Source organism: Populus nigra, chromosome 8, assembly GCF_951802175.1.
Source record: "Populus nigra chromosome 8, ddPopNigr1.1, whole genome shotgun sequence".
Taxonomy (NCBI): Eukaryota; Viridiplantae; Streptophyta; class Magnoliopsida; order Malpighiales; family Salicaceae; genus Populus; species Populus nigra.
The window spans coordinates 20,799,002-20,871,090 of NC_084859.1; the positions used below are offsets into that span (position 1 = coordinate 20,799,002).

At 34.3% G+C, this 72,089-nt stretch overlaps 5 protein-coding genes and 1 pseudogene across 13 annotated transcripts in view; 2 read left to right on the plus strand and 4 right to left on the minus strand.

Annotated features, from left to right (window-relative positions):
• Positions 1-7,613: 7,613 nt before the first annotated feature.
• Positions 7,614-10,333, minus strand: LOC133702305 (UPF0481 protein At3g47200-like; annotated as a pseudogene).
• Positions 10,334-21,100: 10,767 nt separating this feature from the next.
• LOC133702024 (UPF0481 protein At3g47200-like) lies at positions 21,101-21,874 on the minus strand. Its single transcript, XM_062126203.1, has one exon. It carries the CDS (start codon positions 21,872-21,874, stop codon positions 21,101-21,103), a length of 774 nt encoding a protein of 257 aa, XP_061982187.1.
• Positions 21,875-30,199: 8,325 nt separating this feature from the next.
• LOC133700938 (DNA damage-repair/toleration protein DRT100-like) lies at positions 30,200-31,665 on the minus strand. Its single transcript, XM_062124671.1, has one exon. The coding sequence runs from the start codon at positions 31,567-31,569 to the stop codon at positions 30,463-30,465; it is 1,107 nt and encodes a 368-aa protein (XP_061980655.1). The 5' UTR covers positions 31,570-31,665; the 3' UTR covers positions 30,200-30,462.
• Positions 31,666-35,415: 3,750 nt separating this feature from the next.
• Positions 35,416-39,432, minus strand: LOC133701835 (protein FAR1-RELATED SEQUENCE 4). 3 transcript variants are annotated; one of them, XM_062125957.1, is made up of 4 exons: positions 39,179-39,432; positions 36,076-38,272; positions 35,930-35,983; positions 35,416-35,715 (listed from the first exon to the last, which is right to left on the minus strand). In XM_062125957.1, exons 2-4 carry the CDS (start codon positions 38,116-38,118, stop codon positions 35,566-35,568), a joined length of 2,247 nt encoding a protein of 748 aa, XP_061981941.1. In that variant the 5' UTR covers positions 38,119-38,272; positions 39,179-39,432; the 3' UTR covers positions 35,416-35,565. The 3 variants fall into 3 exon arrangements, with proteins under 3 accessions (XP_061981941.1, XP_061981940.1, XP_061981939.1); XM_062125956.1 differs by having other exon boundaries at positions 35,930-35,986; positions 36,076-38,175; positions 39,179-39,431; XM_062125955.1 differs by having other exon boundaries at positions 35,930-35,986; positions 39,179-39,431.
• A 27,857-nt stretch (positions 39,433-67,289) lies between these two features.
• LOC133702347 (transcription factor bHLH122-like) lies at positions 67,290-71,074 on the plus strand. 5 transcript variants are annotated; one of them, XM_062126676.1, is made up of 8 exons: positions 67,292-67,772; positions 67,852-68,488; positions 68,956-69,251; positions 69,414-69,587; positions 69,746-69,811; positions 69,898-69,966; positions 70,094-70,161; positions 70,617-71,074. In XM_062126676.1, exons 1-7 carry the CDS (start codon positions 67,722-67,724, stop codon positions 70,145-70,147), a joined length of 1,347 nt encoding a protein of 448 aa, XP_061982660.1. In that variant the 5' UTR covers positions 67,292-67,721; the 3' UTR covers positions 70,148-70,161; positions 70,617-71,074. The 5 variants fall into 5 exon arrangements, with proteins under 5 accessions (XP_061982662.1, XP_061982660.1, XP_061982659.1 ...); XM_062126675.1 differs by lacking the exon at positions 70,617-71,074 and having other exon boundaries at positions 67,292-67,603; positions 67,712-67,772; positions 70,094-70,483; XM_062126674.1 differs by lacking the exon at positions 70,617-71,074 and having other exon boundaries at positions 70,094-70,483.
• A 927-nt stretch (positions 71,075-72,001) lies between these two features.
• Positions 72,002-72,089, plus strand: part of LOC133702346 (uncharacterized) — a 5,121-nt gene continuing 5,033 nt past the window's right edge. For all 3 annotated transcript variants that reach the window (XM_062126671.1, XM_062126673.1, XM_062126672.1), the window contains exon 1: positions 72,002-72,089. This exon is cut by the window's right edge and continues 124 nt beyond it. The gene's annotated coding sequence lies outside the window, so the exon portion shown is untranslated.

The following is a 72,089-nucleotide window of genomic DNA, read 5'->3' on the forward strand; positions in this document are numbered from 1 at the left end:
GTGAAAAACAGGGTAGTTTGTTAAAGTCTGAGTGTTTAAGGTGTTGGATGGTAGCTGAGGCTGGGGGTGATATGGTTTGTATGGAAGATCGGGTTGTTTTCTTTGTTTGTGTGAAGGGATTGTGTTTGTATGGAAGGTTGGTTTTGGTTTTTGAAAGAGAGCTTTCCCCCATGGTTAGGAAAGTTAGAGTTAAGTTAGTAAAAAAAAGTTAAAGAGTTAAGCTTTTCATTGAATGCTTCCAGGGCTTCTTTGTATTCTTTCTCCTGTTAACAATCAGAACAAATTTAGATATCTTGTCTAGACTAGGAAGAAGAAAGCATGCAAAAAAGGGGAGCAACTGTTGCTTACACCTTCTTCTAATTTACCATGATCTAAGAAATCTTATGATTATAAACTAAACATATATCAACACTTGTCTTATTTTTTTTTATTAATTTTGGACAACACCCTTTTCTAAATTAATGTAATTTCAGAATTTAGTCTTTATACTCTTATTTTCAATTTTAATTTCCATGTATTTGAGTACATTTGAAATCAAGTACTTGTATTTTCAAGGTAACGTACATAATTTGCATATAAAACTAATCAAATGATTTAAATATCCCAACTTCAATAACATTTAATTCTCCATCCAAAAATTTTAATTGTAAGTTTTATTTTAAAGAGAATAAAGATGAGATTTTAAAATTTTCATTGTTGATTATATAGAGCGCAAAACTGAAATTAAGAATATAGAAAATAATTCTATAATGATTTGAAGTAAAGAGGAGATTTCGCTAGTTTAACCAAGAAATTATTTATACTCAAATTGAAAATGCTAGAGACATAGTTATAAATAGATAAAAGGTAACGACTGTCTTCAGAACAATCACAAAGCATTTTTTGGATGTATTTTACTGTGCTTCATTTATTACTTTTTACTGAATTATGATAAAATAAATAAATAAAAATTATGAAAATCAATTATAATAATTATATACATTAATATGTTTTATTTTATATAGTAACATTTTTAATCATTTACAATAAATCACAAAGAATTATAATATCATGGATTAAAAAGCAGCAGACCAAAAAAAAACACAACTGCTGTAAGAACAGAATCGCCAGAACTAACAAGCAAAAATTCAACCGAACGGTAGCATACATGCTAGTCCATTTCACCAGTTTATGAGGTTGGAAGTGAATATTGCTTCAGTCCATTCCTAAAGTTAAGTCCAAACCCTCACTAAGAACTTGGTAAAATAGAGGTAAGACCCTGACGTAATCATTCGGCTGAATAGTCAACAACAATTTAATTAAAACTAAGCATAAATCTTATCTTATGAGGAGAGATTCTGTTGCCAATCACATTATATATTTATATCAATTTATTCACAGCATCATATAGTTACATGATAAATAAAATCCAATAGTGTCAACCCTAAAATTTTCTTCACTCCACATTACCAAAATTACATCAGCATTATTTATAGAGTCCACCGAGCACCACTTGACATTAGGATCGCTCCACATTGCATAAGCAAAACTAGGTGTACAAATTCTCCGCTTAGTTTCTAAAAGGATGCAAACACCAATGTTGTGTTGCAAAATCACATTTTTATCCTCTTATCAGACATGCCCAGTCCACAACTATTCCGAAAGAGAATCTGTATAAATAAGGTTATTTAATCCTTACCAAGACAAAGGCAGACATGCAACTATTGATTCGCAGCCCAATCGCCAATTTCGCTATCCAATTGCTTAGCAATGTTTGCAGTTAGAACCGCCAGATCGTCCGCACTTCTAAATCCCAGAACCTGCCCAGCATTTAACATCTCTAGGACCGCATCACCTTTCCCAGTCTTTTCTGGTACAGGCATGTGATGCAGACCAGAACGGAACTCACACGCGTTTCAACACGCAAGGGTTTTTTGATCTATAATTCTGCAGAAAAACAGAAAAAAAGAAAGATATTTGAGTTAACTACTCAAAGAAGTTTTTTTTTATTTCAATCTTCGCTAAGCGATTACAACCAAATAAATAGAAAAACTAAACTCTTAGACTCTTAAAACAACTCCATTAAATCTTGTGAAAATAAAAGCTAAATGAAGAAACGGAAAGAAAACTCCAACTGTCGCGCTAGAAACTTAAAGTGCCTGAATGTGAAAGTTATGATCCAGCAAAGTCAAGCCCCTTTTTGTTTTGGGGGCTCTAAGCGACCCAAATAGGAGCTTGCCACCCGGTCCGCATCATCACGTCTCTAAGGTGAGTGTAGCGAGCGTTTCCTTGTCTGATTCTAGAGTCCAGTGAGCCTGAATAATCCTCTACCTCTTCTGCCTAGCTTGTTTAAGGCTGCCAGTTGACGTAAAGACTTTAATTAACCTTCCTTTTCCTTCGCCGTAAAATCATAGGATGAAATGTGTGTTGGGTACTTGTGTTTATTGCTGCTCTACTGGGTGTTAAGGAACTCAGAAACGTTGAGTGTTGGGTACTTGTGTTTATTGAACAAGATCAAAGCTTGTGATGCACCCATAAAACGAAAACCCGTTAATTGAACTCCATTACAAAGCAAGCCTTTCCTGATATCCTGATAATTAACACCTTCACTTATCACTCCTACTAAGCTATTCTCCATCCATGCAAGCTCCTATTCTTCTGGATCATGTGTTATAACGAGTGAAGGCACTGGTTGAACAACTGGGACCGCATTAATAATATTATCTTGGATGACAAGGGCTACGTTTATATCCTCTGTTTAAGTAACAGGGTATGCATTGCTTTGGAGTTGACGAGTGCTAGCTGAATCACTGCTGATTTTCCCTTTTCTCACAACCATAGAATAACTTCTGCAGTCGCACTCCCTGACTGGTACTGATACACGCTGAACATGCTTTTTTATCGGAATCCGATGCTGGGAATTTGTATTCCCCTGTTGAAACCGCTTCAAATTTGTACGTAGACGATAAGACCCAAACCATATTCCATTAAGCTTTCCAAGGCGATCCTGTTGTTCAGAATCTGTTTGCATTGTAACAAAGCCAGACCTCCAGTTTCTTCTGTTGTGTCGTCGTGATATGTACATAACAATTACTACGCCATATTTGTTAAAAGTTCTGCGGAGGGTTTGATGATATAACCAAGAGGAGAATCGCTCAAAGTAAATCTGGGACAGTGGTGTATGAGGCAAGGTTGATGGTGACAGGGTAATGGTGTGCTTGGATTTCGATGCTGTAAGTGTTTTGGCAGGGAAGGCTGGTTCTTTAGGTGTTATAGAGGAAAGGAGATGGTTGCATATTATTTTCCTTAGGAGGGGGGTTAATTTATTCTGCAACAAGATCAGGAAAACAAGAGATGAAAACGATCTGTTATTACTCAGGATTTTAATTACATTGCAATCATAAGGCGGAAAAAACAGTACAAAGGGATTAAATATTTATCGCAATTGAAGGATAGAGCACACCGTTTGCATGACAGTGAGCATAAGGAGAAAAGTAGCAGCAGCAACAGAGATGCCAGTCCATGGATTGTTGAAATAAACCTGCTTCAAGGTTGCCTTCCACTTGTGCCTACGCTTTCTGCAATGTAAAGTCAGCTCTTCGCAGACACCGGAAAGAAAACCATCTGCACTGACAAAATTTTCTTTTTGAAGTTTGTAAAGGAGATTTGACACTGCTCCGTTACTTTTTACAAGATTTTTCAAATTTTCATTATGAACAAGTAATTCCACATCATTAGTGTTGGGAAAATCAGGAATAAATCAATTTTGTCAAATCACAATTCACAATCCCAATCTTTTTAGCTGTTTATGCAATCAAAATTAGGATCAAACAATGAAAAAAATAATGCAAACAATCACGTAAAACAACATCAAGATTTTTGCGTAAAAAACCTGATGTGAAAAAATCACGGAACCATAGTCCACCTAAAAACTTCCACTATCAACAAATAATGGATTTACAATTATTGTTTCTCAGATTTAACTAAGAGCTACAACATTCATATCATCAAGAACCTATTCTTGGAATAAAACAAGATTAAAGAGGGAAATGTTTGAGAAAAACTCACAACACTGACAGTTTTGTTTTTTGTCAAAACGGTTAACTTTTACAGTACCAATCTTCGATCCAACCGTTCAGAATGAAGAGTAACGTGTCTAAAAGCTGTTGTTCAAATCTCAACCCGATCCAACGGTGAACAAGCTGGTAATAAAAGAAAGAAGACATACTGCTCTGCTGGCTCTTATTCTTTTTTTCTACCGATCTCATGAATTGCTACTCTTCCATAACCAATAGACCAAATATTAGCCTACATTACCTCATTTTAGCAAATCTTGTGAGACATAATGATTGAAAAATAATCTTTATTTCATTTAATTTTGAATGCTTAAAGATGTAACTTTATTTGATAGTTATTCTCAAAAGAAAAACGAAAAACGAAAAAGCAAATTTCATTTATTTTTGAAAAGTAAAATATGTGTCATCACAGATATTTCTAAACACAGAGCGTTAATTATAAAAAGTATTACGCGGCCTATTTTCAATTGTCTACTTGCATACAATTACAAGTATGCGAGACAAAATTCGGCCTCTTTTCTTGGAATAGAAGTTGTGCAAAACAAGAAAGAAATCTTCATCTCCCAAAGCAACCATGCGAAAGATATTTTGAAGAAGTTCGGGATAGAAAACTGTATTCTTGTGACAACTACGGTTGAAACGGGGCAAAAATCTAGTTGGAAGCTTGAAGTATTAATTTGACTTGTACTATACCAGATATACTCTGTAGAGTTGGGCTAGTTAGCAGTACATGGAGATCCCATACTGAGTATTTGTGTAGTATTTGACTTGTACTATACAAAAATCTAGTTGTTGTCCCATCTGAATACAGCAAAGAGGATACTATGTTATGTCATCTATTCATTAAACTGAAGATTGCAGACTTATTGGCTATTCAGACAGCGACTAGGGAAGAGATCTTGACAGGGAAAAAAAAACACGATTGAATTCATTTTATGAAAGATACATCATTCACATGTTCATCAAATAAGAAAACCCATCGTAATGTTGTCATATGTGAAGTTGAGTATGTTGCTGCAAGCTCTGTTTCCTATCATGGTATCTCGATCAGAAATATTTTGAAGTACTCGGGATTTTCACAAGACAGTCTCACAGATCTCTATATTTTGATCAGCGATTGTCTTAGCAAAAAGTCGATACTCGATACCATTTCATCAAAGAGCATGTCAATAATAAAGAAGTGGAGTTAATCTTTTGTAGGTCTTATGATCAAATTTTAGATATTTTCACTGAGCCCCTCAAGCATGATATACTTGTAAGACTAAATACATTGCTCAAACTGATAAACGCTAGAAAGTCAAGTTTAAGGGGGCAAGTTGTTGAGTAAACTTGACTCATAACATATCATCAACCCATACTTTCTAGAAGTGGGTGGGAGTCATTGTTAGAGAAGGAGGCAACTACCAATATTTAAGAATGCAATAGCCATTAATGAAGGAGGAGCAGTAATAGTTCAAAAATGAAGAAGATAGTAAAAGAGGCGATGTAATCAATGACCTTTTTAGTGTTGTATTTTCTATAAATAGGCATGTATTTTGAGTGTTTAATGTGTGGAGTGATCAACATAATAAGAAGAGTTAGAGAGAGGATTGTAATCTTGTGTATTGACTGAAAGAATTCTGAATTTTGTGTTTGTTTATGTGTATTTATCTCTCATAGAGGAGCACCACTAATGACCACAATCATCTACTCCACCCAACATTATCAACAGATTTTCTTTAGAAGCTTTATGTTCCCTTCTATTTTTACAGTTTCTTTTCTTTCAATATTCCTGAACTTTGTCTGCTTTTCTTTGGTGGGTCTCTAGGTATTGCAAAGAAACAAATTTTCTCTTCAGTGATTCTATCGATGTCTCTTTCAATAATCATTACTTTTCTTTATCTTTTTATTCATAGATGTTTTGATTTTCTTACTGTTTTGGTTTATGGTTTGTGTTTTGATAAGGTAAAAGAAGGAATTATTTTGGTTTCAAGAGAGGGCAAGGTGATTGAAACGGTTGATGACCCAAAATCTTGATCCTGTTGTTTTCCATCTGCAGCAACAAATAACATGTTATGTTATTACTAGCTAGGTTGTGGTAGTCAAGTTAGAGAAAATTAGTGTTTTTTTTCTCATATTTTGTGAGCTTAATTTCCTTGTCTCTTAGGATTCTTGTGTTTCTTTTTTCGCCTTTGATAGTTCAATCCCAGAAATATTTTGTATTGATTAACCTATCTGTGAAGCTGAGATACATATCAGTGTACGTAGTTTAAAAAAACTGTGAAAATAAAAGTATTCAATTTGAGTACAGTTTGGGTAATTGTACTCGAATAGATACTCAAAACCAATCAGGTTGAATTTGCATTTATATTCATCGAGTAATATTAGTTTTGGATTTAGGCTCCAGCATGGATAGTACTAAAATCCAACCTATGTATACCCATTGTTATTTCTAATGACATGTCAACTTAGCTCCATACTTTTATGACTCGAAATTATGTCGAGACTATTTGGAATAGGAAGGACAGTGGAATTCCAAGAGTATTTCGTTTGCCACCATGTATAATGGGTTAGACATAAATTTTCATATTAAGATGGAAATATATAACTAAAAACTTAATTGTGAATTTGGTTTTTGGTGTGAGAATTTATTTTCTTGTTCTTGAATCAATTATTTTAGTGTCATTTTAATTATTAAAATCAAAATGATATTTTATAGTGCAAATATCTTTATAAATTGTGTTAAGTTAATGCAGAAAGTCTAGAATGGAAGAGAAAAAAAACAAGAAATATGTTCTCTTACAACCCAAAAAAGAAATTAAAAAAAAAACTATTTCACTAATTTTCTATTGAGATAATTTATTTTAGTTTGCAGCAAATAATAATTTTTTATCATTATTGAGATTTTTTTATATAGTTTATCACCTCTGGAATGGAAAGGTGTAATATTATGTTTTGATTATTGAGAATAATTAAGATTTAAAGTATTTTTCCATCTATTATGAGAACTGTGTAAGGCTAAGCTTTCTCAAGCTTCTTTTGTATAGCCTTTCCTGATAACCTTACAATCTTAATTAATTTGTGGTTATTTCTATCTGTGTTAGTTTTCAAGGGGTTTCTAGTGACGAGCTTTTTACTCATGTCTTGCTGTGAGATAAACTTCAATTATTTTCCTTGTAAAAGATTCATTAATATCTTATATACTTGAGAGATTAACTCTTTAGTCAAGGTCTGTAAACATAATTTAAAGTTCATATTCTATCAACAATTACTGAATTTTTTTAAAATGTTGATTCATATATGTTCTGTATGTATTTAAAGAAACTAGATCAATTAATTTTGCAGGGAAACAGAAATAACAGCACCGCGGACCAATCTATGCAACTGCACCACGACTTGAGAACACAGGCTTCGTTCGATAAGATAAATAAATACACACCAATACTCTACGTGGATAAGATTCCTAAACACTTGTTTGAATAGAATTAAAATGCTACCGGAGTTAAGAGTTCTGACTGCTTTGATCTTTCTGCTCAAATTCAAGTCCGGCACTGTTGGATCTCAGAACGAAGTTACAAGTTTTGGCTGAAAAAGATACTTTATTGAATTGCAAAAACAATGGCTTTATACAAGCCTGTTACAAGGAAAAGGAAATCAACAGAAAACAAACTCCACGTTCACAACTCCTAAGAACGTGTAAGTGGATCTAGGACCAATTCAAACAACAACTGATTACCCTACAAGCTAGGGCATTATTAACAGAATGAGTAACCAACTAAACAATAAACACGAATAAGTCTTAGCAATTCTAATGCTTCAACAGGCACTTACAGCAAGAAGAAGAGTACTAGTACTATACTCTCTTGAAGAACACATTCCTTAATCTATGCTCTTGTCAGCATATTATAGAATTTCAGGCTTAAAGCCAGACAAAACAATTGAGTTATCATAATGAAACAACTTGAATGATCGAGCACAGTCTGTATGATAGTGAGTATGACTAGAACAGCAGCTGCTACAACAGAGATTATAGTCCATGGATTGCGGAAACTGTTCTGTTCCAAGAATGCCTCCCAGTTGTGCCCCCGCTTTCCGTAGTACTTGTTCAGATCTTCAACTACACCAGAAAAGTAGAAATGGTTGACGTTGATAACATTTTCCTTGGAAAGATTGCGAAAAAGGATTGAAACTGCATCGTTATCATGGTGCCAGTTTTTTAAGATTTCGTATTTGACGAGTATTTCCACGTCCTTAGCAGAGGTGACAAGGAAAGAGAGCATTGCAATATAGTCTCTTACATATTTATTACGACCGTAATTGCATAGCTCAAAGGCTTGGAGATTTCTAAATAGGATTTCTGTACGTTTGCCTATCTCTAATTGTGGGATTTCCAGCGTCCCTTCATTCTCATCAAATTTTATGTCGAGTAGGTTTTTGCTGGACCCTAACTTAAACTTGATTCCAGCCCGATGGAGCTCCGCTACACTAGGTGCGGTTGGAGTTTCAAGTTTCTCTGGCTGCATCTGCTCTGCTGGCTTCTGACAGATTCTTAGAAAGTCAACAAAATGCTCTGCTTCAGACAAATTGATTTCCTTCAAAATGCTGCTCTTTGGCGCCCATGAACCCCATTCACATGATAAGAGATCACGAGTAACCTCAATCATGGAATATTCCTCGTGACGGTCCTGTATTTTGGATAGTTTGAACAGGTCCTCAACAATGAAGAATGGAAGCTGATTTTCAAGCAAGCACAAATCAAACCTTATAATATCTTCATTCATCCATGGTTTATTGAATATGCGGTCAGTATTTGGACTTCGGAGACCACAGAAGCTTCTTTTCAGTAAGAACATAATGAGAAAGGATCAATCCAGCAAACACCATTTCCACAAATTCCTCTTTACTTAGATTATCAAAGGTTTCTGCATAACAATTACGCAATTTATCCTCCTTCTCTGCAATAGCTGCAATAAAATCCTTCACATTTACCTTGCTCAATTCAAGAAATTCCCTCAGGTACAGTCTCTTATGCTCGTCCATTTTTTTGAGCTCTTGATTTTCGCGGTGAAGTGGGCCAATGGAGATCACTTGAGGTGTGTAAGCCTTTTCATTTAACTCACGTAATCGTTTAGGAACTCTGAATATTGAACAATTATTGGAGAAAGGACGCAAGATGCTCAACTTTCCTTGCACGGAGACTGCTAATTTGCCAATGTCAAGCGAACTATTCATCTGATCTGTTGATGTTCCAGCAGCGGTCGTCTTGCGCTTAGCCATTCGCTAGAATCACAGTTATCAATTTGTTAGATAAATGCTACAAAAATTTCAATAACAATTGTAAAAGGAGATGAAGAATGCATAATCAAACACAAGATTCCCAGGCAACCATAAGAGCATCTCTAAGGAATCAAATCTGATTTTTTTTCTTTTTCTAATTGTAAATGTTTCACATAAATGCGTGTCTTTGAGTACTTGAAAGAGCTGAAAATTAAAAATCCATAGCTTCTCTAAATTAAAACTTACAAGCATTTTTCTGAACAAAAAACAAAAAGGACTCGGTAGCTCTCACTTACACAAACTGTGAAATTCTGAAGTTTTTCTGAAGAGTTTTCTTGTCTGCTACTTTTTTTCCTGCAATTCTGCACCTCTTCTAATTCTACACAAAATTCCTCGTCAACGTTTTCGGACTTGGACTTCAATTAACAAAGACATAAAAAGCCTAGGACTCCAAAACAATATGCATTAAAACAATTAACATATAGAACTGGCATCCAGTTCTATATGTAATCAAGTTTTGGACTCGAAAATTTCAGTTTTCTGAGGGGTTTTTAGCGACAAGCTCTTCACTTATGTTTGATTATGGAATGCAAATTAGTGGTGTCTTCCTGTAAAATAAAAGGGTAAACCTCAATAATTATCCTGACAGATTCATCATTGTTCTACTTCTACTCTTATAATTACAATTTTCCCACTATTACCCTTGTAGTTTTCATAAAATTCCATTAATATTACTCTAAAAGCAATTGACAAAGACATAAAAAGCCTGCTGGATAGAAACTTACACACCTAAAAGCTCTCGACAACCGGCAGTTTTAGAAGTTCTTCTCGTCTCAAATGATGACAATCTACCTCTAGTGTCCAAAAAGATGTGCCAAGAATGGTACTTGAGAGTTTTTCGTGGGTAAGTATAGGAGGTTCTGGGGTTTTTTATAGGGCAAGGGGAGAGGTGAAAGAGGATGGAAGGAGACAGTGAAATGGGATTTGAGCCGTTGATCGGTAAGCTAATGGGCAGTGGAGATGGAGATACAGGTATTTCAAATAATATTCATTTGATCAATAAATAATTATTGTAAATTTTTCTTTATTGTAAAATTTTCTTTTCCAATACACGTATTTCAACGGTGGGGGGGTTTCCTGATATATTGTAATGTTTGAAAATTACTGCCACTACAATCACGGTCACTTCTCCAATCAGTCAAGCACTAAGTTTTGCACACGTTTTTATGTTTCAAAATTGGATTCGTTTTTCTTAGATATTCTTACAATTAATGCTATAATCTAGAAATTTAACTGCTTAAATATGTTCCTTGAATTTGTTTACACGGTGACAACCCTTATTTAATGGTGGGAGAAATTCGAAGGAGCAATTGTTTTATTTTAATAAATATTTAATCTTTAAGATTTAAAAAATTGTTTAATTTAAGAATCTCATTCATGTGATTTTCTATAATAATCATTTTAAATCTAGAACTAGTATAAATAAAGTTGTATAATTTATTTTACATTAATATGTTCTTAGAATTGGATTTTATATTATTCATGAAAGTTGTCGGGATAATAATATCTCTGCCGATTTCACAATAGAATTCCCATACCCTTATTCAATGGTGGGAAAAATTTGAAGCTACAGTCTATGATGATGTGTTCAATTTCTTGAGTTTAATGAAATTTGATGATGTTATGAAAAAGAAAGTGAGGAAATATTACAAGAAAAGAAATAGAAAATAAAAGGAAAAATGTTTTGAAGCACATGTATGGATAAAGTTGCTTTTGAATAATGATATTTTTGAAATTTTATAAAACATAGTTTTGTAATTGTTAAAGGTTGGATTATCAATTCCCTAACCCCAGATTTAATTGGAAATTTTATCATGTTTCTTACTGTTAAAGGTGTATCAATTCTCTAACCCCAAATTTAATTTGAAATTTTATCATGTTTCTTACAGCTAAAGGTGTTTGGGACGTCATTGCCACAAGCTACTTCGATGGAGGAGATAATGTTCAGGTATATAATCTAAAACGAAAAGTCAGTCAAACCACACAAAGAAGGGGTTCTCTAGAAGACTACTACACTGACTTACAATTTCTATAGCGAGAGATTGACTACAAACATCCAAATCTCATGACATGCGATGAGAACATACAAGAATACAATAAATTAATTCAAGAAGATCGAATTTATACCTTCTTGGATGCGATAAGGACATGCAGGAATACACAAGGGAGGGTGCACTCATTGTGGTGGAAATAAACACACCAAAGACACGTGTTTTCAGCTACACGGGTATCCAAAGTGGTGGTATGAAATGAAGGGAAAAAACACAAACGGAATGACCACGCAACATTTATTACTTATACATAACCAAATACACTTATGTCACTCGATAGTTAACCTCTGTCTTCAACTCAAGACCCATGTATTATTGGTTCCACAAACTTAGTATCCAACGGTGAACATATAAACAATTGGATTATTGACTCAAGGGCGACATATCACATGACCTATGATCATAATGACTTTAAAACAAAGTCAATTCCTCAATGGAAGGCCATATCAAATGCTAACGGTGATATATATCCAGCAACATGGGGAGGAACAGTGGAATTATCAACCACATGCACCCTCTCTAATACTCTTTTTATTCCTTCACTCTCCACTAAATTACTATCAGTAGGGCAAGTAATAGAATATTTAAATTGTTGCGTACTAATGTACTTCTCATTTTGTTTGTTTTAGGATATTCTCACGAAGTAGATTTTTTATCGTGATACTAAGAAGGGAGGGTTATATTATGTGGATGATTTAGACCTTGGAAAAGTTCATTCCGCCCAATCATCACAGCGGCAAGGACAAGACATTTGGTTATGGCATTACTGGTTAGGACACCCATCATTCAGCTATCTATAACATTTATTCCCTACTTTATTTGAAAAAGTATTGCTCTCTAGTTTCAAATGTAAGGATTGTATCATAGGTAAAAGTCATCGAACAAATTACCCCATCAATTATAATAAATGCAATGCACCATTTGAGATTATTCACTTTGACTTATGGGGCCCTACACTTGTTATGACTACCGCTGGCCTTAGATGGTTTGTCACCTTTATTGATGATTGTATAAAGGTCTCTTGGTTTATATGTTGAAACATAAAAAAGATGTCCTACCAGTTTTTCAGAAATTTATCACCCTTATACAAACTTAGTTCTCTATGGGCATTAAAACTCTTCGATATGATAATGGAGGCGAATATATTAACCAAGAGTTTAGACAATTTTGTGATAGCAAGGGCATCATACACAAGACTACTTGTCCACATACTACTCAGCAGAATGGAATTGCCGAAAGGAAAAATAGACACATACTAGAGACAATACGGACCATTATGAGAGTTGCCCATATGCCCCAATAATATTGGCTTGATGTCGTGAGTGCATCTGTTTATCTTCTCAACCGGATATTATCCCGAGTACTTAATTTTCACACACCACTCCAGACTTTGGAACAGTATGTTAAAATACCTTCAACACTCCATATACCTCCAAAGATATTTGGTTATGTTGTATTTGTACATGTTCTGAAGCACCAACGATCCAAGTTGCATCCATGTGTTGTTCGTTGTGTCCTTCCTTGATATGGTTCTCATACAAAAGGATACCATTGTTATGATCCCCTTGCACAGAAACTCTATATTACTATGGATGTAACCTTTCTTGAGACCGAATATTTCTTCAATGAACCATCCTCGTCTGTTTTTCATGGGGAGAATAGACATGAACAGCAAATATGGGATTGGGTTCATCCTGACCATACGAAAACAGAACCAGAAATTTCTGAACAGATCAACCACGGCGACTTACATACTCAAGCCACATCGAATAACCCCTTCTCCAATATACAACACGACCAAAATTAGAATTGTGAGGACAATCCCGACACTACAACTAAGGTAAGATGTCCTGACTCTTCTATATTACCTGATTTTATGACATACAGTTTACCTCACAGGCATAATCATGGAGTAACCCCAAACCGGTACTTACAAAAAGCAAAAGGAAGAAAGTTCAAATACTCTATTGTAAATTTTATCTCAGCCCATAACATGTCAGATGCAACAAAGGTATTCATGGGAAAAGTATCTTCAGAACAGGTCCCACAAAACATTGAAGAAGTTATGCTAGATGAACACTGGAAGATAGTTGTCTATGATGAAATGAAAGTTCTCCAGAATAATAATACTTGGGAACTAACTACATTTCCATATGGAAAGAAAATAGTTGGATGCAAATGAGCGTTTACTATGAAATATAAAGCAGATAGGACTGTAGAAGATACAAAGCGAGACTGGTAGCTAAATGATATACATAGACATATGGCATAGACTATTAAGAAACATTCTCACCAATAGCCAAACTGAACACAATTTGAATACTCCTATCACTTGCAGTAAACCTAGACTGGCCTTTACATCAATTTGATGTAAAAAATACATTTCTTCATAGAGATCTAGAGGAGGAAGTGCATATGGATGTTCCTCTTGGTTTTACTGGAAAAAAAATATGGTGTGTAGGCTTACAAAATCACTTTATGGACTGAAATAGTCTCCTAGAGTATGGTTTGAAAGATTCAGTCTAACAATGTGAAAGCATGGATTTAGCCAAAACAACTCGGACCATACACTATTTCTAAAAAGAAATGGGGGGGGAACAATAGCCTTAATTATTTATGTTGATGATATAGTAGTCACAAGAAATGATGAAGAAAGAATTTCAGAATTATAAAGGTATCTAGCAAGTGAATTTGAAATGAAGGATCTTGGTGGGTTGAAGTATTTCTTGGGCATCAAAGTATACAAATCAAAACTAAGCATATTCCTCTCACAAAGGAAGTATGTATTGGACCTATTAGCCGATCATACAAAATGATTGTTTAGCGGAATATCCAAATCAGGTTCCCACAAACAGAGAACGATATCAGAAATTGGTGGGAAGCCTCATCTACCTTTCACATACACGCTTTGATATCGCATATGTAGTCAGTATAGTCAGTCAATTCATGCACAACCCAAGTGAAGTACATATGGAGGTAGCATTGCGAGTACTTAGATACTTAAAATCCTCTCCAGGAAGAGAAATTTTTTTCTCAAAGAATGATCACCTTAATATCATTGGTTATACTGATGCAGACTGGGCAAGAAATCTGACAAACAGAAAGTCTACTTCAGGATACTTTACCTTTGTTGGAGGAAACTTAGTGACCTGGAAAAGTAAGAAGTAAAATGTTGTTGCTTTATCTAGTGCTGAAACATAATTAAGAGGGATAACCAAATGATTATGTGAAATACTATGGATAAATGAGCTACTTAAAGAGCTAGGATATCTTATGGAAACTGAGATCAAGATGTACTGTAACAACAAAGTTGCAATTGTCATAGCCAATAATCCAGTTCAACATGATCGAACTAAACATTTGAAAGTAGATAGACATTTCATCAAGCAGAAACTCGATGAGAAGACTGTGATTTTTTCTTTTATCAAATCTGAGGATTAACTGGCAGATATACTTACTAAAGCAGTATCAAGTAAAGTATTTCATTGCTCTCTCAACAAGTTGGGTATACGAGATATCTTTGCATTAACTTGAGGAGAAGTGTTGACACAGATTAATTCTTGGTTTAAAAAATATTACAAATAAGAAAAACTAGAAGTCAGGAACAAATTTAGAAAAGATTTTAATATACTTCTATTCTTAGTTTTCCATCCTTAAAAAGGATTTATTGTACGAACAATGAATTGATATAAATAATTATCTCTTAACTATCCAAATATTATTGACATTTGTGAGATATTTATCATTTCCGTCAATTCATCAATTAACTTAATAATTAATAAATAATTATTGTAGAATATTATTTTGAATGATTGGCCCTCAATTACTTCAATAAGATGACAAGTTCCTTAGCTTTTTAGGCAGCCTTTCAATTTGTAGGATATGATAACGGGATCATAATTTAAAGTTTTTTCGAACAACTCTCTCGAATCCCTCGAAACAACACTCTGCATTTTTACTGAATATTTATGACAGGAAAAAACAACAAAAGCTTCTAAAGTGCCTTTGATCTAGCTGGGAACGCGGTCGACGACTGATTGGCAGATGAAGGAAAAAAAAACCCGTTGTTTTAATAAAAAAAATTAAAAGAAAGTTAGAAGGACGATTTATGAATTTTTTAAAAAGGTGTTTTCACGACAATATTAAGGTCTCAGTCAACTCTCAATTATTATTATTATTTTAAATCAATCAATGGCGGCCATGTTTTGTCTCAAAGTGACCCCTCCAGCGCGTAATGCAAATACTAATCTTAATAGTCGTCATTATGAGTTGAATCCTACGTAACAATATTGCGATATTAACTACTTTTTAGCATATTTAAAGACTATAGTCTTAACCATTCTTTTGAGTATTATTAATATATAAATCCTTCCATGTGGGACAAATTGCGATATTCCATACTTTTTAGCATGGAATATCGCAATTTGACGTAGAATATGTCGTTATGAGTTTCTATATATGTATTAACAATATTGCGATATTCAATACTTTTTAGCACGGTCGCATGTGATGATACAATTGAATAATCGGATTCCTATATTCATCTGCCCTACCTCTGACGTCGATTTCACACTAGAATTTCCACGCCCATATTCAATGCTAGTGCCCCTCCCATGCAGTGTTCAAAGCTACATGATTTTTCAAAGTTTTTTTTATAGGATAAAATAAAATATTAACATCCCAACTAGTGCCCCTCGCATGCGGTGTTCTGTGGATTTATTTAATCTTGAATCGTTAAGAAAAACAATTCTACGAGTTTGTCTTTTTAAAATATTTAATACTTTATTTTTTTAAGAGCATTTAGTGCAGGTAGGAAACCGAAACATATATTCGCTATCTTTAATTGATTAATTTGATGTAAAATAATATTTTTATTTTAATCATGTAAAACATATTTAATTTTATTAATAAATACCTTATTTATTTTTAATATTTATTTATGTTTAATTTATGAATTTAATGTTAGATAAATAAATTTAAAATAAAGATAAAATTCTTGAATAAAACACTTTCCAAAAACGATTATAGAAATATTATGATCATGAAATTCTTATTAAAAATATGAATTTGTTCTTGCCAAGTAGTTCTACAAAATATTTTATATAGCCATAAAAATATGCTTCAATCATATTAAAAAAAATGTTTATTTTACATGGAATATTGTATGAGATATAAAATATTTTACACATCAATCTATGAAGTTAGTTTATTCATTAAAAAATATTTTTAACTTAAATATTTCTATAATATATTTTTTTTAAATAATAATTGAATTATAACATCATAAATCTTTCAACTATCACTATCACTATTATAATTTTTCAATCATATTAAAATATATTACAAATTCAAATTAATAATATAAAACATATTTATATATAAAAGATAGAATAACAAAAATAGCTCTCAATTCTCTCACAAACTGTGCAATTCTGCAGTTTTTCTGAAGACTTTTCATCTTCTACAGTTGCACCTCTAGCGTTTAATAATGGAAGTATTGTTTTAAAAAAAATTTAAATTAATATATTTTTGATATTTTCATATCATTTTAATATATTATATTAAAAATATTTTTAAAAATAAATAAATATTATTTTAAAATATTTTAAAATAAAAAAAATATTTTAAAAAATAAATAAATATTATTTTAAAATATTTTAAAATAAAAAAAAATATTTTAAAAAATAATCTATATGAATCTCTAAATCAATATCACATCACAGGAAAATGTAGCACTTTTCAACTTTCTTTCCACAAAAATAGCATATAAGAAGCAACAGTAACCTGAACTGATAGGTTGATTCAAAATCTGAAACTGGAATTGGTTCAAGTTTTTTAAAAAGTAAGGGTAGTTAAAAACCCGACTGACCTGGTTAAAAATTCAGTTGTAATCTGTTAATTATTTTTTTATTTTTATCTAAAATAATATTATTTTAATTTATAAAAAAAAATTAATTGATCTGAATGACATGGTAAAAACCTGTAACTTCAGCTTTGAGCTGAATGAGTTACCAGATGGGTTTAAAAACAATGACCAGAATTTCCATGCAAAACATAGGGTCTCCATTATTAAAGTTTAATTCAAGACTATAAAAGTCATGCCAATTTCCATGAATAATTGGCATGACTTTCAACAAAGCCTACTTTTATGCAGGGTAGAGGACTGTGACCGCAGGTATTGTTTTTCTGGCATGACTTTCAACAAAGCAAAGAATAATATTTTTAAAATTCCCCTTTGAAAATTCGAAAATCACAAATAATATTTTAATATCACTATTTTATTATTAAATATATATCGAGCCGAACAATGCTACCTGACTTTAATGACACGAGTCTTCACCAAAATACATAATTAATTCATGAAAGCTGTTGTGATAATGGTGTTTTAAAAAGAGTTTCTTAAAGCAATGTGAATAGTTTGACTCGTAGGTTCATCTGCCCTATCTCTGTCCATTATTAAACAGAAGCTAGAAACCTATAAAGTTTAATGCAGGACTTGTATAATAGTTTTGTGGAAGCTTCATCTCTATAGTTATCTACGTACCTTGATGACATTTTTCAACATCTTCAACCTTTATGAGATCCGCTTTTACAATAGTAATATTTATCTTCAATTAAAGGATGTTTATTCCACTTGTGCCAAGGCTTTCTGCAATGTGAATCCAGCTCTTCGCAGACACCTCAAAGAAAATTATTAGTAGAGCAAATATTTTCTTTGTTGGGACTCTTAAAAAGATCTGACACTGCTTGGTTACTGCTTAGCATATTTGTTAAATTCCCATTATTAACAAGACTTCCACATCATTAATTAGGAGCACGGACGGCGCCGCTGATGAAATAAATATAATCATTTATGAAAGTACGCGCATTCCTGCCATGGCATTGCTCAAAAGCCTGGAGATTTCTGAATAAGATTTCTGTCTGGTCAAATATTTTTAGTTGTGGAATTTCTTGAATCCCATTACTGAATCTTATGTCTAATGATGAGCTTTTTTCGGGACGCTTAAACTTCACTCCAGATTGATGGAGCTCCGTTGCAGTGGGTGCGCTTAAAAAAGTTTCTTTTTAGTTCTGGAAGGCGCTTAAAAAACTTCATTCCAGAAGAATTGATTATTTTCCAACTGTCCTCTTTTACACAGTCAAGCCATACTCGTTTTAATAACCAACAGGTAAGCTCATTTCTTCTACAATTCTTGTTGAGAAGATAGTTTGAGTTGATCTAAATTGACTGTAATTCCCCTTTACAGGGTTAACGTACAGTTTGCGTAGGACTCAATCTCTTGTAGCTCCGACTTCTCAGGCATATACTTGTATATATAATCTTTGTAACACTGCAGAAGAATGACATTCAGAAATAAATTCCTTTCATTCTTTTGGTTTTCATTCCTTTAATTTGTTTTCATGGTATCAGGATCATGGTTAAATCCTAACGTCTCTACCAAGCTTTCGCAAATTTTTTTCAATTGAGGATAGTACTGATTCAACAAGTGCTACCAAAACACCACCCATTAGAACATGTTTTTTTTAACCATTGATCCATCTGATCCTTTTTTTTCTTATCCATGCCTCAGACTATCCAAGTCAGATTTTCTTTTGTCCATGGAAGTTTGTTGACGTAGTGTTCGATATGTGCTTGCTAGAAAATTAGCTTCCATTCTTCTTCCTCGGGAAGTTGTTTGAGCTATCCTGTGAAGCCAATCCTATGAATTGTACCATTATGGAACTTACCTGTGAGTTATTAAAAGAAATCTGGGCTAACTGGGTAAAAGAGGACAGTTGGATAAAAATAAATTCCTCTGGAGTCCTACATTTCGTTGACTTCCTAAGAAAGTGTCAGCAGCCAACGGAACAGTAACTTCCAGCGAAAAAAACTACTTAAGCGCACCCACAGCAACAGAGCTCCATCAATCTGGAGTGAAGTTTAAGAATCCAGGAAAAAACTCACTATTTGACATAACATTCAGTAATGGGATTCTAGAAATTCCACAACTAAAAATAGATGACAGCACAGAAATCTTATTCAGAAATCTCCAGGCCTTTGACCAATGGCATCATAGGTTGGAGTATATTTTCGTAAGTGACTATATTACTTTCAACGGCTGTCTCATCCGTGCTCCTAATGATGTGGAAGTGCTTGCTCACAATGAGAATTTGAAAAATATGCTAAACAGTGACGAAGCAGTGTCAAATCTTCTTTACAGCATCGACAAAGAAAATGTTGTCGCTAAAAATAGTTTTCTTTCGGGTGTCTGCGAAGACCTGAAGTCACATTGCACAAAGCGTAGGCACAAGTGGAAGGCAACCACGAAGCAGGTTTATTTCAAAGAAAAAAATAAATAAAAAATTAATCTATTTATTATGACTGATGATTGTTATTTAATAAAAAATTTATTATGAAGGGACAAGTATGATATTAAGTTGGTGGAGGGACCAATAAAATATTGTTTTAGTAGTGGAGGGACGACCATATTCTTTCTCTAATTTATTAATGTTTTAATTTAATTATATCTTTAAATTATTAATAAGTAAATTTTATTTAAAAAAGGCGTTCATGTGCTACCATCGAACCAAATCATGGACCAGTCTGCTTGAGTCCAAGTCCAATGTATTCTTTGTGAGCCTGGACATGAGTTTTGGGCCAATTGGGCTTGATTAGGCATAGATTTCAAGGCTGAAACATGGGCCTAGCTCATATCAGCAATTTATAAGGCTATAGAATTATAATTTAGAAGGCAATTTCCCATACTGGCTGCATCCACTCGCTAGTAAAAAAAAATAAAAATAAAAAACTAAGAGAAAAAGATGAAAAAGCTCATGCAAGGAAACTTTAGATTTTTTTGATAGCCATGGTAGTTAAGTAATTTTATTGGGTATAAAAAATTAAAATCTCTGTGAAGCACCCTCCACCATCCTAATTATAAAAGAAAAACCATTACAAAAATACCAACACACCCCTAACCATGAATGGAATTTTATTTTTTAGAGATAATTTAGTTATTATAAATTGCATAAAAAGCTTAAAATAAAAAAAAATCTAAGCTTCAACTATAAAAAATTTGATTTGGTAATAAAATTATTTTATTGTACATAAAAATTTGAAAATATCAATCTACCTCCATCAACATTGTAGTGTCTAATGTATCCATGGACAAAACTCTAAAAAAATATTATGTATTGCTACAGTAGTATTTTACGTTCACGTTTTATATTTTCTTTTAATTTTAATATTAATCCAGATCTTGACCCACTTAAATACATGAACTCTGTCCAGATTATGCAAATTTTAGCTGAGGCAAGGAACAATTAGCCTGGATATTCTGATACTGCATTTAATTCTTTAGATGGTGGTAACATGCTATTTCTTAAAATTAATTTTGATTAAATATTTGCCTGCGACTGCATAATTCCCTCTCTGATTTCTAGTGTCTAAACATAGATGAGCTTACAATACCAAGTACCTAAACGCATAAAAATCAAATCATGTCATCAGGAATAGCATGACAAATCATTTGCTTTGATCTTCTATTAATCAAGGATATAACATTCTGAAGCATAGTGCTAGTTGATAACTGGAAACTTATACATACTAATCGAGGGAAAAAAACAAAACATGAAAGAAACAAGCATTGATCACACAGCAATCCAAATCCATGGGACACTTAATTGAAATCCTGGAAGCTACACTTGAATAAGAGAACACACAGTTTGTACCGTAGTGAGTATGAGGAGAATCGCGGCTGCGATAAGAGAGATTATGGCCCATGGAGTATGGAAATACTCTTGTTTCAAGGTTGCCTTCCATTTATTCCAAGGCCTCCTGCAGTATGCATTCAGATCTTCAACGAGACTAGCGAAGATGAAATCATCCGCGGAGAGAGCATTGATCACTGCTTCATAGTCATGTATCCAGTTTTCTATAATTCCATTTCGATCAAGGATTTCAACATCCTTAGGAGTAACGACAAGGAAATTGATCGTTGAAATATAGTTAGCTATATAATCCTCGACGCAATGGCATTGCTCAAATGCCTGGAGATTCCTGAATAAGATTTCTGTGTCGTCATCTATTTTCAATAGTGGCATTTCCAGGATCCCTCTATCGAATTTCATGTCGAGCAAACTTTTGCCCGGTTTAAACCTGAACTTAACTCCAGCTTGATGGAGTTCAGTTATACTTGGTACGTTTATGGTCTCGAGTTCTTTCTCCGTTTTATCTGACTCTGATGGCTTCTGACATTTTCTTATGAAGTCAACAAAATGTGCTACTTCAGACGAATTGATTTCCTCCAAAATTCCCTTTTTCATCCAAGAATCCCGTCTCTCTTCGAAGAACTTGTATGTAAGCTTAATCACTGAATATTCCTCTTCAGCAGGGCTATATCTGGTTATGCTGGATGCTTTAAGCAAATCCTCAAGAATGAAGAATGGGAGCTGATTTTCAATCAAGCACATGTCAAGTAATATATCGCTCAGCATCCATGGTTTATTGAATATACGGTCATTGCTACTTTCAAATCCTTCACAACAACCTTTGAGCAGGACCACAATGATGAAGGAGGCATCTAGTAATTAACATCATTTTCACAAAGTCTTCACTACCAAGATCGATGGTTTCTGCGTAACAATTACGCAATCTTGTCTCTCTCTCCTCTACAACTTTAATTAACTCCTCCATGCTTGCCTCGCTCCATTCAAGAAAATCTTGCAAGTACAATATTTTGTGCTCCTGCATTGCTTTAAGCTCTTCTTTTCCACGGTGAAGTGGACCAAGGTTTACTACTTGAGGTGTGAAGATCTTTTCATTCGACTCACGTAGTCGAATAGGGACTCTGTGTTAGTCAGTGGAGACAAACAATGTCCTACCATATGCAAGTAGGAATACCTAATCTCCCACTTGGCACATAGTGGAGAACACAAACGGTGGGCATAAATCAAGGCATGATTTATGCCCCTTCACTCCTATCTTGTACACATATAAGCTCAGTGAAGAGCTGCGTGTGATAGTGTGAAAAACACAGAGAGAACAGAAGAGAAGTGAGAGCAGCAGAGAGAGCTTGAGTGAGTAGAGTTGAGTTGAGAAGAGTTTTCTCCTCCTTCTTTGTTTGTATTGTTTCTTTGAAGTGATTAATACAAACCAGTAGCTCCGTGGAGTAGGCAAGTTGCCGAACCACGTAAATTGATGTGTGTTTGAGTTCTGGAATTGCCCAACAACTGGTATCAGAGCTTGTTCTTGAAAAAGAGGGTGTTTGATCCAAACTCAAAAATCAAAGTTCTCCAAACGTGTTTTTGACATTACCATCGCGTAGAGGAAGAAGAGACGAATTCACTGGTGAAAACCCGGCGAAGAACCGACGTCCTGCATGCCCGCACGCGCCGACGACAGCACTGCCCACGCGCGACCACTCGCGCCACGCTCTCCACGCGTCGTCTTCACCCGATTGTCTGCAACTGAACCGGGTTGACCCGCCACGCCAGCAGCCAGTCAACAGCCACGCCAGCAATCCTGCACAGTCATCCACCACGTTAGCAGACCAGTCAGCAGACACGTCAGCAAAAGTGGGTCCCGGTTGGCCTACGTGGATGCCACGTCATCTGGACACGTCATCAAAAGTGAGTTTTGATCCAGTGCTTCGCAGACACTATTCTGGCCTGACACGCGGCTTCATCTGCACCGTCCGTTGATCCAAAACTTTGATTGTTAAAATCTGAGCCATCCGAAGTCCGATTGTGGTGATCTCAGTGTCGTTTCCAATAGTTTTGGTCGTTCCGGACACATCTGTAAGGTTAGATTTGACAAATTCAAATCGGAGAAACAGTAAAAATGGCAGATGAAATAAAGGCTGCAGGAATTGAAAAATTTGATGGATCAGATTTTGGATATTGGAAAATGCAAATTGAAGACTATTTATATGGGAAGAAACTTCATCTTCCTCTGTTGGGGAGCAAACCAGAAAATATGCCAGAAGAAGATTGGTTGCTTCTTGATAGACAAGTTTTGGGTATTATCCGGTTATCTTTATCAAGAAGAGTTGCTCATAATGTTACAAAAGAAAGATCCACTGCAAGACTGATGGAAGCCCTGTCTGGGATGTATGAGAAGCCCTCAGCAAATAACAAAGTGCACCTGATGAAGAAGTTGTTCAACTTGAAGATGACAGAAAGCACCTCTGTTACACAGCATCTCAACAACTTCAATACTATCACAAATCAATTGTCATCTGTAGAGATTGAGTTTGATGATGAGATCCGTGCACTCATTTTACTAGCTTCACTTCCAAGCAGTTGGGAAGGTATGAGGACAGCCGTGAGCAACTCAGCTGGAAAATCCAAACTGAAATATGATGATATCCGAGACTTGATTTTAGCTGAAGAAGTGTGAAGGAAAGACTCAGGTGAAAGTTCAAGTTCAGGATCAGCTCTCAACATTAACACTCGAGGGAGGAGACAGGATAGAGGTTTATCCAGAAGATTTGCAGACATTATTGCCTCTACTGAAGCAGAAGATCAAGCACAGCTATGGCACTGTAGACTCGGCCATATGAGTCAAAAGGGGATGAAGATACTTCAGTCGAAGGGAAAACTGCCAGAGCTTAAAAATGTTGATCTAGACATTTGTGAAAGCTGTGTTCTTGGAAAACAGAAGAAGATCAGTTTCTTAAAGGTTGGCAGGACCTTAAAACCAAGAAAGCTAGACCTGGTGCACACAGATTTATGGGGACCGTCTCCAGTAGCATCTCTTGGAGGTTCTCGGTATTACGTGACTTTCATTGATGATTTTAGCAGAAAGGTATGGGTCTACTTTCTGAAAAATAAATCTGATGTGTTCGAAACATTCAAGAAGTGGAAGGCTATGGTTGAGAATGAATCAGGTTTGAAGTTGAAATGCTTAAGATCTGATAATGGAGGAGAATACATTGATGGAGGTTTCAAGGAGTATTGTGCTGTCAATGGTATCAGAATGGAAAAGACCGTTCCAGGCACACCGCAACAGAATGGCATTGCTGAACGAATGAACCGGACCATCAATGAACGAGCTAGAAGCATGAGGTTGCATTCAGGGCTACCTCAAACATTCTGGGCTGACGCAGTTCATACTGCAGTTTACTTGATCAACCGTGGACCATCAGTTCCTTTGGAGTTCAGATTGCCCGAGGAAGTATGGAGAGGAAAAGAGGTACAACTTTCTCATTTAAAGGTCTTTGGGTGTGTTTCCTATGTGCATATAGATTCTGATGCTCGCAACAAGCTAGATGCCAAATCCAAGAAATGTTTCTTCATTGGCTATGGAGATGAAGAATTTGGATTTCGGTTCTGGGATGATCAGAACAGAAAGATTATCAGAAGCAGGAACGTGATCTTCAATGAGAAAGTTTTCTACAAAGACAGATCAAGTGTAGAAACAGATATGGCTGATTCAGATACAAGTCCACAAAAATCTGAATTCATAAGATTAGAAGGTCTTCCCGATGTTACCGAGCAGAATAAAACTCAAGAGTCTTTACAAGAACATTCAAGCACATCTGTACCCACCACTACCCAAGACGATGCAGAGCCAAGTGAACCAATTGTTTATGTTCGCAGGTCTTCAAGGACTATAAAGCCCCCACAACGGTTCACACTTCTACTGAATTATATTTTGCTGACAGATGGTGGTGAGCCGCTAAGTTATGAAGAATCCTTACAAGATGGAAACTCAAGCAAGTGGGAGTTAGCCATGAAGGATGAGATGAGTTCGTTGCTGAAGAACAAGACTTGGGAGCTAACCACACTGCCTGAAGGAAAGAAGGCTTTGCAAAACAAGTGGGTCTACAGAGTAAAGACTGAGCATGACGGAAGCAAACGGTTCAAGGCAAGACTTGTTGTAAAAGGGTTTCAGCAAAAGAAAGGGATTGACTACTCTGAGATATTTTCTCTAGTTGTGAAGCTCACAACAATCAGAGTTGTTCTGGGGATAGTAGCAGCAGAGAATTTACATCTTGAACAATTAGATGTAAAAATAGCTTTTCTTCATGGAGAATTGGAGGAAGACATTTACATGCAACAACCAGAGGGGTTTGAAATACCAGGAAAGGAGAACCAAGTCTGCAAGCTAAAGAAAAGCCTATACGGTTTGAAGCAAGCTCCAAGACAGTGGTACAAGAAGTTTGACAACTTCATGTGTAGTTCGGGATACACAAGATGTCAGGCTGATCACTGTTGCTATGTCAAACATTTTGACAACTCCTACATCATTCTACTATTATATGTGGATGATATGTTGATTGCAGGATCCAACATTGAGGAGATTGACAAGCTGAAACAACAATTGTCAAAACAGTTTGAAATGAAGGATCTGGGAGCTGCTAAACAAATACTTGGCATGAGAATCATCAGAGATCAAGACAAAGGCATACTAAAGCTTTCACAAACAGAGTATGTCAAGAAAGTTCTCAGCAGGTTTAGTATGGATAATGCTAAACCAGTAAGTACACCTCTGGGGAATCATTTCAAGCTCAGCAAAGACCAGTCACCAAAAACTGAGCTAGAATGTGGATACATGGATAAGATTCCATACGCCTCAGCAATCGGCTCTTTGATGTATGCTATGGTCTGTACCAGACCCGACATTGCCCATGCAGTGAGAGTTGTAAGCCGATAGATGAGCAATCCTGGAAAGCAGCATTGGGAGGCGGTGAAATGGATCATGAGATACTTAAAAGGTTCATCGGAGACATGTCTCACCTTCACAGCTGGTGGTTTGAAACTTGAAGGTTTTGTAGACGCTGATCTAACAGGAGATGTTGATAGCAGAAAGAGCACTACAGGATATGTATATACTCTAGGAGGTACTGCTGTTTCCTGGAGTTCTACCTTGCAAAAGATCGTCGCTCTTTCAACAACAGAAGCTGAATATGTTGCAGTCTCAGAATCTGCAAAAGAGATCGTATGGTTGCAGAGTTTTCTGAAAGAATTGGGCAAGATGAATGGAAAGGGTACTTTGTATAGTGACAGTCAGAGTGCAATCTTCCTTGCCAAGAATCCAGCATTTCACTCTAGGACTAAGCATATTCAGATCAAATATCACTTCATCCGACAATTGCTAGACGATGAGCAACTGATGCTAGAAAAGGTCTGTGGAAGCAAGAATCCAGCTGACATGTTAACCAAAGGAGTTACACTCGATAAACTGAAGTTGTGTAAAACTTCAGTTGGTCTTCAAGTATAAAAGATGATTTCATTGTTTGTCTCCAAGTGGGAGATTGTTAGTTAGTGGAGACAAACAATGTCCCACCATATGCAAGTGGGAATACCTAATCTCCCACTTGGCACATGGTGGAGGACACAAACGGTGGGCATAAATCAAGGCATGATTTATGCCCCTTCACTCCTATCTTGTATACATATAAGCTCAGTGAAGAGCTGCGTGTGATAGTGTGAAAAACACAGAGAGAACAGAAGAGAAGTGAGAGCAGCAGAGAGAGCTTGAGTGAGTAGAGTTGAGTTGAGAAGAGTTTTCTCCTCTTCCTTTGTTTGTATTGTTTCTTTGAAGTGATTAATACAAACCAGTAGCTTCGTGGAGTAGGCAAGTTGCCGAACCACGTAAATTGATGTGTGTTTGAGTTCTGGAATTGCCCAACACTCTGTAGATACAACATTGATCGGAGAAAGAATGCAACATTTCCATATCCGCTCTCAAGGACTTCACCAACTTGTTAATATCAAGTGAAAGTCGTGAATCCTGATCATATTTTGTTACCGATCATCAACCGATGTTCCTACATCCTCCATCCTCCATCTTGTGGGGATACTGACCAAAACAATTCTATTGTCAGACTCAAAATAAAAAATTTGACTACCATTAAGTAGTCTCAGACTAATTCTGATTGCTTCAGTTAAAAAAAAATAATCTGGTTGCTAAAAGTATGGACCGGGGAATAGCTACTTCAAGGTTGCATTTGGTTAACATCATGGAACATAAAAGACAAAAACGTTTTTGATTAGAGAGACAAATATAAAAATATAATATAAATCTATCTCTTAGATTCACATTCTCTTTCAAAACATCTATTATCTTTATTTCTTGTATCTTGAGACAGTAATTCAATGCCACCCAACAACTTTGATTTGTAATGTCAGAAGTAACCAGCAATGTGTTCATCTAGAACTAATTACAAGCGCTTTTAAAAATTGCTTCTGAAGAGCATACGACAGAGTTGAGAAAATTGCTAGTGTCGGCATCAATAAATTTATCATTACTACAAATGCTCGAACAAATCCAACTCCTACTAAGTAGAAACAGATGAAAATACACAAAAGATTAAATATCAAACAACTGCGAGAATGCAATAAATTAAATAAGGATTTTAAACTTCAATTTCTAATTTCTTACTATTGATGACTACATAACTACGGGCAACAATTTCTACTTAGATTGGCTTGAAAACGTCCTTCTACGCTGTCCCAGAAGATAGTGGTTCCCAGTTTCTCCGTGAAGAGTTAACTTCCTTTTATTTTCCAATGGTCGACGTCAGCATATTAATTTCTCACTCTAAATGTAACACATTGTATATAGCAAACACTCGACAGATATAAAGTACTTAAAGTGAGCGTCCCTTTAACTTTATCTGTAGAGTGCTTGCAATATACTAATCTTAAGTTAAAGATGATTCTCACTAAAAAAAAAAATTGTTTTATTTGCCATCTACTACTAGCATTTTATAATATAATCGACTATTATAAAAACAAATATCACTACGAAAACAATTACTTCACTTTCTTAACTGCTGAATTATCTAATCTTCTTGATTAATAAAAAGGATATCGACGACTGCAACATGTAAGCACGCTAAGCGAATTGTAAGCTGTCACCTGTTTGAACAATCAAGAAATTAAAAAAAAACTCATTAAAGAATAATATAAAATTATTTTTTAGCTTCATCTAGTAACTTCAATTTTAATTTGAAATATTATACCTTAAGCATTATGTGGATCATATTTATGAGTGTGTTGATCGTGACATTAAAAATAAATTAATATATTATCAAATCCTTAATATATAACTAAGAAGTAGGAGCTTAACCTCGTCATGTATTAAAAAATAATATAAAATTATTTACAAAAACTCATTCAATATGACCTGACCGTTGGGATGAAGGCCGTATTTTAACATAAACTAGATAATTAATTGAAAATGGCAGATACACCATTTTGAAACCAGCCGGGCTAAATGAAATTATGAAGAATTTGATGTTTTGCATCAATAGAAAATTAAGGAATCCAATAAATCTCTTTATTTCGTATATGATTCTCACTTTAGCTCTAGAATTGCATGTGACTTTTGCTTTCATTTAGTAGGGTCAGGTCAATTCTAATCACTTTATGGAGGAAAAGTTCGAGTCTACAATGAATTATTGACATAAAAATCTCAATTAGTTGAGTGAAAATTTGTAAATAAAAAGCAAAATACGTCAAAATATCTAGTAGTATTAGTAGACTCATGCAAAGTTTCGAGGAATAGAAACAGAAGGCATAAAATGCCTTGTGCCAACCAACTATACATCCCATCTTCCTTTCAATAGCTTGTAGGTAAAACAAAAGCTGGGGCTTAAACAAATTACAAGTTCAGAAAAATCGCAGCAAGATGAACAAATGCTATTCTTTAAAAGAGAAAAATAAAAACAGTGAATGGAGATTTAAAATGAATTATTATTACATAGATTAAGTATCAAATTATCTATAAACAAACCAATAAACACAAGACACATAGATAAATATAATAGCACCCACCTAATGATCTATGTATTGCACATGATTTTATTTAAGTGTTTTATTAACATAGTTTATGAATAATGCAGTAGATTAATCTGTGTAATAATTCCTCTCGTTCTCCAAGCCTTAACCCCCTCAACTCTTGCAGAGGTGGAATATATTCACCGACGATCGAAACAAAATTCAAGAACACAAAAACAAGAAAGTAGAACTGCACATGCATCTTTGAAAAAGCACAGGAATCTGTCAGATAGACATACATTTATGCAAACATCTCTACAAGCAAAGCGCATCAATTCAAGTACAACAGATTAATTTTAGATGAGCATATATCATCTGTGAAATAGGCATGGCTAGTAGCTTGTAGCAGAATCCCTGTGAAGCGCGCGCGCTCGCCATAATATAGATGCGGTGTGCTAAAATCTGCAAGTGCCTGCAGCACCAGTGAAGAATCATTTCCCCACCGTTAGGCCCCTTATCTTTAAATGCGAAGGCAAGTCGTGTCATTATCACACTAATGCTTCACGTGCGCTGTCTTGTTTTATAAAGGAAAAGGACGTGTATATTTAAAATCACCGCTGAACAGTACCCTTGGTCCAAAAAAAAACACTTCATCGCACCATGTATGTATGGCCAGCACTACTTGCTAAATTGATATGCACAGCCGTAACGTAAAGATGTAGATCTTCCCATCCAATCTTCAATGTCCATGATCATGTGTAGTCTATTACAAATCTTGGTTGAGTGTCATGATTTTGATGATTGATAGGTGGCCTTCTGGACAGGCTGCTATTTCAAAGGACTTATAAACTACTAGTCTATTTTAAACTGATGCATCCTCACGGCTTAGCCTTTGAAATTTCCCAAAACATTCATGTCACGTGAAGAGTATAAAATCCGATCCGGGAATCAACCCAACTCAAAACCTAGACTATGAGTTAAGTGGGTTTGACTCGAATGGTTTTAATTTTTATTAGCGCTAGATAGGCTCATCCATAGAAGTACTAATAAAGAAATCTGAAAAGAAAATAACATTAATTTGCTTTTATCATTTGATTTGACATAATGTGGTATTACATCTATGTTTATAGTTACACTCATTGCATCAAAGCTTGGTTTCATGCAAGATTACGTGCATGAAATTAACCTTTTTAATTCCCCTAACGACGTTACTAATTAAACACACTTTACTGTTACATTACATAATCATACAAACATGTGGTATTTAACCAATCCCGAAAAAATGAAACTAACTTCCATCTCGGCTGACCGAAACACATAGTCTCGTACGTCTACCTGCAAGCTCCGAGTGGCTTACCGCAAAGACAAGCATTATAAGCAAACGATGATGCTTCGAGGTGGTCGAAAGGCGGCCCTGCTGGAATCCTCCCACATAAGCGGTTGTGACTCAAATCCAAGTGCCCGATAAATGATGCTTGGGACAAGGATTTTGGTATCCGACCCCAAAAGTTATTGTAGGATAGATCAAGAACCATGAAGTAAGATCCCGGACCGAAAACATCCGGTAGGTATCCATGAAATGAGTTTTTGCTCAAATTCAAGTTACCAACAGCTGAATTAAACAAAGTATAAGGTATCTTTCCTGATAAGTTGTTGGCATCAAGATTTAGTGTTGCCAAGACTGCCATTTTACCCAAAGAAGCTGGTATTTCGCCCGATAATCTGTTCAAGGAAAGATCCAAATCGGCGAGACGATAAATTTTAGAAATTGAATCGGGAATTGTCCCATCAATATAATTTCGGCTCAATAAAGCGCGACTCAACATCCGAAGACGCCCGAAATCTCGAGGCAAAGAACCCCAAATCCGATTGTTACGCAAATCGAGATGCATCAAACTAGACAAATTAGTCAAGGATCTCGGGATCCTACTTGTTACAAGATTGTCGGCGATATTCAAAACTGTCAGCCTGTGCAACCGTCCGATGTCTTCTGGAATCTGGCCTGAAAGCCGATTCCCAATCAAATCAAGAATCCTCAAGAACGGCAACGACGTAATGCAGGCTGGAATCGGACCTGAGATGCCTTTCCAATCAGCAATTGTAAGACTGGAGAGCCTCTTGAGCTTGCAAATAGAAGGAGAGATAGAACCAGTCATGTACCCGAACCGACCAGCTTTTTGGAAAATGGGATCTTCAGATTCACCTCGGAGGTTAATGTCAGCAACCCTTTTGGTCTCCATGTCACAGCTGACACCATACCAGTTATGGCAACAATCGGTGCCCGCCCAAGAATTGAAGATGCCCAAGTAAGGCTCGTGGAGAGCTGCTTTGAAAGCTAGCAAAGCTGCCCTGTCTGAAGGAGGACAGCTTCGAACTGTACAAGTAGAGATGAATATTGTTAAGGTTGCTAGTAATGCAATGTAAGAAAACATTGTCATTGTTTCTTGATTTCTGCGTGTAGAGTGTATGCTTTTTTTTATGAGTTTACGTTGGGGAGTGGAGTGTGGGCATGGAGATGAGGGATAGCGTCGTTGTTTGTGTGTGTATATATATTGGGTGGGATTATTATAGTGACGATTTTGCCCATAAAGTGGATTGTTACAGGTGTTGCCTTGCTAGATGTGTGATGACCTATTTGCATGTTCCTTTTCATTTTTCAAATTATGGTAGGTTTTTTTTTTTTTAATTTGTGCAATTCGTGAGATATATTAGAAGAGATAATATCCAATAGGGATGCTCATTTCGTAAATAAGATGATGTTTGATGATTGTCTCATCATAGAAAAGATATAGTAAGAATAGAATTGATATATTTCTTTGTATGTTTTTTTATGAAAATACAAAAAATTATTTTAAATTTATTTAATAGAAAGATTCATTTTATATATTTATTTTTTTAATTAAATACATTTTTATCTCTTTTGTATTTATTTTTTCTATCATGAAACACTAACCGAATATAATTTAAAAAATAATTCTTTTAATTTTTTGTGTTTTAACCTCAGCAATTTAAAAAATTCATTATTTTGAATGTATCAAATTGAATAATTAAGAGAGTTTATTATCATAAATATATGAATTTGATAAAAATATGTGTTTTTAAAATCATTTGATAGAAAGATTCTATCTCAATTAGTTCATTAATTGATGATAAAAATCCAAGTGCATGTACATGCCATTTCAATTATTATGGATAATTTGTTAAAACTTTAATTTTGCCAAAAAAACATTTTCAAGAACAATGAAAATTTGTATGTTGTTTAAGGACTTCACATTGATTAATGAAAATTTTTATAGATCTAGTATTGTTTTTTCTAAGAAAAAAATATTTCTTGTAGGATCAGGATTATAACTAATTAATCCCATATCAATTAAGACTATTTCTTTTCTATTTATTGGATCCTTAACAGTATATTATTCAATATGTCATCTAAACATTAATATCCCTTCAAAGTAATCAAGGAATCTAGTCTCTTCTCAGAATCGAGAATCTATATGGATGTTTTAGGAAAGGAAATGTTCGGATGTGTGCGTGAGTAATTATAATCTGATATATGTGAATTAATTAGCTGTTATTAATTATCAGGTAAGGTCATCTGTTCTCATGAAAAGAATCACTGACTCGTACGAGCTAGAGTTAATACTGCTACAGAAATTTCTGGGAAAATTAATACGTGGGGATTCAATACATGCTGACAATATCAATCAGGCACGCGCTCCAAATTAATGTACAAGGACATGAGCAGCAGCATGTTGGTTGGATCATATTAAATGTTTTGCTGCTAACTATGGTTGATCTTGAGAGAATCAATTAACCTTGATTCTTAAATTGACAATGCACCAAACTAAAATCCTGAACTTGTGATCTCTAATATGCAGGTAGTACTAGATCAGTGAAACGACGGTGTCTCTCATGTCCTTGCCTATCAGCTCACATTATGTCTCGACAAAATACACAGGGTGCAAATTCGAGGTTAGAAATCAAGGGAGGGGGGAGCTGAACCTAATAATTGAGGAAGAGCATATCAACGTGGAGATATATGGGGATAAGCTCGGCTAAGTTAGCTGGGAGGGTGAGGGAGAGAGTTGGGGGCATGTGGTGCTGTATACATCGTGGCACTTCGAGGTCCATGATTGGAGAGGATCAGAATGTTGTGGTGACCACAATAAATCTGTGGAAATAAATTAATTCTTCTATGAAGCAAAAGCCTTCCTTGCTTAGGATAATGCATTGCCAGGAAGAGAAATTATTAGCCATTGGAAGGTGAGGGAAAGCGACTCTATGAAGTAAGTAGTATACAGGAGATGTGAGATCTTAACCATGCCTGATCTCAGGATCTCTTTCTTGGACTGTTGAAGATGCAGACACTCTGGCTTCGTTAAAACTTGAAGTTTTGTATGGTATGCTTGGTTTTTGGAGTAAATTGATGTTTCTGAAGTGCTTACTTCCATAGAGTGAACCATTTTTCATGAATGTCCTCTTTAAATTTTAATCAATTCAGAACAAAGTTCTATCAAAACTTTGGGACAATAAAATGGGACTCTACTTGCTGATTAATTGTCCCAGAACTGAATCTTTGTCTCCCAGATTGGAGTCACAGCTGTGGTCCTCCATGAAAGGAAAAAAAAAACTCCTTGCCCCTTAGAAATCTGGCTCCTCCACATGCCCTATCTTTACACTGTTTAAAATCGGTCCACCAGGAGAAGATCGGTGTGTGGGACATAAAATTTTGTACGTAAATCAAGAGAGGACAGGCCATCATTTTCCCATGTCGTGAAGATTTCAAACCAACCTGTAATCTCTCGAATTTCAAGCATATCTTGAAGACAAGTGATCAGCCAACACTGACATTTAACTGTGTATGAACAGATGAAAAGGATAATATTGTAAATTAGAGAGATGGGACGTGATATAACTTTTCACAAGATTATTATTGAATGGGTAAAACACATTCATGGTCCCTCAATGTTTTATAATTGAGCATATTTGCCCTTCAATTCAATTTTGGTCACACAGAAACCCACCATATATTTTTAACATTTATTTTCTTTAGTTTCAAAGTAAATAATATAAATTTCATGAGTTTTTCAATTCCAAGATGAATATTTTAATCAAATTAACGCGATTAAATGAATTTAGAATCAAACTATTTGATGTAAAAATACCATATTACTATCCAAAACTAAAAAAGTAGGAGTATATATTTCAATTTCCCAGCCACTAACAAAATATTGCTTTTACGAAAAATCATCAGCGGTGAGATAATTAAATAATTAAAATGGTGAATAAAAAAATGTGTTTCGAAAATCAAAAGTTGCTGCTGCATATCTGCATTCAATGAGAAATCAAATGATTATGTTAAATTACACTTTCATCATACCATTTTTATAATCATATGATTAGGCACTAGCCATGTGGTGCATGTGCAAGAGGGTCCAGCAAAGAAAAGTTTTCACACTTTTTATTATTTAGCTATTTTAGGCTCTCATAAGAAGATCAAGATTTAAGCTATTTGATCTTTTAAATTAGTATAAAAGAGATGGTGTTTAGGATAGTGATGGATATTATTTTTTAAAATAAATTTTGTTTAAAAATATATTAAATAATATTTTTTATTTTTAAAATTTTTTTAATATCAGTATATCAAAATAGTATAAAAATAAAAAAAATTATATAATTATGATTCGATTGTAATGCTAAATAGCCTCTTAATCATGAAAGATATGATATGAAATTCACAAGTACATTGCTTTCTCATGCACTTCCTCTCTCTTCTTAAAAAAAAATAATATGATCAAACACAATAACCCTTCGAATCCCTAGAAATCCACCTAAAATAGATGGGAAGAATCATTTGAAATTTTATGAATCCAATCATCCAAATTGTTAGTTAGGCAATATCAAAGTTATAATCATTTGAAATTTTATGAATCCAATCATTCAAATATGTTTGTTAGGCAACATCAATGTTATAATCATTTGAAATTTTATGAATCCAATCATCCAAATTTGTTAGGAAAAATCAATATTATAAAATAATATAAATTATATTTTACATGTTAGGTAATATTAAGTATAAAAATTTATTTCAAAATTGTCTCAAATATGTCTGTTTTTGTCCTAACCCTTATGTATTTGTCTCTAGAACACTAACCAAACAAAAACTTATGGAACAACCAACAAATAGCCATGCAATGATCAGTTTTATATATTTGGTTGCTTTCTTGCTCAAGGTTAATTGTATTATAAATCGGGCAAGAACAGAAGAGTAAGGTCTAAGTGAGTAATGGAAGAGCCAAGAAGACTTATAACTAATTAGTTGAAGCTTTTAATACAAGCAGAGATTAACAACTGCACAACACATCCTGCATTCTTGGGACCAGTGTTACAGTAATCAATAAATACAATTTTTTACAAGCAAATGCAAAATCATACTAACGAGGGAGTCTCGTATCGTGCAAATGTGTTGAAGCTATGTTTTGGAACTGAGTCGGCATGATATTATGAAATACTGTAGGTACAGCATTTTGCAACTGTGCTGGCATCATATTATGTGATTGTGTTGGCCCCAGGTCAGATATGCCCTGCGTTTAGTATAATAGGATGTTAAATTAATAAGAACTCAGAGTGCAGATCATTGATGATGGCTCCACTAAAGTATCCCAGAAAGAAGTGGAGATAAATGGTTGTCATCATAAAGTTGATTTCTTATCAGGAAATACACACAGAGAGAGCTAAAGAGTATTAGGCTGCAAAAGAATTAGGCAAGAAAATAAACAAGATGGCAGGATCACAAACCATTAAATGGAAGCCTTCCTGTCCCCCAAGGTTCACATCTCCTGACCGAGTTACCTGCTGCATACATGACACAAGTTCTAATGAACACCGATTATTGATAAAAAAAAAATAGCAACATAGGCAAAGAATATCAGCAATCAGCAGACCTTTCCCTTTTTAACCGCACTACTGCGGTTACTTTCCTTTGTGTTTGCTGCTCCAGCTCTTCTAGTAGCCTTGTCTGCACCAGTAACCTGAAGATCTGGTGCCCTCTCTTTAGAAGTATTCCTGTACTGATTCTCTTCCTCAATGCTCCCTGAGGTGTTAGGACAAGCACTGGTTTCAGCAGAGTTATTTAAACTCGCACATTGTTTCAAAGCTTCTCTTATAGCACAAAGTGCGATGTTGTAACTCTCCTGTGAAAGAGAACCCTCTTCACCTAGTATTATGGCTCGTCGACACAAGTCATTATAGCGACGGACCTTAGTTTGCACCTCATCCAATCTTTCACTGATGGGATGCCTGCTCAAAGCAGCATTTGTCCAACGTTGCAATACATATTTAGGTGGAATGCTGAACACGCCTGACATTTGAAGAACAACAATAGCATGTCTACAGAGATAACCTTTGTATTCAAAAGAACGACATGAACAATAAATATCTGATTTTGTTTCATTCCATTCCACCATGTAATTCTGACCGTCTTCAAAGTCCTTCACAGTATACATTGTGGTTGTCTCATCCTGACTTTCTTTCTTAAGATGACAGGCAGCTGCTCCCAGAACCTCAACTTGGAATTTCTTGAAAATTTCATGTGTGTACACCAGTGACATTTGCTTCTCGAAAGGTGATGGGGATTTTAACTCAGCCGTTTCATGCCATGCATCAAAATCTGCCTTGGCTTCCTCTTCATACCTATCTTCAAGAATCTTTTTGTATTGTTCTATAAACTCTCTCATTGATGTTTCTGCATGCACATATTTGTCATATGAAGAGGTCAAGCTTTCAGAGCGCGACATTGTAGACAAACCAGCAAATGATACATCTCTCATGAAGGCAGGCACCCAATATTTGCGATCTTCATATAATGATCGAACCCATTCAACCTCTCGAAGATTAAATTTGTCAAGCAACTTCGACCATCTCTTTTCAAATTGTTCCTCGGTCCATGATTTAAAAATACATTTATTAAATTTTACCATAAAATTATCATGCCAAAGACTCAAATATTCAAGCTGCCTAGGGATCTTCTCCAATATATGCCAAAGACAAAAACAATGACATGTTTGTGGAAAGACTGCTCCAATAGCTGCTTTTAAGGTGTTGTTTTGATCAGTGAGCATTAATTGTGGAGCACGTTCCCCCATTGCCATGAACCATGTTTGCATTAACCAATCAAAAGTATAAACTGTCTCATCTGCTATCAATGCACAACCAAGCAATGTGGGTTGAATATGATGATTCACCCCAATAAAGAAAACTAATGGTATTTTATACTTGTTTGTGAAATATGTAGTGTCAAAACAAACTACATCATCAAAGTTGCTGTAGTCTTCCATTCCTTTTGTATCAACCCAAAACAAGTTTCTCAACCGATGCTCTTCATTCAAATCAACAGCATAGAAGAACTTAGGGTTCTCTTCCTGCATATGCATAAAAAGGTCTAGTAATACCTGAGCATCTCCTGATTCTAAGACCAAACTCCGCCCCTTATCATGCTGATTTTTCATGTAACCCTCTAAACAATCCACATTTTGATATGCACCAAAAAGTTTGGAAACTGAAGACAGATTCTTTCGTCGTCGTATCCGGATGTCATTCTTAAGAGGATCATCATTTCTATGGCTTCGAAAGAAGTGCACCTGGGCTGGTAAAAGCTCATGATTGTGTTCTTTTACAAAACTGTATATGTACCATTTTCCATTCTGTCTTCTCTTCACATGCATGCTAGCTTTACAGCCAATTTTTGGGGAGGGTCGTGGATTAATGGCATCATCAGACTGCTGCTTATTCCCATACCTTATGCATGAGAATTTTGCATCAATGAATTCTTTTGATGACCTAGATCGCCTGCTACTCAACTTAGCAGTACCAAAGCCTACAGACTTGGCATAATCTTTGTAAAATGAATATGCAGCTTCATGTGATTCAAATTCAATACCATCACGAGGTTCTGGAATTGTACTGCCTGTGATCACACTGGAATCCATTATTGTAGTGAGAAGATTCAGATCCGCTTTGTATCCCCAATCTGCTCACGTCAAAATCTGCAGTCCTCCATAAAGTATACAATACATGTTGTTCAAAATCTCCTCAGATGGAGGTAGCATAAATTTTTTACTTATGATTTCATAGCCATGGTACCTAAAACAAAAGAATATGATTGGACAAACCATATCAGCAAGAAATAAAGTTAACAAAGCAATATCCATTCCAAACCGTGCAAAGCCTCGATCTCAAACTAAACACACAATGCATCAAAAAAGTCCAAATGAATTTAGCACCCAGCAACCAATTCAATACCAGTTGTTCACACAGATCACCTAATTGCAACCTAACAATGCCTCAAGCACATCTTTTTTTAGCAAAAAATAATCACATGGAGACCATAAGTCCCAACACGAAAACAAAAGGTAAAACACAACAAATCTCACACCAATATAATGAGATCATCCACCCGTTGTGCTCAATTCATCCATCTAACATATATGGTTCATTTCCAAATATTTTTCCTATCCCTTCTCCTTCCATTGCATTCCACTTCCATACACAACACACAATGCTCATAACCATTTAACACACAGAACAGAAGCTTCGCATCTCACGGCATTCATGCCACTCCTGTTCTTCATTCCAACCATTCCGATTTATCTAACTAAATTCATAAAATATCATATAATCTCGACAAAACCATTCGATGCAAATTCAACTTAATATTTCTAATTTCTATATTAACATGTATTCCTTCTCACCTTCAACACAAGCACCGAATTTTTGGCCATTTTTTATCATCTAAAATGCAAAATATTCCACAACTCTCCATCATTCCTCTTCTAAAGCCAAAAATACACAAACCCTTTTAGCTCAAAACACATAAAGAACAAAACTTTCCAATAAAAACTCACCAACCCATTATTTTTTACACAAATTTAAAAACAAACCCATCTCTTCTTTCCATAAATTCCAACAAAAACGAAACTAAACATCTCAAAAACTTTCAAAAGAAGACTTAATAACAGAGCTTGAGCTGGAAAAAAAATCATTAAGTACCTGTTGAGTCCCCACAAATACAATAGCTAAAGATTGAGTCTTGGAGGTTGAAAAAGATCCGATTTTTGGAGAGACATGAAGATTTCGTTGTCGGGTTAGGGTTTTCGGGTCTGTGAAGGAGGAGAAGCGAGCGAGGATGATCTCGGATTTTTCCGACGCTCTGTGCTTCGAGTGATATACCAAGCGTTTTGTGGTGGTGACGCGTGGAGGTTAAGGGGTGTTTTGCATATTCTCTATGAGGAAGTCAAGGGGGTTTTTGGTAGTACAGTGCGAGTGGCATTGCAAGTGGGTTTTCTTTTCTGGGCAACCATCAAGTTAGTCACCAAATTAAAACATATAATCAGTTCGGTCCCTGAAGACAACTTTCATGATGTGGCTCATTAACCTATTTTGAGATTTTCGGTGTAAAAATATTTTTTATTTAAAAATATATTAAAATAATAATTTTTATTTTAAAAAATTTATTTTTAATATTAATATATCAAAATCATCTGAAAATATGAATTTTCACTAAACCTAACTTAAGTCAAGACTCTCGTCTAGGCTGATTTTCCAATACAAAATATTATTTTTTAAAAAATTAAAACAATATTATTTAAAAAGTCAAAGGGTTTTTAGTTAATTTATATCCAGATAAATTATGTTTATTTATTATAAAATGCAACTTAGATTAGCTTAAATCGACCTAATCTGAATTGATCTGTCTGACAGTGAAAATAATCTTATTGCTACAACATTAAAGATAAATTATATAATTAAGATATTAACAGAATTAAATTTTAAAATTCAATTGGGGGGGGGGGGGGGGGGGGGGGGGGTTCTAGAACTTAATAGTTCACTATATAATTGAAAGATTGATTTCATATTTTCTGTTTGCAGTTCATATATTCGTTCAATTTACTAAAATAAATTCAAAATAGAAAAAATATGAACTATTTATTATGTTCAACAATTATTCTCCACCTTCTTCTTCTTTTTTTTCCTTTGTCTTCCTTTTCTTCTCCTTTGAAAAATGCATTCGGATATTAAAATTTTTTAGCCAATTATCCAAACTTTGTATTGGTGTATTGGGCCTTCACCATTTCTCTTGGGAGTGGATGAAAAAAAATGAAAAGCCTCGTCCAAACTCAAGGCTTGTTCATCTCCTATGGGCTTATGGACAAATAGGTATATATCATCTTCAGAATTGGCCCGAGATCTTGTCTAAGAAAAAATTAGGGTTATTGGATTATCAAGTAAATTAGTTTTATTAAAATAAAACTACTCATTAAAGAAATCATTGATGTTGTTTCATCAGTAGAATTGGATTGATTTGACTAAGTAATGGGTTAATCCAGCAAATCTATCAAATTTGTTGGGTTAATATCTTTTATAGCTAAGATTAAACCGAGCCTTAATTAGTTTACAAGTTTATTAACTACGTACGGGACGTATTATTTTGCTTTATTTGTTTTCTTTTAAAAATTTTGTAAGCAGTGAAGGATACACCGACAGCACAAAAAAGGGGCTACCCGTTGTCGAGGAACAATCTTCCTTGACCACCAATTTTTTCCTGGTGTAGATTTTCTCCTGAGAAAAAACAAAACCCAGGCATCTTATCCATTCAAAATTTGGTTCCATGCCAATTTTTTCATGCTTTAAATGTTGTTGTTTCAGGAATATATTAACGAAGGGCATATCATGGTCAATATTTCCATTGTGTTGTAGGGATAAAAAAAAGGGGGGGGGGGGGAAACATATTGAAGAAGAAGCAAACTAGTTCAAATAACAAATTAAGTACATGAAATCTTTACCTAAAAAAGAAAAGAAAATGTTTCCTTGCATCATAACATTGTTAGAAAATAACATAAATTATATCTTGGAATTTCTCACCTAATAGTTTAAGATTTTAAGTTAAGAAGGTTCTTTGACATACTATCAGAGTCTTGATGACCAAGTAGTCACGAGTCTGAATCTCACCATCCCTATTTATTCGATAAAAATTAAACACAAGGTAGTGTGGGTCTATGCAAGTTTCAAGTGCTAGAGAATAATATAAATTATATATTGGAACCTCACCTAATAGCTTAAGCTTTTAGGTTGAAATAGTATATATTGGGACCTTACTTAATAAATTAAGCTTTTAGGTTGAAATAGTTCTTTGACAATCATTGCATCCTCCTCTAATTTCATCACTATAAAAACAAATTGATTCTCAAATTCAATTAGATGACAGAATAATGGGATCTTCTTGAGTTTTAGTAATAGAATTTTAATGAAACCAAATTTATAAAAACTGAAGTTTTGAGCATCCGGTTGAAGATTTGATACTACTTAATGAGGATTTGATCCAAATATATTATGTTCATGGCCTAGTATATGCTTTTATAAACTAGTAGAACAAGTCTAGGCTGAAGAAGAAGTTTGGTCACACTAGACTAAATTAACACCTTAAAATTAAGATAACAAGAGATTCGACTGTTGGATTGAGTTTAATTTTTTTAGGTAATTCTACATGTAGTTTTATAAAGAACAACAACATTACACGCCTCTTTTTAATCTTTGGATCTTCTAAAATTAAGCTCAAAAGTTGTTGTTTGGGCTTTTTTATTATTATTTTCCTAAGATTATTTTATTTTATTATTTTTATTTAGGATTTTGTTTTAATTTCCTGAATATTTTTAGAATTTTGGTTGTTTCCTAATAGATGTAGTTTTTCCTAGCCTATTTAAAGGTCTTATACATCTCTTAAGGATGCAGCCACCATATACTTGGTTTTTAGAGAATAAAATTGTAAATTTAAGATTCAAATCTATAATCCTTTTTCTTCATTAAAATTTTTGTATTTTCTATGTTATTGTTATTCTTTTAGCTTCAACAATATCAAATTCTTGCATAAGGATGGAAACATGGTAGGTCATGCGAGACTTTAATACATCTAATGTTGTTGCTGAAGTATAAACATGTTTAATTAAATCTATTTGTTAAGAGATAATTCCTTTAAAAAAACTTAAAAATCTTATATTATGAAACACATTTTCATGGAGATGTGTTTGATAATAATGCGTACCAGCTTAAAAAAGACTTTTATTCTGTAATTCCATTCTTTAATCCCAGGAAAATGGGCATGATGCGATTAATATCCTGTAATTTATCCATGGCAGAAGAAGAAGAAGAAGCAACAGTACCATCAAGTAAGTGGTTGTTTTGTAGTGCAATCATTGTGCGGTACAGCTTCTTGAGCATGAAAAGACATCATTGGATGCAAGACAAAGATGTTTCTATTTCTCCTTCATGTCTTTCTCTGTCACCGAATGATCAACATTGACTATCTTCTGGTTTCGGTATTGAAATACAAAGCTAAGATTACAAAAATAAAATATTGATCCCATTAAACTTTGTTAATTTAATTTAGTTGATTTAATTAAATTCAATTTAAACCTAGCCAGATTATATTAATATTTTTTAAAAAAAATAATAAAACAATGTTATTTTAATAATAAAAAACATTAATCTAATTACTTGCAAGTTAATTTAAAAACTGAATAATTCAATACAAAACCTTGGGAATTGGATCTAAGAACTATGCTCTTAAAAGACGAGAAAGCCGTGGAAGATGAATAAATACGGACCGTGAATATCTTTAATACTCACTGTCAGCATTAAATTAAAGCTTGCACCACTTTTTCCTTATAAATGGAAAGATGCTGGTTTCATGTCCAAATTCTTGGAGAAGGAAAGGGTTCATCTCTTCTGATCTTCTGGACCAATAGGTATACTCTTTTATTGGTCCATGTCATAGTTGTTAGGACCTGTTCTGGATCCTATAAAGAAAAGAGCTGGTTTACTACTTGTTAATTATTTTTATTAAAATATATTTTTAAAAAAAAATCTTTGGTACTGACTCGTAGATTTGAACTAGTTTTATCAAGTTAATTATGAGTTAACCTATCAAATTTATCAAGTTTAATTGAGTTAATGTTTTTTTTATTAATTTAAAATTTAGTTTGTGTCATGTAGTGTTTTAAATTATGAGTTTTTCAAGTTAATTTATTAGAATATTACTTTTTTAAAATAAAAATAAATTTTGTTAGCAGTGAAGAATACACCGACAGCACAAGAAAGTGGCCACACATTATTGAGGAACAATCTTCCTTGACCACCAATTTTTTCCTGGTGTAGATTTTTTCCTGAGAAAAACAGAACAGTACAAGCATCTTATCCATTGGTTGCATGCTAATTTTTTTTCATGTTTTAAATGCTGTTGTTTGAGAAATATATTAACGAAGGCAAATCTTGGTCAATTTTTCCAGGGCAATATTGTAGGAGAAAAAGGAGAAAAAAAAAACAGATTGAAGAAGAAGCAACCTAGTTCAAAGAATAAATTAAGAACATGCAATGATCTTTACCTAAAAAACTATATATATAAAAAAAAAATTTACTTGCATCATAGCATTGCGTCGTGATCCTCTCGAATTGAATTAAACGATTGGATCTTCTCTCGAGTTTAAGTACTAGGATTTCTACATGAACGTACCCTTAAAATGATAGTGACTTTTAGCCCAAGTACTAGGGTTTTTCTTATTCTTTTTTAATAGAGTTGGAATGGCAGCTAAAACCTACAATCAAGAGAGGAAAAAAAAAGGAGCATCCCCAGAATTTATAATAGTAAGATATTCTATGAGAAGAAAAAATAAATAATTTCTTGCACTTCTATTTTTTTTATTTCCTCTTCACCCATTTCAATTTAATTAATGATCAAAATATCAGGAATTATGGTGTCGATACACGACGTCGGGCGACGGCTCCCGCATTTTTTTTATTTTAACAAAAATGGTTTTTTTCTCGATTGGGGGAAACAAAGATTTTATTGGAGTCGCCATCTAGTAATTTGAGGGAACTAGAAATCCCAAATTAGACACTGGTCCCAGAGATTCGGGTACGGGGTTAGTTATGATTAAGGGAAGGTAGACACCACCCTTAAAACATCCTTTCAATAGAAAGGTTACCCTTACTTGTGTGTTTTCTATTTGATTCAAATGCGATTATATTTTGGGTTTATTTGTAAATTTTTTAATGATTAATGTCGGTCCCTAAAAATAGGAGACACATTAAAAATGACATCAGTCCCTAAAAATTAGGAAACTCGTCTAAAATATTGACGTTTGTCCCTAAAAAGGAGAATTACGTCTGGGTTACCAAAAGAAATAATGGATATAATCCATTATATTTTGGGTTTATTGGTAACTTGTTTTTTAAAAACGGTTAACGTCGGTCCCTAAAAATAGGAGACGCGTTAAAACTGACATCAGTCCCTAAAAATTAGGAGACTTGTCGACTTTGTTTTTTTGTATTTTTTTTACAACATGCAAGAAAATTTACAAGCATTTATATATAAAAAAATATCAAAAATACCAGTTGAAACCCAAAAAATTACCTGAGTGTCAATGTATAGGTAAAGGACTGAAATACCCTCGGATTTCTCGAAAAATTACGAAAATGCCACTGGCGGCGCGTGTGGCACACGCGCGGTTACTGTGGGCGGCGGCGAGATTTCCCGGCGAGATTTCTGTCCAACCGACGGTCGATCCTGGTAGATCTGAGTACGAGGATTCTGATGGAGGTGGTATCGTCGGTCGTTGATGGCTGACGAAGGAGAATCGACGACTTGAAGCTTCGGTGGCCGCCGACAATCGCGGCCCTTTTCCGGCCAACTGAGGCGGCGAAATCAATGAAAACCACCTGGGTTTTTCTTTAAATCAAGGGAGAAAACTTTCTGTGGTGGTGCGGAAGCTGGAGACGGCCGGAGATGGGAGATCGGGGGAGAGAGAGAGAGTCGCCGGCGAGAGGAGAGAGAGACTCTAAGCTGTGCTATGGTGTGAACGCGCGCATGGTTCACCGGTGCATCTGAAGGCTGTGAACCGTTGGATCTCCTTTGAACTGATCTTGCGGCTGCGATTGGCTGGATCTGGAAGTTGATCGGACGGTCCGGATGAGAGGAGCCTTGATCTGGTGTGTCGCGGTGCACCGAACGCTCGGTACACCGGATGACGTGGCGCAACGGATCTAAAGGAGAATTGTTTTAAGGGCTGAGATTGATTTGGGTTTTAATTTGGTGTGGTAAGCTCTATTGTACCCTATTAAATCAACGGTTCAGATCTAAACACTATATATCTAACGGTTAGGATATATTTGGTATTTTTCAAATTGTTTTTTTTGAAAATCAATATCCTACTCGCATGAAGAAATAGTGAAAAAAACGTGAATAGTAAGATTCTTTTCTTTTTTTTCTTTTCTTTTCTTCTCCCTTTCTGGCGTACTGTCACTGGCTATTTATAGCCAATGACAGGGGACAACACGCATCTGCTTTAAGAAAAATTGTGTACGCCAACTACTCCGCCTACAATTAGTATAACTGCCCCGCCTAATATAACAAATTTGTATTATTAATTTTGTTTTATTATATATAATAATATATATATTTATATAGATAAAATTAAAAACTCAAATCAGTATTAGAAAAACCTCGTTTCAACCGCTAAAAATTAATTTTAATGACCGAAAATAATAGTTTTGACCCAAAATGACCCGAAACTCATTTTTTACCCCGGTCGACATAGTTTGACCCGTATTGACCCGGTGGACTCGGTTTTGGTCAAAAATGACGATTTTGACCCGAAACGGCCCGAAACTCATTTTTTACCGTGGTCGACATGGTTTGACCCGTATTGACCCGGTGGACTCGGTTTTGGTCAAAAATGACGATTTTGACCCGAAACGGCCCGAAACTCATTTTTTACCGTGGTCGACATGGTTTGACCCGTATTGACCCGGTGGACTCGGTTTTGGTCAAAAATGACGGTTTTGACCCGAAACGGCCCGAAACTTATTTTTTACCCTGGTCGACATGGTTTGACCCGTATTGACCCGGTGTACTCGGTTTTGATGGAAAGATGCGGTTGACTTGAGAAAAGTATATTTTTGAATTTTTAAACTTTTTCTTAATTTTTTTGGATTTTTATAAATAATAATAGAAATAAAATAACATTCGAGAAAACCTTGGTGGATCCAAAATTGGGTTACAACAGTTGCCCCCTCTTTACAATGCTTACGGTGCAAAGGCATTGGAAAATTCATTTTCTTTTGACTTTGCATAGTAAGTTTTGTAAAGAAAAACGATGGAAGTGTTGAAAAATGCACAGATTTTTCGGTTGGTCTAATTGTTATGGGCGACCTGCCCAAGTGAAAAACATGAAAGTGTTTTCAATACTGGTTTTGTGAAATACATGAAAGTGATTTCAGATTAATGTTGTGAAATACATGAAAGTGATTTCAGATTAGCATTGTGGAATACATGAAAGTGATTTCAGATTAGCATTGTGGAATACATGAAAGTGATTTCAACAATGGTTTTGTGAAATACATGAAAGTGATTTCAAAATTGATTTTTTTTTTTTGTGAAATACATGAAAGTGATTTCAACCTTAGTCTTGTGAAATACATGAAAGTGATTTCAAAAATTGATTTTTTTTGTGAAATACATGAAAGTGATTTCAACATTAGTCTTGTGAAATACATGAAAGTGATTTCAAAAATTGATTTTTTTGTGAAATACATGAAAGTGATTTCAACATTGGTCCTATTTTCCAGGTGACCACCCTGATGATAAAATGCGAGGAAACTCGCAAGTGGTCTAATTGTTCCAGGCGACCTGCCCGATGATAAAATGCGAAGAAGCTCGCAAGTGGTCTAATTGTTCCAGGCGACCTGCCCGATGGTGAAAATACGAGGAAACTCGCAAGTGGTCTAATTGTTCCAGGCGACCTGCCCGATGATAAAATGCGAAGAAACTCGCAAGTGGTCTAATTGTTCCAGGCGACCTGCCCGATGGTGAAATGCGAAGAAACTCGCAAGTGGTCTAATTGTTCCAGGCGACCTGCCCGATGGTGAAAATGCGAGGAAACTCGCAAGTGGTCTAATTGAAAATACTTGAAAGTGATTTCAATATAATTTTGTGAAATACATGAAAGTAATTTCAGCAATAAGCTTCAGGGTTTGATGAAAAAATTCTAAAGGAAGTCATACATGTATGGTTGAAATCTGATTTGTAAATCGATCTCAGAGATGATGAAATCTTCTCAAGAAAGTCTTGTATGTACGGTTGGGATGTGATTTGTAATTGGATCCCAAAGACGAGGAAAGCTTCTCAAGAAAGTCTTGTATGTACGGTTGAGATCTGAGTTGTAAATCTCAAAAATGAGGAAAGCTTCTCAAGGAAGTCATGTATGTATGGTTGGGATTTGATTTGTGGATCCCAAAAATGAGGAAAGCTTCTCAAGAAAATCTTGTATGTACGGTTGAGATCTGATTTGTGGATCCCAAAAATAAGGAAAGCTTCTCAAGGAAGTCATCTATGTATGGTTGAGATTCAATTTGTGGATCCCAAAAATGAGGAAAGCTTCCCAAGGAAGTACTGTATGTACAGTTGAGATTTGAGCTGTCATTCAAAACGATGGTAGGAGTAAATTCCTTATAAATCACGCAGTATTTGGCAAAAGACATCATCAACTTCTTGCATTTTCAATACTCTCAAAGTTCTTAACTTTTGAAGCTTTAATCATGTCTTCCTCTTCTTCCAATGCTAACCCAAACCCTGTTCCTGCAGTAGAGCCTGCAGTTTGGCGTACTACCTTTGAAGTGAATGGTCGTCCGGTTACAATAGAGGATACTGTAATGGACAATGAAGATATTGCTGTAGCCGTGGCTAGAGACATGATCCTTCCTCGTGATGAAATAATGCTAGCTGCCAGGACCGATATTGAAGCGGTGAATCAGTCACTTGCTCTCAGTATCAGAGCTACTTCGTCTTTGGTGAACGTTGCAGAGCGTCTTCATGCCAGAAGACTTGAGTTGAATACTCAGGTTCTTGATCTCCATCATCAGATTGAGAATTTAAGGAATAGACTCCGTGATGAGAGACGTCACAGAAACAACTTGGAGAGGAGAAACCAAGAGCTGAATACACGTGTTGACTTTTGGCGGGACTATGTTAACACACGACACCTTGAGTTCGAGGAAGAGATGGAGCGTATGCATAAACAATTTGAGGAATTCCGAGGCATGATTAACCATCAAGATGAAAATATCCCTGATCGTCCTCGCACTGTTTAACATTTGTACTTGTAAACCTCTTTTCCCATGAATAAAAATCCATCTTTCTTATCTTCATTTATGAATTTTGCTTTTGTGGAATCGCCATCCTTGATGTGATTTAAAAGAACTTCAATTCATGTGAGTCTCGTTGGATCCCAGTGGGGATATTGTTTCGTGAAATATCTGCAAAACAAATATGCAATGCTCGTGAAGTTAGATGATATGCAATGAATCTTACCTGTTTTTGAAATATAGGTTCCCCCTCTTTGATGCTTCATCGTCATAGGGTGGCTTTGTTTGCATTCCAAAACCTTATTTGTTTTTCGATGCATTGGCTTATTCATGTGCTAGCCATCCGCTTAGTTGTAAATGCAGTGTCCATCTTGGGCTGTCCGCGATAATTACTGCTCTCACTGTTTATCAAGCTTGACAATGCCCCCAAGTGTAGCGTTGCTTGATTCATCATTAAGAAGTTTAACAAATCGTTCATCTCCAAGATTCTTTCAAGAATTGTTCTCTGATTGATTGTGCGCATCGTGCTAACACCCATCAAGATTGTCAATCAGCTATGAACTCACCTCTAGTTGAAACATACCCTTCAAGGATATGCGGTCATCCACTTTCATGGAACTGTCATGTTATTCAGACCTGCATTTCATACTTTGCAGTACAAAGCTCATCGTTGTATGCTCAGTTTCTTTCTCAATAAGTTCTTCTCAACTCATCTCACCAGATTGTGAGAAGAAGTGTCTCAGCATCATCAATGACGTTGCTTTTATCACCCATACTCATGTGGTGCAATGCGCATTTGTGCTTCAAATCAGATGGGCCCACGGCCAGTCTAGGTGGGTGCGGTGCATTCATTCAAAGGCAATCATGTGATAATATCTTTCAATAGTCATAGCCATATTGGAGACGATAAACCAAGATGAAGATATGAAGATGTCTTTCAGGTACATCCTTGTTCTCAATTGTTGTCGGGGTTTACTGGATCATAAACTGTTCTTGAACATCATTGCCCTTAATTGATCTGCATGTGCTCATTCACTGATTATCTTTCTTTGAACCATATTGTCCTCAGTTCATTGATTCATCATTTGATCATCTTTACCCCCAGCTGATTTAAAAACTGTTTGTTTTCCTTCTTGAAGGTCATTGTATTGTCCCCAGGAGTGTCGAGGAGAATTGATGTCATTTCTGTCAGGAATCTAAGAACTCGGTCGATGTTTCTCCTGTTTGAAAATCTTTCTTATTTTGGAATCAAATCTCACATTTCAAAGATCATGTCAATTCAAGTCTGATTGTTGAAATGAAATCAGAGAGATGTCAATTTTTGAAAGTATTTTTGGAAATCAAGCTTTGTTGGTCAAAGATCCAACACACGCTATTCAATGCAGTCCTTTGATTGTCTTGTATTTTGAGAGAGAGAGAAAAAAATTGACTCGTTGTAAGATTAAAATGGCTTTTTCCATGGTTTTTTGTATCCATTTTAAACTCTAATTTTGGGTATATCTTTTGATTGTTTGTGATGAGGTGACCTTTTATGAATTTCAAGAAAAACAAGGTACCCGAGTCAAAACTTGAGGCTTAATCAAGAAAGATTGTTTCTTTTTCTTAGCACCAATTTTATCAGCATGCATAATAATCAGTAGCTTGATTCATGAAGTCACGACCTGTATGAAATAACTCTTCAAGTTTTGAGATCGCCATTTATCGGTTCAGATTGCTTACTTGATTAAAAAGGACTTTCTAAAGCACGTAATGTAGGCTATGGTTCATGGCTATGAAAGAAAGGAATTTCACAATCTCAAAAGGTGTTTGAGGGTTTCAAGAACCTAGGATCACCATCAATTACTCATCAATCTCTTTTCCTCATGTTGTCTTTGTAGAGATAGTGACATATAACCTTGTTAATCTCAAAAATCAACATTTGTTTAACATAGGTCATAACGCAAATTCAACTTTTCTTTGATGAATAACCAATCTAAACTTTTGAGGATTATAGAGGCTTTACCATAAACACACCGAAAGACATCACACTTGAAATTTTTTCAGGTTAACTTTTGGCATTTGTTGTGTCTTTATCAATCTTTGGCTTTCTTCTTCTAGCCCTTTCTCAATTATTGGACTTTTGTTCTAAGCCTTCCCTTTATCCATTGACTCTAACATTGTCTTCGTCTTTTCTAGGAAAAGACTCTCATTGCCCCCAGTGTGGGGTGTGATCCTAGTCAGGGTTTTTTATGAAAGAAATATTCTATCAGCTCAAAATGGGACTGCAAGGAATATATATTTCAAGAATTGTGAAAGGATGAAACAAAAATGGCCTTTTCTCATTTCAAGCAAGGTCGGTTAGAACCGATAAATTTTGACCTCACCCAATGTAATGGTTTAGACTTGTACGAATCATAATTCATGAGTCCATAACTACTGAATCCACTACGTGTCATTATGCATACTGCTAAAACTTAGCTATATGGTATGTGGTTCAATTTCATGTGTGAGCTCAAAAGTTTTTTGGTCACCTCATGTCATTTCAACAAGCATCGAGTCATTCAAGCAACATAATTTTAATCTTCAGGATTGACTAATCTTAAACGCATGTTGGAGCTTGATCAAAATATTTTGTAAATAACCTTTGAAAGAAACATCTCATGCGTTCAGAACAACAAAGGGACAAAGAAAAGACATGTTTCATTAAAAGATGAGATGTGATCCCAAAATAAAATGCAGAATGACAAAACTCATAACAAAAAGAATCGACAGTTTAACACTCTTCTTGGATAAGCTTTTCTGGCGATATCTGTGTTTTGCCAAGCATTTCGATCACTTGTCATTCTGAGGATGTTGAGGTGACAATATGGCCGATGATGTCATTTTTCACAAACTGAACTCGATTCTTGAAATTCTTGCAACTGTTCAACTGAATGGCACAAAATCCCCCAATGATATTCATGTATCTTTTACTAAGGGATGAGGGCTCAAAGGCGCACTCAAAATGAGTTGAGGGCTCAAAGGCGCACTCAAAAGGAGGTAGGGTTAGAAAACATACTACCTAAGGGATAAGGGCTCAAAGGCGTACTCAAAATGAGTTGAGGGCTTAAAGGCGCACTCAAAAGGAGTTGAGGGCTCAAAGGCGCACTCAAAAGGAGGTAGGGTTAGAAAACACACTACCTAAGGGATGAGGGCTTAAAGGCGCACTCAAAATGGAGTTGAGGGCACAAAGGCGCACTCAAAAGGAGTTGAGGGCTCAAAGGCGCACTCAAAAGGAGGTAGGGTTAGAAAACGCACTACCTAAGGGATGAGGGCTCAAAGGCGAACTCAAAATGGAGGTGAGGGCTCAAAGGCGCACTAAAAAGGAGTTGAGGGCTCAAAGGCGCACTCAAAATGAGGTAAATTGGTGGAGTCAAGGCAATAAGTCCAGAGTCTAACAGATGCTGGTAGACAAACTCGAGTGGTCGAGGTATGTCAATCTTAGCAAAGACATTTGAGCAATTGATGTTATAGTGAGACCTGGTTGGACCACATAATTAAGGCTTCCCATCGTCAGGGTTATCCTTTGATTCATCTCTCATTATTGTTCTAGAATTCTTGGTAGAATCTTCAATCATTCCCCTCTTCATAGCTTGTTCAATTCTTTAGACAATCCTCACAACATCATGTCAATCTTCCCATGTTATTGTGGTTATTTGTGGATTGGTAGAAACTTTCCAACAGCCAGTGATCTTAGTAACGCATAGAAACATGCAGCACCACCACTACCGACGTGTGGAATCACGCGTTGTCTCAACTGGAAGAGAAAATGATGAATCTGAAACCATTTTGTCTCCTCTTCGATTCCTCACTGGCAGTACATCAAACAAAAACCTATAGTAGGAATTCTGCTTTGTTAAAGTTGCAATGTTTGCTCTTGTTTTTCTTAGATCAGCATCTGATGCTGCTGGACCGGAATGGTGTTTACAATAGAGATGTCTGGAAAGAAGGCCAATGCACCAGGAACAGAAAGCTAGCAGCTATTATGTGCTCTTGGAATATGTGCAGGCTTTGAGCGACTATCAGTGTAGTTGAACGAGAACAAAGGTTGTCGTCATTAATTGATGACTGAAGGCATTGTTGTCATTGTTCACGATGAAAAAGGAAAGGTGCAACTTCAATGGAACGTGGACAAGTAGTGTTCCCAGCAAGAGACTGTGCAAACGTTCCCTTTCCATTCTTGAAGCTCAACATTTATTCAAACAGATTTATGAGTCGAGCTACTTCAACTTTACTGCTCTCAACTTCCTTTATCAAACCTCTGTCTAACCTCTGTCTTTATCAGTCCATTAGACCTCAGGTAGGGGAACGTATGTTTCAACCGTGTGCATGCTCGATAAATGAATGAAATGCCTAAATGGATGTAAAATGCCATATGTTTTATGCATGTTTGTTATTTGTTTCAAGGTTTCCTTATGACGAGGAATAGACCAGATCAGACTCTCTTAAGAAAGTTCTCACTGAGGACTCCAAACCTACAGGAACTTGAACCGATTTGGGGGAGAAATTTGATGCCATAAATCAGAATAAAAAATAAACATTTCTCATGAAACTCAAATTCTGATGGCAAACAATCCCCTTCGTCATGTTGGCTCAATTCTGATCTGATCAAAAAAATTCTTAATAGTAATGGGTTTTTCCATCTCACACTTCCTGTAAGGATCGGTGGAGATTTAATGAGCATATGAAATGTATATGAACATGTATGTTCATGTATTTACATTTGTTCGTGTCCTAATGGGTATATCCTACTTGATAGGATCTAGCTCATAAGGTTTGGCTGAGTTTAGTCTATCCTTAAAGATATTTTTTGGTTCTTAGATTGCCCGAATTACTCGTGAAGTAATCAGCCTCTTAACCTTATACAACATGAGTAGGGGAGAAAGACTCCACAGTACTAGTTGCATAGGGTGAGTTACAATCCAAGCGAAAGTCCAAATGAGCATCAGTGGACATAAGTCACACTTGCCACTTGAATCTCTCTTTTCTAACCTTAAACAGGACGAGCTCGGGTCCAGAGCTTTTATGGGTTCACCGTGAAGTGTGTGAATACACAAATAAATAACATGTATGCATGTGACAATATGAAAAATTAAAACGAATCACAGTAGATATTGCATAAAATAAATAATGCAAATAAACTAAATGCCCAAAAATAAATAGCAATAAGAAACAGCAAATGAAAAGTAAACACAAGCAGTTGGCTCAACCCTAAGTCCCCAGTGGAGTCGCCATTCTGTCGATACACGACGTCGGGCGACGGCTCCCGCATTTTTTTTATTTTAACAAAAATGGTTTTTTTCTCGATTGGGGGAAACAAAGATTTTATTGGAGTCGCCATCTAGTAATTTGAGGGAACTAGAAATCCCAAATTAGACACTGGTCCCAGAGATTCGGGTACGGGGTTAGTTATGATTAAGGGAAGGTAGACACCACCCTTAAAACATCCTTTCAATAGAAAGGTTACCCTTACTTGTGTGTTTTCTATTTGATTCAAATGCGATTATATTTTGGGTTTATTTGTAAATTTTTTAATGATTAATGTCGGTCCCTAAAAATAGGAGACACATTAAAAATGACATCAGTCCCTAAAAATTAGGAAACTCGTCTAAAATATTGACGTTTGTCCCTAAAAAGGAGAATTACGTCTGGGTTACCAAAAGAAATAATGGATATAATCCATTATATTTTGGGTTTATTGGTAACTTGTTTTTTAAAAACGGTTAACGTCGGTCCCTAAAAATAGGAGACGCGTTAAAACTGACATCAGTCCCTAAAAATTAGGAGACTTGTCGACTTTGTTTTTTTGTATTTTTTTTACAACATGCAAGAAAATTTACAAGCATTTATATATAAAAAAATATCAAAAATACCAGTTGAAACCCAAAAAATTACCTGAGTGTCAATGTATAGGTAAAGGACTGAAATACCCTCGGATTTCTCGAAAAATTACGAAAATGCCACTGGCGGCGCGTGTGGCACACGCGCGGTTACTGTGGGCGGCGGCGAGATTTCCCGGCGAGATTTCTGTCCAACCGACGGTCGATCCTGGTAGATCTGAGTACGAGGATTCTGATGGAGGTGGTATCGTCGGTCGTTGATGGCTGACGAAGGAGAATCGACGACTTGAAGCTTCGGTGGCCGCCGACAATCGCGGCCCTTTTCCGGCCAACTGAGGCGGCGAAATCAATGAAAACCACCTGGGTTTTTCTTTAAATCAAGGGAGAAAACTTTCTGTGGTGGTGCGGAAGCTGGAGACGGCCGGAGATGGGAGATCGGGGGAGAGAGAGAGAGTCGCCGGCGAGAGGAGAGAGAGACTCTAAGCTGTGCTATGGTGTGAACGCGCGCATGGTTCACCGGTGCATCTGAAGGCTGTGAACCGTTGGATCTCCTTTGAACTGATCTTGCGGCTGCGATTGGCTGGATCTGGAAGTTGATCGGACGGTCCGGATGAGAGGAGCCTTGATCTGGTGTGTCGCGGTGCACCGAACGCTCGGTACACCGGATGACGTGGCGCAACGGATCTAAAGGAGAATTGTTTTAAGGGCTGAGATTGATTTGGGTTTTAATTTGGTGTGGTAAGCTCTATTGTACCCTATTAAATCAACGGTTCAGATCTAAACACTATATATCTAACGGTTAGGATATATTTGGTATTTTTCAAATTGTTTTTTTTGAAAATCAATATCCTACTCGCATGAAGAAATAGTGAAAAAAACGTGAATAGTAAGATTCTTTTCTTTTTTTTCTTTTCTTTTCTTCTCCCTTTCTGGCGTACTGTCACTGGCTATTTATAGCCAATGACAGGGGACAACACGCATCTGCTTTAAGAAAAATTGTGTACGCCAACTACTCCGCCTACAATTAGTATAACTGCCCCGCCTAATATAACAAATTTGTATTATTAATTTTGTTTTATTATATATAATAATATATATATTTATATAGATAAAATTAAAAACTCAAATCAGTATTAGAAAAACCTCGTTTCAACCGCTAAAAATTAATTTTAATGACCGAAAATAATAGTTTTGACCCAAAATGACCCGAAACTCATTTTTTACCCCGGTCGACATAGTTTGACCCGTATTGACCCGGTGGACTCGGTTTTGGTCAAAAATGACGATTTTGACCCGAAACGGCCCGAAACTCATTTTTTACCGTGGTCGACATGGTTTGACCCGTATTGACCCGGTGGACTCGGTTTTGGTCAAAAATGACGATTTTGACCCGAAACGGCCCGAAACTCATTTTTTACCGTGGTCGACATGGTTTGACCCGTATTGACCCGGTGGACTCGGTTTTGGTCAAAAATGACGGTTTTGACCCGAAACGGCCCGAAACTTATTTTTTACCCTGGTCGACATGGTTTGACCCGTATTGACCCGGTGTACTCGGTTTTGATGGAAAGATGCGGTTGACTTGAGAAAAGTATATTTTTGAATTTTTAAACTTTTTCTTAATTTTTTTGGATTTTTATAAATAATAATAGAAATAAAATAACATTCGAGAAAACCTTGGTGGATCCAAAATTGGGTTACAACATATGGTACTAGATTGATTATCTTTCTTTTCAACAATCTGGCTTTTAACACTCACACCCATCTTAATCTAACGAAGTGATCATCCACAAGTACCAGTTGTCCTATATATTAATTTATATACATAGCAAAAAGACTTTGATTCCTTATTTTCCATTCTTTAATTCGAGGAAGATGGGCGTGATGCGACCAATATCTTGTAATTTATCCATGGCAAAAAAAGAAGAAGCAATAGTCGCATCAAGTATTTATGGATCGAGTTGTCTTGTAGTGCAATCATTGTGCGGTACAGCTTCAAGAGCATGGAATACATCAATGGATACAAGAAAAAGATGTCTGTATTTCTCCATCGTGTTTTTCCCTGTCAGGTAGTCATCAACATTTATCATCTTTGGAATGCCGTATTGAAATACAAAGCTAAGATTATCATATAGTTGTTAAATTCAATCCTAATCTAAATAGATTGATCAGATAATTTAGAGTTTAAAACCTTAAATCAAATAAATTAATGATCCGATCAAACCTGATTAATTTATCTTATTTTTTAGTAATTCAATTGAGACATTCAAACCCAATATAAATACAAACATGGTACGTAGCGTCAATAATATTTTTAAAAGGAAATAATACAATGGTTTTATTTTAATAAAAAAATTAATTTAATGATTTGCAAATTAATTCAACAACCTAGTAATTCATATTTTTTTATGAATAAATGACGATGCTCCAAGAAGACGAGAAAGCCAGGGCAGAAGATGAATAAATATCGACCGTGAATATTTATAAGACTTGTTGTCGGCATTAAATTAGCATTGGAGAGTAGAAGGAGGTGGTCCAAGCTCGTCATGTTTATCGAGATGTCATTGGCTGTAGTGACTAGTTAGCTAAACCAAGCAAGAGTTGTCTTCAAGTGAACATTTGCAAAGTATATATAATGCAAATTGTGGTTATTTATTATTACATTTTCGTATATATATAAACTTTACAATAAGTTTTATTATATAGCTTGTCTTCGTGTGTGTGTGTGTGTGTTAAGTTTTTCCTAATTCTTTTTAGATTTTTTTATAAATTAAAGATTTATTATCATGTAATTTTATTCTTGTTAATTGTCACAATCCTTTTAAAAAAACATATTAGAGCACCTTGTCACGCTAACAGCATCATTAAACTTTTTATTTAAAAATAGATATAATTATGAAGAATTATGTTTTCTACTTTTAAATTTCTAATTTCAATTGAATGTAATCAACATTTACAATAATATTAATACGAGATAAAAATAGATCACAATTATTCACAAGAGACAAAACATGAATATTCCCAAAGATTATTGTACTAAGCATCTTGGTATAGAGTTTTCATGCAAAACAGTAAAACAATATGGTTGAGAGAGTTATAGATAATATCTGCAACTCAGAAATCATAAGTATTATATGTGATTTTCTCTAAATTATAAAATGATTTGCAAAAAACTAAATTAAAATGAAAGGAGAGGGAGGAAAGATAAAAAAACTAAGAAAAAAAATATAATGGAGATATATCAAAACTTTGATGATGACATTACCGGTATTATCAAAAAACCTTCGTTGAAAAAAATATAACAACATTAGGGAAGGTCAAGCAAACCTTACCACTTTGAATAGCTCACGTGACCCACTTCCATCTCTGTTAGTAAGCTTTTCTGGTATTGTTAAATTCTTTTTATTAAGATTTTTTTTATAATACTGGTAATGTTATTATTAGAGTTTTGGTATGTTTTCAAAATTTTTTTTTTCTTTCTTCTCTTTCCTCTCTCCTCAAATTAATTTTTTTGCTTACCATTTTGTAATTTAAAAAGAGCCACATATGATATTTGCAACTTGTGAGTCGCAGATGTCATCTTCGACTCTCTCAACTTTATTATTTTTTAAAAAATATTTTTTGCAATGTGTTTTTCTTCAATTTTTTTAATTGTGCTAAAATAAAAGGAATAAAATAAAATAAAAACTCCTTATATATATATATATATATATATATATATATATATATATATATATATATATATATATATATATAGGTGTGGTATTATTTTTGTTTGATGATGAGTGATTTGGAATTTCCTGTCGAACAAAACAAATCAAATGAAAAGGTGTCAAGGACACGAAAATCGTCTTTGTGCAAATTAACCTGGTAAAGAAAGTAGAAGCATAATGATGAAAAGAGCAACCCCAAGCTTCCCTAGTTGGCATTCAAGCAGCAAGATGTGGGAGGTAGAAAAGCACCTCCCACAGGAATGTCAAAATGGAGATTTTATATAAAAAAAGATGAAGATATTCAGTGCTGTTTTTTGGCTCTTACAACTTAGGAGAGAATCTAACCTCTATTGTCTTTGGCCCCTTGATTACTATGAGAAATTAAGCAATTACCCGCATGTGCTCTGGTTATGCATATTTTGCCTTCCACATCAGCCAGACACCCACCAAGCATTAATTTGTGGGAATCTTTGCCCTAAATTCCTCTGCCCTATTCGATTCCTCCGTGCTATTCTTGGTACAGGCCATCATTTCTTTCCACATTATAAAGTGTAAAGTGTTTATGATGTGTTTATGTACTATGTAGATAAAATAAATTCTGCCAAAAAGTTCAGATTCTTCAAATATATTGTCTAAAAAAAACAGTTTCAAACTATTCAATCAAGCTTAAATTTTCTTAGAAAGTTTTACACATCTAGTTTTATAACAAAATTGACTAACTATAACTAGATTAGATCTGGAAGGTCCTCAAATTAGATCTAGAAGATGATATTTTTATTGTTTTAATTATTATTTTAATTAATTTTAAATTTTAATTATTTTTCATATTTAGTTTTGGATTCTTTAGGTTAGTTTTGATTTCTATATAAATAGTTGATCTGTTATTTTTTTTCATTGTATTATTGAATTTTAGACTTTTCAAAAATTACCAGAGTTTTTTGTCTATTTTTTTATAGTTTAAAATAGTAATTTTAGGATTTGATAACTCTAATTTCTATACACAATGTATATTGCTATCTTGTATATTTATTATTGAACCCAGTACTGAATACCTGACGTTTTCATCCAATTAGGTTACTATCTTGTTCTTGGAAATCATAAAGTGGGGAACTAGGTAATGGATATATTAAGAAGAGAACACCGCACCATCCACTGATATTATTCTTACAATTATGTTTGATAAGTATATTAGTATCTGAAGTTTTTTAAAAAAAAATCTTGAAAGCACTTAAAAAACAAATATAAGTTTAAAAAGATTTTTGGTTTCGAGTTGATTATGATTTTGAGGCGGTTTTGGAGGCGATGAATTGATTTAGCAAGTTTTCAAGGGTATTTACTAGGTGTTTTAGATCTAAAATAAGTTTTTTAGTGAAAAACAAGAAACTTGTTTTTCCGATCACCATAATAACCAAAATTTGAAGAATTATATAAAACACATTATCTATTTTTTTATCAAAAAATAAAAGAGATGATATTTGTCCGTCCCATTAACTCAAAAAAAAAAAAATTCAGGCTCGCACGTGGGCTATTTCTTGATGAGCCACGTGCTGGGCCTGGTTTACCAAGTCCATATCACCTGGCCTTATCTTTTTTAAAATTTTTATTTTTTATTAATATTTTTTTATATGTCTTTCTAAAATAGTTTTAAAATTTATTTTTAATTAATACATCTTCTTTGTGATTTTTTGGCTTTTTTAATTTTTTTTAAATAGTAATTATTTTTTAATTATATTTAGTGTGTTTAATTTTTTAAGAGGTTATTATAATTCATTTGTAATTTTTTTATATATATTAAATATTTATTTTTATTACATTTTTAATATGCAGTATTGCATAATATTTTTTTTTTTATTTTATTTAATAAATTTTATATGTTGTACTTTCTATTATAAATTAATTTTAATAAATAAATTTATTAAATATAATCAAGTAGATAACTTATTTTTTATCCTTAGATAATTTCTTTCCCTGTATTATTGTGATTGCTTTACATATATATATATATATATATATATATATATATATATATATATATATATATTGCTATTTTTTTATCTATTAAAAAATAATATAAATATCTAAGTGTAGCGCGAACAACAATCTACTTCTAATTTCTAAAAGAGGTGGAGGACCAAGGCCCACAAGAATTAAAGATTGCAACCCCTCACACGACTCATGCAAGAAGAAAATCTTCTTCTTCAGCTTTTTTCTTGAAAGAATTTATGTGGAAATGATTTATTTTTCTTCAAATTTGACCTCTTCGACGTTCTACAATCTCCATTGCCGAGATGGATTGTCCCCACACCCCAGACATAGTTATAAAATATAGCTCCGCTCGCTGGGTTAATTTAATAACTTGTTAACTTAAAATCTAATTTAAACAAAGTTTCATTTTCAATTATTTTTTTTATTAATATGATGTTATTTCAGTTTTTTTTTAACTAAAACAATATTATTTTAATTTTTAAATTTTTTAAGTGAAACAATATCTTTTGGTTATTCTTAGAAAAAACAAAACAATGTAGCTTTAATTAAAAAAATAAAATTTGATTGATTCCTCCATCTACAAGTTGATCTATTCAACACGTAACCCGAGCTATATATCAAATCTTATAACTATGCTTTAAAATAACAAAGTGTATTTAATTAGCTTGTGTGTGTTTATTAAACTTCATTCATTACTTATTACTTTGGCCTCTTTTCCTTCTAGCAAAAAGAATCTAAATTTTGATATATCCTTTCCTTTTCTTGCTAGTTGAACAAATAAAGTTGAGGTTTCCTAGTGATGGTTCTTTCTGACTTGCTAGATATTTTTCATATTATAGTAAAAAAATTGAAGAGAGACAGAGTTTCTATATATGCATGGTGGGAGTATAGCAAAATTCAGATACCTCGTCCTTAATTAATTTATTATATTTATTGCTTTTGGGTTCTACCATTATTACCTCCCCAACTTGTGTTAAATATTGTTGTTTTTTCTTTGACATTAAATACTCTTAGAAAGGATCTCTTTCAAATTAATTCTTTGCAAAGTTCTCCAGTTTTTTCAACAAAATTAGTTGTCACCAAGTGCAAAAAGTTCTTCCCCTTTTCTTTTTCTTCAAAAACAATGGACCTATCTATTCTCCTCAAATTAGGGAATTGAATTCCAGAGCCTCGTAAATATTTATATTATTAGATATTTTTTTCTTTTTTTTTGTTTTATTTAACTGATGCTATAAGATATTTAAGATTATATTTGATTAATGTTTTAGAAAAGAAGAGGCAAATACAGAAATGATAGAAACATGTTTAGATTGAAAAACAAACATAAAATAAAATTTGTTTTTAAGATAATTTTAAAATGAGTTTTTATTATTTTGAAAAATATCCTCTCTATTTTAACTATTCTCATCTTTTTTTTTATGTAATCAAATGCTAACTAATGATGTATAAAACACACACATATAGTAATTGCTCTTTTCTTCCTTTTGAATCAAGTCGATTTACCATATACTCAAAATTTATTAATCATGCACTAGCTAGAATGTAAATTTGAAAGTGTATATTGTCGAAGGAAAGAGTAGCTAAGAGAAATTAACAAATGAAATCAAGATTTAATGGCTTGGAAGTGGGGGGGTGGGGGCAAGATTTGTACTTTGACTTGGGAAATATTTAGATCTAGAAAAGCAAAAAAGCACATATGATGTTAACTAGTTAATTAATCTTTATCTATTAATGATCTAAAGTCTTAACCAACCTTTTTGGGGCAGGTGAGCTATAGTTGTTAGCAATTCCTTTCCTTTCGTTTTCTTAAATTCAAGCAACAGTGCTAAAAAAATCCAAGCTTCTATGGAAATTGATTATGTGGACAGCCGACTCAATTATTATCTATTCAGTGGTGACTAATCATGCAACAAAGTCAAGATTTGTGCTAAAAATTTCATAAAATAACCATAATTTATTTTGGTGAACCCTTAAGCTTTGCCATAATTCGAGCAGAATTATTTTTTTTCGGTTGAAATCTTATGTCTGCAATGAGTTCAATTGTTTCCATATATATATATCATACTGAATGAGGTTTTTTCTTAAGAAATACACCAAATATATAAGCTTCTTTGCTTTCAAAACTTAAATTTTAATTGAGTTTTTTAATCTGAAGATCTAGATTTACATGTTTTCAATTTAATAGATAAAAACCTCGACAAAAATTAGAATTTGCTTGATTTATAAAGGGATTTACTATATTTTAAATTGATTGCTGGGTACATATGCAAGTGGTAAATATCCTATATTAAAAAAGAATAAAGTGTTCATCTATAACATGAACTTGTAAATATCCTATATTAATCTAGACTTTTGGATAGAAGGTCTTAGGGGTGCAGGTCCCATGCATTTTCTTGAACACAAAGCAGCTCCCTTATAAATTGGTATCAAAGTCAATATGGTTCGACTTAGAACAAGTAACGATTGTCGCTAGAATCTCATGATTTTGTTTTCCCCTTCATTATTTAGTGGAAGAGTTAAGCTCTAAACTGTGGATATCATACTCAAATTGTTAAATAATTCTGCCAAATGAGAAGTCATGTTCAAATGAGTCAAGCTTATATATAAGGAAGAAATTCATTTGATATAAATGTAAGTTGTAAAGATATCACATTAAAAGTAAAATGTTTATATATAAAATCCACTCATAATTCATTAATTTATGCTTTCGAATTAAAGATTTATTTACAAAGCACACACCCAATACAAAAACAAGAACCCATACATATCCTCGCCAACACTTCTTTGCTGAAATCATATGTTACAGGTCCCTAGTGTTTTATACGACTCTCTTAATATAAAAAAATTAAGAAAATCACCAAACCATTCATGTTTTTTTTTTTAAATCAAATTATCAAAGTAAATATAAAAAATTGATGGAATAACAATGTTTGAATAAAATTTGACGAAATAACATATTTTAATCTTGTCGCGTTTTAAAACATTTAGTAAACGTCGCACTTTTGAAGTGCAATAAAGTAAAAATCCAATCATACGGCTCAACCGGTTGGATCCAATTATATTAACCGTTCAACCGTTTCACATAAAAACCATAGTTTTATAAACTCTTTCTTTCAAATATATTTTATAAGTCAAAATATACATATTTGTCAAACTTATAGACTTAAAAATAGACTTCAATTAAAATCTCAAAAACTTATTATCCAAACAGTAGTTGTCCTTTGTTTTTTAATGTCAATGATGTAGTCGATCTTGTGATAACGATTGATTTTGAGCAGTCAGTTGTGGATCTGCCATAATTAAATAAAAATTTGCCTTTAATAAATATATTTATGGACTAGTAGGACATGTTTAGGCTTACGAGGAGATTTGGTCACACCAAATTAGAATAACAAATCAAAAGGGTCATTACTTTTGATCAGATCGTTGGATTGCACTCAAATTTTTATTGGAGTTTCTGGATGTTGTTTTCCCTATAATAGTCACTGCATCGTGCGTGGACCGTCACATCAAAAATCTTTACGAGACCCTTTAATTTTAGCATATTTGAGATTTTTCATGTTATTTTTTGAATTAATCGACCAGTTTTACCGACCATTACAAATCGGTTGACCGCTTGAACTAGATGATAATAAACTTTCATCTTGTCATGGTTTAAAAATACAATAAAATAAAAATATGTTATTTCATTAAAAAAATTTTCAAATGATGTTATTCCATCAATGTCTTCCTATTAATATCCTAACCGTACAATTTCTCCATCATTCAGGTGCAAGTAAAAAAATGATCATTTTTTACAATAAAAGTGGAAGCTTTCAAATTTACTGTATGGACGAAACGTTGACAAAAAGCTCTCCCAAAATGATGGAGGGTGGTCCAATGCTATTGCAGCAGAACACGTATAGAACGCGACCTTGCTCGCATCATACTGGCACTGATTTTTAGTTTTTAGTTTTTTGCTATTTATATTTTCCGGACCCTAAGATTTGCACATGCCAAGATATGGCTTGTCACGTGTAAAAGATATGAAATGAAAAAAATAATTAAAACTTTACATCAAAGACAAACACTTCTAATTATTATATAATCTTTGTGTCGTTAGTGGAAATAAAATAAAATAAATATTGAGATCATTGTGCTCCTGCTCCACTCGAATTGAAGTTTGTCTTCTAGTGATTTTTATGAATCCCAATGTTAAATTGTTTTTTCTATTTTATTTTGAATCTTTTGTACTTTTAAAAGAAACTTTATTTTGCTATTTTTTATATTTTAATTCGAGATATGAATATGTGAAATAAATAAATGAACTAGCACGCAGAGAAAACCAATGGTTATGATTGAAACAAAGAAAGAAAACAAGGTCTAAAAGATGATTTAATGGCATACAATTAGTTGTGATTGGTCATGAACTACATAGAATAAAGAGTTTATTTTAGCCAACTTTTGGTACAACTTTAGACTTGATTTTCTCGATGGTATTCTTCTTGATGTTTACAAGGAACCGAACCCAAGATCAAGGTGCAATATTTTTGGAGGCCATTCTCCCTGAAAAAGGGAAAAAGAAAGGTCGGTGAAGGGCTTACTTTTGGTTGATTAATATAACAATATGGACAATCTGGACATGGTTTACAGGTGATATTTTGCAATATTTTTCTCATGATCATGTAACTAATCATGTTTAAGAATGATGCTTTTTTCCAGAGTTATTAAACTCGTTTGATAAATTAAAGATTTTTGACCAATTAATTGGATTCTAAGTCAACTTGAATTTTTAATTAGGTAAACTTTTTTATTTTTTATGAAACTCAACCCGGCTAGTTTCTACATCGATTGGCTAGTTTGAGGTTTTTATTATGCTTTTACTTTCACAATTATAATTAATGTCTCGCTCATAAATAAATAAACCTCATAAATTATAAAGAAAAATTCAACTCAATATGTTACACCTAAGCGTGCATCAATAGAGAACTATGGTCCATGTAATAAATAAATAAAAATTAGAGCATGGTACCCAACTTTCATTTTTTATAAAAATAAATTATTAAAGCTTTCTGCGTATATTTTATTCTTCCAAGAAAAAAATCAAACTTGTCACTCTCCTATTTGTCAAAATCTAATTCTATATATTTTGCCATGTCTCCCATAGTGTTGGAGGGAATTTTCTGTTTTGTACACGGTATTTGGTAGAAAAATCATACTAAAAAGTCCATTGTGTCCCTTTATTAATCATCACTTGTTTTTCTCAAGAAAAAGATTGAGGGCAATTAAGACAAGGTCTGTAAAGGCAATAAACAGAAGTTATAACCAAAAGAAATCCAAATTTAAGTAAGAAAAGTATTTTAAATTTTAAATTAAGTAGAAAAATAATTAAAATAATATTTCCTAACCTTAATTTCAGGGTTTTCCGAATCTAAGCATATATATAGAATTATATAGCATAATTTAAACCTGATTTAGTAGTAAAATCTAAAATTACAATTGTTTTTTTTTTTTATCATACTATATATTTAACAAATTCAAGCTTTTTTCACAGATTTTGTCCTGTATATCTTATTTATATAAATGCACCCTTACGCATTCAAAGTAGAACATTTGGAAATTTCCAAAACTCTACAGACGACTACCGACAACTCAAGCCTTCACAAGCGTTGAAATTTGCAAGCCCTCGTTTGCCAAGAGACGCCATCTAACTTTCCAAAGTCGTGTCGTCTAGCAGAAGTTAGCTTGGTTTTTGTATTATACAAAATAAGTAGAACCCTTGAAAGGTGACCGGAATTCTTTTCATTAATAATATCGTATATATAATAATAAAAAAAAGGGAGAAAAAAAAAGAAGGATTGAAGAAGAAGAAAGATCATCATGTACAATAATTTGGCATTTGATTTCAAGTGTCTTTTATGTCATTTTTGTTGCATTGAGTCACGAATTCATGAGACAAGCAGTGCAAAAAATAATTTCTCATCATAAATGAAGGTACGTTATAGCTCCAAGAACTCTATGACAAAGTTCTAGGTAGGTGTTCTACTGTAAATTTAATAGAATATTGACAAGGATAAAAGATAATTATTTGATAATTAAAAAATAAGAGCATATATAAAAAAATACAGATAAACATAATATGAGCAGTTATAATAAATAAACCACGTAAATTAAAAATGAAACGAGAATGGATTTTACCCATAAGAGAATGCATAACGAATTACTTCTAATGAATCAGACTTGACTTTAAGAGGATTTAGATTTTTTCCATATATAGCAATAGTAATACCATGAACATGGGAGTTTGTTTTTGTGTTTAAAATTGTATTAGTGTGTATTTTAAAAATGTTTCTAGCTTGAAAAAACATTGAATAATTTTAACAATTTCAAAATAAAGAATAAAAAAATATTTTCAAATAAAAAGACTTAATAAATAAAATTCCCTACACCATAGTGCAAAACGCACACAATAGTGTTTAGATTTGCGATCGCTTAGTAGGAAAACCAATAAAAGAAGTCACTATTTGATGGATAAAATTTTTTGAAAAGCGGTTTTTTTAATTAAAATGTTTTTAATAAATCAAATGCCCCTACCCCAATATTACTAATTCCAGGGATGAACTGGGACGGTACAATAATTTCATCTCATATCTACTTCATATACAATAAAAATAATAAATTAATTTTAAAAGGTGTAACTTAACTGGTCAAATTTTAAATTTGTTCTCTAGAGATCATTAGTTCGAATATCTTAAATCTCATGGCTATTGGAGACTTACATAGTCATTAACTTCAAAACCCGTAGGATTAGTCGAGGTGCACGCAAGCTGGTCCGGACACCCATTTTAATAATAATAATAATAATAAACTAGATCTTATATTTTTGTTTTGCCTTTTTTTAAAAAAATCTATGTTTATTTTTTGCAAAATATGTTACAAGAAAATTAATGAATGTAAAATATTTATAATCAAATTTTAAATTTAATTTATTTATTAAAAAATATTTTCAATTCATGAAATTTCATAAATTCTTTCCATACATCTTTCACAGCAAAAATTCTTTAAATACATCTTTCACAACAACTTCCAACTTTTCCGGTGACCATTATTTCATTACTATGCCGCTGCCAGCGGCACTCTCATCCTCACTCCACAATCACTAAATTTTATTTACCACTATTTTTTTACATTGATATTTATTAAAAAAATTATATATAAAAAGATATTTTATATATAATGTAAAATAAATACCCTCTTGGAACATTTTATGATTTTAAAAAAATCATCTCATATCTTAAAATATTTTATTTGTAACAAAACCCTACAAATATTTACATGACATTAATGCAACGCAGCCATTTTTTCTAATAAATAAACAAGAAGGGCATTAAGGTCCGAAAAATCGTTAGACTAATAGCAAATTTGACGGCCTAATCTCTATTCTTTTCTTGATTCTCATTTGCCATACTCATAGAAGAGGAAAGAAAATGGTTTTATAAATTAATTTTGTTTTCTTTAATATTTCAAACGAAAAAAATTCAGTCTCTCCCTTCACTCAATGGCATTGACACCACCTCCCCCACCACCACCACCACCTCCACCCTTTTGAAGCATCTTAGAGAGGGTTTTGTGCTTGTCCTGTTCTTGTTCTGTTTTTGTTCTGGAAAGATAAGTTGTTCTTTTTTTTAGTGGCTTCTTTTTGTTGTTAATGTTATCTTCTTGAGTGAAGGTGGCTTAGTTTCATGGTAAGAAAAACGGGCTGTTTTCAGATTTGAAAACTGTTGTTTGTTATGCTAAGATTCAAGCAGGATTTCATCTAGCTCTCTGTTCTTGCTCTGTTTTCCCTGTTTCAGTAGAATTCACATGGATTTGCTTGGTTCTGTCTCTTGTTACTTCTCTTCAGCTTCTTTATTTGTGAGTCTTTGTCTTTGATCTGATTTGGAAGAAAATAAATAAGCCTTTCAGAAAGCAACTGAGCTGCCTTTCTTCTTAGAAACTTAATCAAGAAACAGGGGATTCAATGGAGTCAGATCTTCAACACCAGCATCATTTTCTTCATGGTCATAACCAGCACCAACAAATTCATCAGAAACAAATGAATTCTGGGTTGACAAGATATCAGTCTGCACCAAGTTCATATTTTTCAAGTAATTTAGACAGAGACTTCTGTGAAGAGTTTCTCAATAGGCCAACAAGCCCTGAAACAGAAAGAATTTTCGCGAGATTTTTAGCCAATTCCGGTGGCAATACAGAGAATATACCAGGTTCAAATCTTTGTGAGATTAAGCAAGATTCTCCAGTAAAAGAATCAGTCTCAAAAATTAACCAGCAACCCCAGATGATGGCTTCAATGAATAATCATAGTAGTGATACAAGGCTGCATCAACATCAACATCAGCAGCACCAACAGGGCAATTACTCTGCCTCACAGGGTTTTTATCAAAGTCGATCAAAACCTCCATTACCAGATCATAATCCAGGTTCTGGTATGAATCATAGATCAACGAATTCAACGGGGTTGGAGAGGTTGCCTTCCATGAAGCCTAGCAGTGGAAACAATCCGAATCTAGTTCGACACAGTAGCTCACCAGCAGGGCTTTTCTCCAACATAAATATTGAATTTGAAAATGGTATGTTAAGTTTGTCTATTTGTTTTGATACCCTTTTGTTTCAGTCATTAGAAGATGAAAAATGATAAGAAAGTGTTTGATTTGATAAAAAAAAATTAAGGCTTTGTGTTAGCTTGTGCTTTTTTAAGTAACCAATGAATAGAATGGAAGGAAAGCAGAGAAATAATAGAAAGTGTAGAAAGTTGAAATTTTCTGTGTTATGAATGGACAGTTTCAGTTAAGTCAAGTGCTATTAGTTTTTTGATTAAATTCGTTTTCTGATAAGCAATCATTTGAACTAGCAAGTGGGAGTTAAAAAATTTTGAAATATCAACAGGACTTATTATTTTTAATACTCCAAGTTGTTTGATTCATGGTCTTAGAGTGAGTTTTCTGTTTCCTTCTTTGATGCCACTCAGTTTCTTGTTTTGAGTTTTGATTGACTGGAGTTATGAAAATGGGACAAAAATAATCTTAGGATATGGCAGGCTATGCTGTATTGAGAGGTATGGGAGATCTTGGAGCAGGTAATAGAGACACAACTTATTCTGCAGCTGGTAGGCCACCTTCATCTTCAGGGATAAGGAGTACAATTGCTGAAATGGGAAACAAAAACATGGGCGAAAATAGCCCAGACAGTGGTGGTTTTGGTGAAACTCCTGGCAATAATTATGATTACCCTATTGGATCATGGGATGATTCGGCTGTGATGTCTACTGGTTCAAAAAGACACCTTACAGATGATGACAGAACACTTTCTGGTCTAAATTCATCGGAAACTCAGGTGCCACAGTTTTCTATACTGGCATGTGTTAATTCTTCATCTATCTTAACGATTTGCATACGTTTTAGTTTATAGGATAATGGAATGGAGAACATGGACTCAAGTTTGATAAGATCGCTTTTGCTTGAGATTTTTTATTTTACCATAATTCTGGTTGTTTAGCAGAATGAAGAGGCAGGAAATCGCCCTCCAATGTTGGCTCGTCACTTGAGCTTGCCAAAAACATCAGCAGAGATGTCTACCATTGAAAACTTTTTGCAATTTCAAGATTCTGTTCCTTGTAAGATCAGAGCCAAGCGTGGTTGTGCCACCCATCCAAGAAGCATTGCTGAGAGGGTAAAGTCTCTTTAGTGCATTTCTTGGTCATTATTTCTACTTTGAGCTAAGCATGGTTTTGGGATCTTTAATCTCTATAGTTAATACCAGCAATTTTCCCCTTAATCACCCTTTTTGGATTAATTCTTGATGTCCTTATAGATATGAATGATGTGTAGGTGAGAAGAACTAGAATTAGTGAACGAATGAGGAAACTCCAGGACCTTGTACCAAACATGGACAAGGTAGAATCTTTCACTAGCACTTCCTTTTTCTATATCTGTGCTAGTTTTGTTTAAGCTTAGATATTGCTTTGTTTCCCTATTTGCAGCAAACAAACACATCGGACATGCTGGATTTGGCTGTTGACTACATTAAAGACCTTCAAAGACAATTCAAGGTATGCTACAACAACGAATTTAAACCAAAACCCTCTAGTAAAACACCCACCTAATGCCCTGTGAAGAAGTTCCGTCTTATGTTCAAATAGCTCCTGTTTCATTCATGTTTCATGTTCTTTTTTCCAGGCACTTTCAGAGAATCGTGCAAGATGTACATGCTTAAAGAAGCAGCAGCCCTAGCTGAAAAAACCGAAGTAAGAATTGGTTTGTATGTATAGAACTAATAAGAATTTGCAAGACGAGAGATAAAGGCGACGCTAGGTTCTCTTTTGCACTGAAAAAGATGAAGATACAGCTTAGCCATAGGCTATTTATTATGTGGGGGTGGGAGAGTGAAGCTCAAGAGTGCATTTAAAGCTAACTGCAAGATTCATCCAACCTAAACACTATAATGGTTATAGACGAAGTGATAGAAAACCAGCTGGCATGCATGTTGTAACATATAGTTCTAGTCTTTGGAACTTAACCAAATTAAGGGAAATCTATGTGCTAAAAGAAAGAGATAGTTGTGGTGTTGCTGCTGCTTTTTATAAATTCCCCTCATCTCTTGTCTTGCTAAGAAGAAGATTATTAGCACTTTACAAGTTTTTGTCTTGAAATAAAGAGTGGTGCTAATGGTGCTATCAATGATTGCATCATTTCGTACAAGTTGGAAGCAGGTGGGGACTACTTTCCTTCTATTGACGCCATTGATTGAAGAATTTGTGGTCTAATTTAAGGCACAATGGGATTAACCAAGCTCCACCACCCACCTTGCTTTGTCTTGTTTGGGTCAGCGCTACAGAATGCAGTGTGCTGTTTCCTAATATGTTCCTGATTTATCTTTGCTCTTTTGTCCCACTATATTCCCTTGTGAGAAGGGAAGGTCCAGGTTAAGTGTGTTTCCTCCTTTTCTCCACCACCACTAGGGTTCCTAGTCTTCAATCACGAAGTGGACGGGGGACTCATTCTTCACCAAGCAACCAAGATAACATTACAATTCCTTTGTCATTTCCTAGAGAACATCAATATTGCTCGAGGGAAACATTCGCTAGTGTTTGGCTACTGTCGAGATGAAGATATTAAAAATAAAAAAGACATGTTTCATGTCTGAAATTCATTTTAAAATTGTCTCATATATCTTTTTTTTATTTAAAAAAATTAAATCTTTTAACTAATGTGTTCTGTTACCACTAAACATAATTAGAGATAGTTTTGGATTTTCTAAAAATGGGAGTGCATGGATCCAAATAGTATCCTTTTATGTTGATCTTATCCTTCTAGGAAACTAGCCATCATTGACAAAGATTTTCTATACCTTTTCTTAGAAAAAAGAATTTATTTCCCATATCTTTAGTCACGAGTCACCATACAATTTTGTTTGTGACAAGAATTGTCTTAAACGCGATGGTTTTGTCGTGTTTTCAAACGTCAAATCAGCTTGTTTAGCATTAATCTAGTGATTGAAACTAGAGAGAGAAATTTGTTGGTGGGTAGAGGAAAGTAATTATCAAGAACCAATTATTGATTTGTTACTTTCAATTATTTCATGTATCTTTTCAAGAATTTTCTTCGATTGTTTTGTTCAGTAATGTGAACCACAAATAATTTTCTTCATTAAAAAGATAAGTAATCTTATTGAAGAAATGTAATTCTAGTTTATGGAATCTTTCGACAAATGTGCCTTTGGACACATCTAAAAAGCATTAAAATAAATTAAAATAAATATTCTTAATACCAGCTAACTACCCACGAATTATAACTTGAAGAAGAGAAAAAAGGAGATAATTAAGTATTAATGCGTGTTTAAGGGTGTAAGGACAAACTTAAAGTTTATTTAAAAATATTCAAGAGCCAGTGATAAAAAGACATAAAAAAATAAATTGCAGAATTAATTCATCAGTTGACGGAGGTAATATCCATGACCAGCTTTAAAAAATCATTTTTTAGACGACAACAGAGGCGGCAGCCTCTAGATACAGTATGATGAAGATTTTTATGATCCTATTTATACTAAGATAGATAAGGGCTGTTGATTAAAAATCCATTTCACAGATGCTGCATTTGGCTGTTGACTATCAAGACAAGATATGGCATGTTAATTATGAAGAAAGTTGATCCGAGCACCCTTCTCTGTGCTCAA

Bases quoted from the DNA above. Each gene is read 5' to 3' on its own strand.
- LOC133702024 (XM_062126203.1), bottom strand. From the start codon at position 21,874: ATGTGCTTGATTGAAAATCAGCTCCCATTCTTCATTCTTGAGGATTTG.
- LOC133700938 (XM_062124671.1), bottom strand. From the start codon at position 31,569: ATGACAATGTTTTCTTACATTGCATTACTAGCAACCTTAACAATATTC.
- LOC133701835 (XM_062125956.1), bottom strand. From the start codon at position 38,118: ATGGATTCCAGTGTGATCACAGGCAGTACAATTCCAGAACCTCGTGAT. The intron at 35,987-36,075 runs GTCTGCTGATTG...TCATGTATGCAG, and splicing joins GTGCGGTTAAAAAGGGAAAG to CAGGTAACTCGGTCAGGAGA. The intron at 35,716-35,929 runs GTTTGTGATCCT...TACTAAACGCAG, and splicing joins AGGAAGGCTTCCATTTAATG to GGCATATCTGACCTGGGGCC.
- LOC133702347 (XM_062126676.1), top strand. From the start codon at position 67,722: ATGGATTTGCTTGGTTCTGTCTCTTGTTACTTCTCTTCAGCTTCTTTA. The intron at 67,773-67,851 runs GTGAGTCTTTGT...CTTTCTTCTTAG, and splicing joins TCTCTTCAGCTTCTTTATTT to AAACTTAATCAAGAAACAGG. The intron at 69,252-69,413 runs GTGCCACAGTTT...CTGGTTGTTTAG, and splicing joins TAAATTCATCGGAAACTCAG to CAGAATGAAGAGGCAGGAAA.